The sequence below is a fragment of the Manis pentadactyla genome, chromosome 5 (assembly GCF_030020395.1).
Source record: "Manis pentadactyla isolate mManPen7 chromosome 5, mManPen7.hap1, whole genome shotgun sequence".
Taxonomy (NCBI): Eukaryota; Metazoa; Chordata; class Mammalia; order Pholidota; family Manidae; genus Manis; species Manis pentadactyla.
In genome coordinates this window covers 150,786,510-150,858,598 of record NC_080023.1, presented here as the reverse complement: position 1 = coordinate 150,858,598, position 72,089 = coordinate 150,786,510, and the positions used below count along the sequence as shown (strand labels likewise).

General features: G+C 44.1%; 1 protein-coding gene across 1 annotated transcript; it reads right to left on the bottom strand.

Annotated features, from left to right (window-relative positions):
- Positions 1–47,098: 47,098 nt before the first annotated feature.
- On the bottom strand, positions 47,099–48,319 carry LOC118922644 (phosphatidylinositol 3,4,5-trisphosphate 3-phosphatase TPTE2-like). The gene is given in 4 exon segments (XM_057503235.1): positions 47,099–47,367; positions 47,370–47,433; positions 47,436–48,121; positions 48,124–48,319. Coding segments are annotated over 4 exon segments (1,200 nt in total). The 5' UTR covers positions 48,305–48,319.
- Positions 48,320–72,089: the final 23,770 nt, after the last annotated feature.

The following is a 72,089-nucleotide window of genomic DNA, read 5'->3' as shown; positions in this document are numbered from 1 at the left end:
ACCAAAGTTTGGTGTTCTTGGAGAGTGACAATCTAGCAAGGACACTTGCACTGCCTGGGTTTGTTCTGGCAGAAGCAGACCCTGAAGGCTAGGATTTGAGTGCTACTGGGGTGTTTGGGAAGGACAGGAGTAATGGGTAGGGGACTGGGGAATTGGGGCAGAAAAGAGAGTGAAGCCATATGGGGAAGTGAGACAGCAAGTTATGGCTGTGGACACGTGGGGTGCAACTCCAAGGTGAATTCTGGGGGATGTTGCTTCACCTGAGCAGGAAGAAATGGGGGTATTAATGCACCACCTCCCATTCTCTGTAGCTGAGGGCTGCTTCTAGGGCCGGCAATCCCAGGGCTTCTGGCCTGGCCCCGTGCAAGCTGAGCGGCTCCTGCTGCCAGACAGGGTTTTCGAGTAGAGACTGGGTGATTGCAGTGGGAAGTCTGCAGGGAGGCCACCAGGAGACAGTGAGGGATATCAGCCTGCTGTATGTGCAATAAACAATAATCATGCAAATAAGTAAACCATGCCCGGAGCGAGGCAGGGTAGGCGGAATGGAGCGAGCAGGCTGGGTGTGCCTGCAGGGAGCCGCTGCAGGACCCACTTGACGGATCTGAGCCTCCCACACCTCCGGCCCGCCCCTGGCCTCAGGCTGTGGCTGTGTGCCCCTTCCCTCCTCACCCTCACCCTCCACCCCATGCCACAGTGGTCTTCTTTTAATTTGGACCATATATTACAAATTCATAGGTGCCCATGGCATGAGAGATGAGGACACAAATTGCCAGAGACTTTTCATTTGGCTTCTGACAATCCCTTGGGGCCCTGCTGATCTCTGGAGAGCCCCATCTCCTCTCCCTCTGGGCCTGGTGGCCTGGAGCTGAGGTTCCCTCACTCCCTGGGCAGCAGCTCCCATCTTCTGTGAGGAGCTGCCAATGAAGAGAAAGGGGAGGAGGCCCTGGCTGCATCTCCTGGTGGTGGTGCCCGTGTCCTGACCGGCTTCAGAGGGAAGGCCAGTAAGGCTGAGACATCAGGACCTCAGCGGGGTAGCAGTCAGCTTCGCAGAGAAGCTCGCCCCCTCCGCCCTGACTGGCGGCCCCTGCGAGGTCACGTTTGTCTTGATTTTGCCTTGATCTGCTGCTCTCAGCAGGAAAAGGACTTTGAAGTCCAGTGCGAGACCAGGGTTCTAATGTGCTTTCCGGAGGGGCCGGGTCCCGGATTCCCTTTTGAGCCCGCCAATTCCCTTGCCCCTCATAGTAATTCACAAAAGGGAATACTGAGCCCACATGTGGAGCACACATAACTCACATACCTGATTATTTCAAAATTTCTTTCATATCCACGATCTCGTTTGATCCCAAATGATATAATGGATTTGGCAGAAGTTGTAATATTCTTCTTTCAGAAAAATGACAGTGGACGTTGAAGCAGGTTAAGACAAGAAGATGAACTGTTCTAGAACCCAGATTTCCTGAGCCTTAATTCAGTATCTTCTCCATTCCACCAAGCTGTGTTCTCCCTTCATGAGCCCTCCAGCAGGGATAAGATTTTAGGGAAATATTTTTAAACTTTTAAAAGTTGAAATATGACATAGATGAACAGGCACAAATCATAAGCACACAGCTCAGTGAATTTCCCGAAATGAGCACACCTTTATATCCCACACCCAGGTCAAGAAAGGGAACGTGCCCCCAGGAGCTGTGAACTTTGGTGTCACCACCCAGCCACTACTCAAGGGAAACACTGTCACTCTCAGTTTTGGCTTTTAGTGGCATCTTTACCTTTGGGGCAAAATTTCTTTCCTTGAGGGAAAAAACAACAGTTTCCAGGTCAACCGAGTTTAATGATAAAAGCCCTGGGCTGGGGGCCTGGAGGTTTGGGTTCTAGTCTTGACATGGTTCCAAACTCTCTGTGTGGCTTTGGGCATGTCACTTCTCTTCCTTGGACTGCAGTTTCTCCATCTGAAAAACAGTGATGTCCTCAGGTCTCCCTGCTTGGAGCTGCCTGGTGGCTGAATTTGATCAACAGAATGCAAAGGAAGTGAGGATGCGAGAGTTCCAAGCCAAGGCCCCAGGAGACCTCGGCCTTTTTTTCTTGTCCTCTTGGAATGCTGGTGCCATGACAACAGGCCTAAGCTAGCCTCCTCCTTGTGGAGACAGAGCCACAGCCATCCCAGTGGAGGCCTTTGTCCTAAAAACAATCCTGGGCAATACCATGTGTGACAGATGAGCCATCCCTGCTGAGCCCAGCCTGAATTTCTGACCCACACAATCCTGAGCAAATAAATGATGATTGCTTTAAACTACTACATTTTGGGATGTTCTGTGAGTCAGCAAAAGCTAACTGATACAATTGTGCTGGCCTTTAGTACTTAGGTTTGTCATCTCCCTTGTGGTCACAGAATAACTGCTATAGCTCCATAAAAACCAAAGGCAAGGTAAGAAGGGCTGGATCCAAAAAGGGACTGTTTTCTCACAATGTTCTCTTCTTTTTTCTGGGACAAAAATCTTACTCAGTAGCCCTCTTACTTCCTAGGCACCCCATTAGAATTCCTCACCAGTCATTTGCAAAGGGACACAGCCCCATGACAAATATTACCACCCATGTGGTTGCAGGTCCTGTCCTCAGGGAATTCAGTCTCAGGAAAGCAAACTTACAAGGCAGCTAGCAAATATCAGATGAAAAGTCCAGATGGACAAGGCTGCAGGAGCTCAGAGGAAGAGGAGGGGCTCTATGAATAATCCAAGAAAGCTTCTTGGAGGAGGCAGCTCCAGAGTCTGGATCTGAAAGATTATGGATTGGTCAGTTTCAGAGAACAGAATTACTCTTGCTAATTTATACAGAAAGAACTCTGTACCAGGGTATTAAATGGCTTAAAGAATTGTTGGAAGGAGCAGCCTTTAGGTTCAACTTCCAGCAGTGACTTCCAAAGCCACATTACCACCAAGCAACTTAATGTCCTACCACAGTGAGGAAGCTGCCTGCCTAGGTGAGAAACAGCCGCTCTGCTTGCAGGCTCCAGGACCACACTGCCTCTGCTCTGCAAGCCAAATGCCTGTGCCCTGCCCCCTCCCCACATTACTCATTTGCACATTTAACAAGGGACACTAGGACCTAAAAGGATGCTCTGGAACCCACTGCATGCTCTCATCAAATGCAAGCCTCCAGCAGGGATGATGCAGGTGACTAGTGGGAGAAGACTTTGCCAGGGGTCCTCCCAGGAGCATAGCCCAGCATCCAGAGAAACTGCAGAAGCCCCAGCAAGAGCAGCCCCAGCTCCAGCCCCACACCAGCAGGGTGAGCCAACTGGGGCACACTGGGTACGGGGCAACCCGGTGACTGAGCCTGTGCCCACCTTTCCAGCATAGGCATGACCTCTGCGTCCCTTCCATGTTCCAGCACTCACACGCGTAACCCTGCCAACCCTGGCCAGAACCAGGAAGGAAGAGGGCTTGACAGAATATGAAGCCACCCCATTAATCCATACTGCCCCATTATAGATTTGTCTACTATTTAATGAAGAGGAAACTAAGACTCAGGATGCAACTGCCAAGGTCATATCATGAGAAGGGACTGAGTTGAGAACCTGGTCACCTGTCCCAAAATGTGGGTGACTAAACTGCTGTCATATAGAGAATTCTTGGAATTCAGGCAAGTCTGGACACAGGGGGGACCTTCTCATACCGACCTCATGGGATTGCTGGAAAATCTAGTGAGATGACGACATGGAAACCTGGGGTGAAGTCAAGTTTCATACATGTGCGCGTGTGTGTACATACATATATTTTATCACAAGTAAATATAGACATTAAAGTGCTTCTTTATGCACGTACATTGCATATAAGCAACAAGAAAATGAAAGCCCTCAAAATCTCACCTGTGTAGCCAGATACATAAAGAATATTATGACAAAGAGGAGGCATGGTAAGTCTTTGTGGTTGGCTGAACTTTGCCCCACATATCAACAAATAGAATATAGGGAGTGATGTGGACTATATGCTGAGCCATTCCTTTCTCAAGGTAGTCAGAGCAACATAGCTTGACCAGCATATTCTGGTCTAAACCCACCCCACTCCCATCAAATACTCAACATCAGGAATTAGCTAAGACATCTACCACTCCACAACTAAAGTTGGGCATGTGACAAAGTAAAATCGTATTGATATTTGGCATCCTAATTTCTGTGGTGGGGAGTAGGAGTGGGGATGGCTCCTTGATAAATCATGATGGGCAGTGAGGGCTCAGGTGTTGGCAGGGTTCAGGGCTGTACAGTGGCGGGCACACAACTCCCCCCTGTGACTCCCACATTTTATTAACATCTGCCATGTTCATAGATAGTTTGTCTAGCTCGGTTTTCTTTTCTTTGGTAGGGGACAGAACAGTATGGGATCTTTGAAGGGACCCAGAGCAGTTCAGAGATGACTCCTGGGGAAACAGGAGCCGAAACCTGGAACTGATCAGGCATAATCCTACCTCACCCTGGAAATTCACAGATACCTTAGAGAAATATTTAGCAAGGCCTGGAGCCAAGGGTTCTAGCCAACTTATTTAGATGTCAAGAGTCAGGGAGGCTCAGCTAACACTGGGATCAGGTAAAAACATAAAACGATTGCAACTCCAAGTACCATCTTCCAAACACAACAGCAGCAGCATCTGAAGAAGGTTGAGATAGATATATCCAGGAAGACTTCGTGCCCAGACCCATGGCCTGGATCACAACTGGTCTAAGCCAAACTCAACAGTCTTGTTGCCTACTTTTCCCAAGTGGTTTCATGACCCATTTTGGCTAATGAGACCTAAGCAAAAGTCTGACGAGTTGGGTGTAGGGTGGATTTGGGGGTTCTGAGAGTGTTTGTTTTCTCCTTCAGCTTTGCATATAGACATGATGGCTGGTGTGGTAGCAGCCACCTTGTTATCATGAGAGAAAGGTCAGGAGAATCACAGAAGCCTGTGTCCTCTTATGGTTGAGCTGCTGAATCAAAACCAGGAGCCACATACCTACCCCTGGTCTTGTTATATTAGTAAAATAAACCTCTCTTGGATTATAGCCACTAGAGCCCGGTTTTCTGTTTCTTGCACTAAAACACATTTCTAACTGGTACAGAGGTGGTGAAGGAAACTGCTCCCCAAATGACTTGATTTTACTCATATTTGAGAATTAAAGACAAATTCAGAGGACAATTTAATCAGATGCCTGGAACCAACAGGCTTAACTCCAGCCCCAGCAGAGAATAGAAAAGAACTGCCAAATCTCATTACCAAAGGCACAGAACTGCCCTCCAGTGAAGCATCAAAGTTAATAGTGTATCTCAATCTCATCCCTGGGCAAAGCCAAGGCAGCAGAATGAATCTAGTGACGGATGCTGCCACATCAGCTGTTAGCTTGTTATGGTTTTTGTCCCTTAATCATCAACAGCTTCAGGGTCCCACTGGAGAAATGGATTATCAGGCAGGAGAGCTGAGAAAGGGTCTGGCACTTCCGGCTTGCAGCAACAAGAGCAGGCATTCACGGGCAAGAGAAAGCAAACCAGAGTAGGCAGCCATTGTCCCTATTTTACATAAGAGAAAACAGACAGGATGAGAGTTTTAAGGGTTTTATTTGGATTTAAATTAATTGACTCATTCATCAAATACTTCCTAAATACCTGCTACATACCAGATCCCATGCTGGATGTCAGTAAAATGCCCTGAGTGTAGTAGGGACAATAAACCAAGGACAAAAATAACAACAATATAAACCAAAGGGATCTTGGGAATCTTGATAGAGGAACAAAATGTGCTGGAATCTTGGGGAATGAGATAACATTGTATTTCCAGCAGACGGCAAGAAGAGATTCAGCTCAGCTGCACAATTACTGTTGGGGCACATATGACATAAAACAAAAGTAAAATAAAAATGGAAGGGAAATAAAAGGAAAAGGAAAAGGAGGGCAAGGCATGGACTTACCCATGAGGCGAGGACTCTGTTCCTGATTGGTTCTCAGCAACTAGAATATGTTAAATGAGCACATGTATTAGTCACCTACAGTGTTTGAGAGACACTATACTGCACAACTTTGGTATATGGGTAGAGGAGTTATTGCCATCTTTCATAAAAGGACTGAAACTCAGAAAGGACAAGTACTGTCTGTAGCCTCACAGACAGTGAGAGCAAAGTCAGGATTTGAACCCAGGTTCAATACCTGGATCCAAATCCAGACAATACCACACTGACTCTTGGTTGGGACACCTTCAGTAAATAAAACTGAAACAGTCTTACACAGAAAAGGGGGTAGAGGGCCATGTAAACAAAAATTCTAGATGTTGGTTCAGGTAAGGGTTGATCCAAAGGAACCTCAAATCATGGACACTATTGACTCAGGGAAGAGAGAATGTATGCTCTGGTAGCCCTTATAGAAAGGAGAGAAAAACAGCTTCACTTTCCCAGATATCCTTTGGATTTCTACGTATGAAATTATCCAATGCACACATGGAGATATTTTTGCTTTTCCCTTTCTAATCCAAATGTCTCTAATTCTTTTCTCTTGCTCTAGTTACAAATTCTAGAATAGAAGTGGTGAATACAAATGTTAAGAATGGACGTCTTTTTCTTGTTCTTGATCTTAGGGAGAAAGCATTCAGTCTTTCATCATTATTGGATGTTAGATGTGGATTTTTCTTCAATGCCCTGTATTGGGTTGAGGAAATACCCTCCTAGTTTTGTTGATTTTTTTTTTAAATCACCAAATGGTGTTGGGCTTTGTCAAATGCCTGCCTTTTGAACTGATCATGTAGGTTTTGTTCTTTATTCTACTAATATTTTATATTAGGGTTTTCCAAGAAAGAGAACCAATGGAATATCTATCTATCTATCTGTTCTATTGACTGCAGCCCCAGGCCTCATCCTTGGCCCAACGGCAAGAATCCCAAAGTTGTGTCTATACCTACCCAATGCAGTTGCTCATCTCAGCCCGGTATATCATGAAGACATCATTCATCCATCCATTTAGCCATCCATTCATTCAATGAAGATTCAGGCCCTAGGTGGTTGGTATTGTTCCAGCAGCTGGGGCTTTAGTGATGGACAAAAACATCTTTGCTTTCATGAAACTCACATTCAGGTGGAGAGGGGTTGGATAAATCTCAGGTGGAAGGAAACTAAGGGGAAGTACAATGGGGTTACCCTCCAGCTCCTGAGGCTGAGGAAGTGGACAGCCGCACACTTTTGTTGCTGCCCTGGATCTGCCTGAGGTCCCCCTGGAAACCTGTGCTTGGGGACCATGGAGCCGGAAATAAGTCCATGTAGGTGCCACTTTAGCGCACTCTGCCAACACCCTTGGATGGGTCAAGTAGGTCCATGCAGCCACACTCAGGATGTCTCTCTGCGGAGGTGCCTCTGGCCCTGGAATCATTGTTTTCAAAACCAAAGCACTTTTAGAGTCTAGCCTTCCTCCTCTCCACACCCCTATGCCAACCTAGTGCTTATGTGCATGAACGAACTGCAGAAGTCAACCAGGAGATTGAGAAAAATCCCCAGAAACTTCAAGACCAAAGAGGCATGGAGGAGCCTGAAGTGGGGCTGTGAAACCTCACCCCCGCCCACCCCTTGAGGGGCTCTTGCTCTGGTTCTCCCACTGGGGGAGCACCAGCACCTGGAGCCCGTGTTGAAACGCAGGAGGTGGGTCCCACCACCAGACCTTCTGGTGGACAGCCTCCTCCCTCCCAGCCCACCCGTGGCCATGGCCTTGAGCACACACTCACACAAGTGTGCACACCCCATGACACTCTGCTCACCTGCCCAGGCCTTTGCAAGTGCAGCCAGATTGTTATCTGTCTGTAGCACCCTTTCCCACCTCCTCTATGGGGTCAACTTCTGCTCTTGGGAGTCCTGCATTGGGCATCTTCCCCGACCACACTTTCCCCTCCCCAGCCAATCCCGGGCAACACTGGTCTCCCTCCCAGGCTTCCTCAGCTTGTTTTGAGAAGCTGTTCAGTGTGATGTGAATGCACCAATTTTTAAATGCTCCTTATTTCTACCCAAGGCAGACCGGACAGCCCTGATCAGAATCCCCCTGGGTACTTGTTAGAAAGGAGGATTTCTCCACCCCCCAACCCAGACCTCTTGGATCATAATCTGAAAGGGCACTTGAGGCTCTGGATTTTGCAGTTTTCCCAATGTCTCTGAGTGATTCTGCTACACAGTAAGGCTTGAGAACAAGAGCCTGGGAGCTTGAGTTGGCTGACCTGGGTTTGAATCCCCCTGAGGCACTTAGTTACAGAGTAGCCTTGAGCAAGGCTGTTCTCTACAACTCCGGGGCGCATCGTGTATTAAAGTGGTACAAAGGGCCCCCAGCTGTCATGGCCAGTGCACAGCACCCTCTCTCTGATGCCCAGCATGCCAGGGCTGCTCCCCAACTGAGCTGTGAGAGCACCTGACTGCTTTGTCTCTTCCAGAAGATGGAACTCCCCACCCAGCCAGCACCAGACCAAGCATCTTGCCAGCACAATTGGAACCAGAAGTCCCCCAGATTCTAAGGTGCTTGCTCCTCTCTGGCTCCCATCTGTCAATGTGGCCCTGTTCGTTCTCTTCTTCCCACCCAGGGTTATCAGCATCCTGTGTGGGAGGCCCCATGTGAGGCGCTGGGATGGGGTAGCAGAGCTGGGTTAGTGCAGAAAACAGGACAACACAGAAATTTTACAATGTAACCTCCCAATAAGAAAAAAAGCATGTTTTCTTCATGTTTGATCACTAGTTACTCTTTTTAAGGTATTTACAGAGTGCAAACCATTAATGCCAAGGGCTGGGTAGAAAGAAATTGTATGGATGAATGAATGAAGCCAAGGTTGATGAGCTGATGAAGGAACAGATGGAAGACCTTCACCCAAGGGGAGAAGCAGTCCTACGGGGGGGGAGGGCAGCAGGGATGCTCTGCACAGCAGCCACACGTGGGCCATCAGAGGCCAACTCCTCTTCCAGTCTTCCCTGACCCCACTGCCTTCTTAACAGTCCACCAGGCTCAAAGGACTTCACAAGGTGAGACCTGAGATCTGCCTTTGGCCAACTCTCCCATTTCTATGGAGGGTGCATTTTTTTTTTTTTTTTTTAGCTTCCTAGTTGATGTTCTATTTGAAAACTTCCAACCTAGTCTTGCGCTACTCCAAGAAAAGGAACTTTCCCCACATTTTAGTGGTTTAGAAGTTACAAAACCTGCATCCACTAGCCCCACATGCACAAGTGTAAGACTGCACCCCAGTGCCCAGCTCACAGCTGGAGCTCCAGCTATGGGGCTGACTGGTTCAACTGGAGCTTGTAATGATAACTGTCATCCTGGTTTTATCATTGGAAACAGAGGCTCAGAGGGATGCAGTAGCTTGTGCGTGCTTGCCAAGCCAGATGGTGGCATGGCCTAGGTCAGAACTCAGGTGTAGAAGTCACACCTCTGATGGTCCACTCTGGGGAAGGGCACAGGGAGGGGCCTGTCATCGGGAACACCAAAAGTAGGAATTCACAAGAGAATGAGATAGTTTCAGTCAGAGGGACTTGCTTTCAGTCTAGGCTCTGGCTCCTGGCTGTCATGTGACCCCTAAGCTTCTCCTTTCCCATCTGTAAAATGGGAGAAGGAGTGTTACAGCTACTTAGCAGGGTCCTTGGGCTTAGATAGGACCACACGCATTAAGCACTTGGCCCACAGCAGGGACTAGTAAAAGTTAGTGTCTCCCTGGTCCCCTAAACCAAGGAGGGCCTATGCTCCTCACACTCTTGCCTTCCTGCCCTCCCCGACCTCCCGCAGGTTCTAGTGGCATGAAGAACACATCCTCCGCACTATAATGAAGACGGGTGTGAATCAAAGGGCACAAAACAGCTTCTTTGTTCCCTAGATTTTGCAAGAAAGACACTTCTTAAGCTCTCAGTGGCAGTCTCCCTGGCACACCCTGCCTGGTTTCCTGAAGAATGAATGACAAAACTGATTGCTATTTCACAGAGAGGAGGCGGAAAAGGAAAATAGGACACACATTTTGTTAAAGCTTTTCAAATGTCAGTGTCTTAGCATCAGGGAGCTGCAAGCTGGGGGCTTATTGAGATTCTGCTTCTGGGAGCTTCTGTGCCTTCATTTTGCTCGTTTAAATTCTGCATTTCTACCCACTCTGCCTCTATTGATCTGCTCTAGTCTGCCATTCCCAATGAGTAGCTCTGATTATGTCAGACGGACAGCTGCAAGGTAGATACTCTGCAGGGGGGGTCACACTGTAGAGACTGTTTATAGTGATGCTAGACTTTAACCAAGAATAGCATGGAAGGACCGTAGCTTTGGAAACAGACAGGCATGGGTCATTCTTAGCATGACCTTTGCAATACTGGGCCATTCTGTGCCTCAATTTCCCTGCCTATAAAATGGAGAGTATGTTTGTGACTTTCTCAAGTTGCTACAGGGATAAACAAGGTGAGATGTGGTGGCACAAGGAGGTAGAGATTTTTGACAGTAAGCCACTGCATTCTTGCAAAAAAAGATTTTATCACCCCAAAGAAAATGTATGAGCACTGAAATGCCAGGTAGCACCAATGGCTCTGTGAGCAACATGGTGCTGGTGACATATGTGGTCACATTTCAGAAATTCACTGCTTCCTCCAGATCATTACAAATCCAGCCCTTGTTCTTGAAGTCTGAGATCTAAATTGACAAAATAAAAAACAAACATAATGTCTGGAAAACGGTTTTATATTTAGGCACTTAGATTAGAAGGCAGGTTCAATTCTCTGGCTTTCAATGTTGGTGTTTCTATCCGTTATAACAAATAGACAAGCGGAGGCAAAACTGATCAACCTTTTCATTGTTTTTAAGAAACCATGAGATGAACGGCTTTCCTAAGTTAGTGCGTCACTGCGTTTAATTTGATGATGTTGTTTAGAAACTCCATGTACTGTTTTCCAGGCCAAAACACATCAACCACTTATGAGAAGAAAACCAAAAGACAAACAACCAATTCTCAGTAAAGAGGAAAATTATTGTGGTGGTTGATTATAAGCATAGACTCCACTCCCAAGGGAGGTGAGTGGGGGCTCTTGTATGATGCAAAAACAATAAGGAGAAAAGGCCTGTTGTGCTCAGAGCTGAGCAAGGAGCCAGAAGCCCTGGAAGTGGTGACCTGCTTCTGCTGTCCAGGCTACATGACCTCGGGCAGGTCACCTCCCCTGACTGGGCACATCTCATCCTCGGATAGTGGTAGTCATTCCCAGGCAGCCCATTCCCTGGGTTGTGGTGAGGGGCCACCAAGTAAGGACTGCCAGACCTGCACATTATACCTGGGATTTTATTCAACCTTGCCCAAACCCAGGAAGGCTTGTGACATGCTCAAGGTCACAGAGCTAAGAAGAGAAGCTGGGACTAGAACTCTCATCTGTATGTTGTCATTATGAACTGTTCAGAAGCCAAACAAGAGCTATTACAATTATCGTGACTGTCAGGACCACCATGAGGTTGCAGCAAAAATAGAATAATACTCGTTGATTCATTCACAAACATTTATTGTTTAGTATGAGCCAGGCACTGGTGTGGACATCAAGATTATGATGGTGGTATATGAGCCCAGTGGGAAGACATGCAATCAGCAAGGAAATAAAATAATTTTAGACAGTGGTAAATGCTATGAAGAAAGTAGAACATGAATTTTCTAGTAGAACATGAAAGAGGTAGGAAATTTACAATGAAGTCAAGGAAAACATGTCAGAGGAAGTGACTTCTGAGTCAAGACTACAGGAATGGGCCATGGAGGGCTATCTGGAGGTCAAGGTACAGGGATCAAGCAGGACAAAAGACCCAAGAAAGGACTACACTTGGCATGTTGAGGTTCAGGAGGAAGCCAGGGTGGCTGGAACTTGGTAAGAAAGTTCTGGAAGATGAGAGCAGGGAGCGGGGAGTGGGGTGCCATGGTGAGGCTTTGTAAGCAAGGGTGAAGAGACTAGGTTTTCTGTTAAGTGAGATGAGAGAGTTCATTATTTGACACATATAAACATTTTAGTTTAATTGCCTTGTTGAACAGGTAATATGGTCATCTGATTCAAAATTCAGAAGTACTAAGAGGTGAACTCTCTCTCCCAGCCTCTCCCCCAATTGCCAGGATCCTCTGCCTAGAAGCCATTTGGGTGCTAGTGCCTTGTATTTTCTCATAGAGATATTACACACACACACACACACACACACACACACACTGCCCTCTTTTTCTTCTACAAATGGTGGCATAACATTCACATTTGGCTTTTCTCACTTCATGTCTCATTTGTAGCAGTACTGTAGAGCATTCTCATCATTCTATTGGGGTGTCTGCATAGTATTCCATTTCGTGGGTGTACCATTATTCCTTAACCAACTCCCTGTAGGTAGTCATCTAGGTTACTTGAGGGTTTTAAGGGGAAGTGACATTCCCCCCTGCGTGGAGGCTGGCTGGTGGAAGAAAGCCCATGGGATGCAGTAGCTATGCCCTGCCACATAGAAAGGGCTGCTGGTGTCCAGGAAAGAGGAGGTAAGGCTTGGGACAGGGTGATGGCAGACAAGGTGTGAGAAATAGGTGAGTGGGATGGTTAGAGGAGAGAACCAACAGCACTGGTTGATGGCTTGCCATGTGGGGGTGGCAGGTAGATAAATGGAGTCAGGGACAACTTTTGAGTTTTAGCAACTGGGGGGACAGTGAGAATCCCTTCTTCTCTCAACATGCCTGACTTCTGCCAACAGACCAGATGGTAAAGGCAGGAGAACTGGCAGTAAAAGATAAATCTTCTGCATGAAACTCATCTTCATGTGGCGAAAACAACAAACAACAAATGTATTATATGCACTAAATGTAACATAACACTTACTTGGAATCGTGCCTGGATGGAATCTGTCTCAAGGAACTACCTCTGATCTCACCAGCTGCTCTTTCTCAGTCTCCTTTGCAGGGCTTCCCTGCCTGATGTCTGAACACCAGCGTTCCTCAGCGATCAGCCCTGAGACCTCTTCATCCCTGCCCACATCATCTCCCTGGAGGACCCCATTCTGACCTGCAGTTTGTAGCGCAGCTATATGCTGAGTCCCAGATGGCTGTCCTCAGCTCCAGCCTCTTGCCTGAGTTCTCTCTGGACACTTGGACAGCCAACTGTTTACTTGACATGGCTCCTGACTACCTCCCAAGCCCACTGACTCCTCCCTCCCGGGCTCTCTGTGTTCCAGCCACAATGGCCTCGTTCTCTTTCCTGAACACCTGGGACCAGGGTGCTTGCACTCACTGACCCTCTGCCTGGAACACTCCTCTTGGTCCCCTACATGGCTGGCTCCTTCTTCACCCTCAGGTAGTCGTAGCTTGGAAGCCCTTCTCAATTTGATCTAAAGCCCTGTATCCCAGCCTGTGTACCCCATCAGTGGGAATGGGGCCACCTAACAGTTTACCAACTCTAAATCCTGTATGAAAGTCTCAGTAACTGGCACCGGATTTCCCATTTGTCCCCTTGACATTTCAGTGCTGCTTATGGATCAGTACTTCAGGCAGCTGTGCAGATAACCCACCCTTGGATGTGGCTCAGCCTGTCACACAAGCACAATAAATGTCATGATAAATGTCAGCCAATGGTATTGTGTTTCCTTCACTAACCCGAGCACAGAGGGTTTCAATGAAGTTTGTTCTATTGATTCATTAACTTTTTCTACGCAATGCCATTTCTGACTGTGTACTTTTCACTTTAAAGTTCTCTGAATTTCATTTTGATAAATAAGATGATTTCTCAAAAATATCCATAATCACTTTGGCAATGTACAACCTTCATTTCTCTACGTGGTAACAGCACTTAGCATTTAGCTTACACTTTTCAGAACCTCCACCTCCAACAGAAGTAGTTAAAAGTCTGAAAACCAATATTTTGATGTATTGTGGAAGGCTAGTTATTAAACTCTTTTATTAAATTTTCTTTAAATTAAGTTTTATAAAACAGACCCACTTCAATGTGAAAGAACTACATAGAATCATATTAAATAACTTTAAATATCTTTATTTCAAAGACTGCCACATATTACACTGTGGAATGGTCATGCCAGACTCAATTTCCTTCAAGGACACCACTTTATGCCCATATGGCCACTTCAGCTGCTTTAATCAATGGGCTTCAAGAGGTCCAGGAGTTTCAGAAAGTCAGTGGGAAGACTCCTTAGAGATCATCAAAGCCCATCTTCCTCTCTTCTCAAGTAAGAAAATAAATATCTGATACTGCCAGCGCCTCCTTTCTCAAATCAGCCATGTTCTCTGAATTATACACAGTGGGTGTTTTATACACAAAATTATATTCTAATTGCATAAATGTACTGTTCTAATGAATCACCATCCACTCCATGTGTAGAGTGGTTTATCTGTATAGTTTTTGGTACTTTCTCAAGTAGGGTATGTGGGTTGTACAAGATGATCCATTGGGGTAGGAGAAGAGAATATTAGGATTGGTATTTATGCCCATGCTTATTTTAAAATAAGCCAGACTTTAAGCTTGACTAGTGTTTATATATGGTTGACTCCAAAGGTTACCCTCGGTTGTGCATTGTGGACAGTAGGCCTGGGAGAACCAGCATGGGGACTGTGGCTCTCTTCGTCCATTATCAGCCTTCAGCACATTACCATGTATTGCTGTCTCTCTGCTACAGGAAATCATCAGCAGGGTTCATTTGACAGAACTTAGATTTTTAAATGGTAGAACTTTTACAGTACTTTGAAAGTTGGCTGCATAAGCTTCCAGATTTTTTCCCTATGCATCTATTAACAAACAGTTCTATTAAAAAACACAAATAGGTTCATAATCTACATACTTTTTTTCCCCACTTAACTGTATGGTTGGACATCTTTTCATATCAGTATTTATAGCTCTTCCTCATTTTTTCCTGCTTTATTTGATTGATGCCTGGGATTGTCACCACTATAAAGCTGCAAACTGAGCTACAGCCTGCACCAATTAGGCCTCTGCGATGATGATATCCTGATGGCTGCTCCTGAAGCTCAATTTTTGTCCTTGTAAATGCAACGAAGTTCCTCCAGCCAAAGAGAAGGTATTAAATGAAACTCGTGAAGTCAAAATCTTGACCTTGCAAGGGTGTATCTTGAGGGTAGGACTCTTTTTTATAATAAGGATGCACCATAATTTATTTCCCAAATGCCCTCTTATTTGGACATTTGGGTTTGTGTTAGTTCTTCTAGGGCTGCTGTAACAAAATGTCGCAGACTGGGTGGTTTAACTACAGAAATGTATTTTCTCACAACTCGGGAGGGAGGAAGTCCGAGGCTGGGGTGTAGTTTCATTTCTCCTGAGGCCTCTCTCTGGCCTGCTGCTGGCTGCATCTCACTGTGTCTTCACTTGCTTCTTTCTATGCCACCCTGCTCTCTCTTCCTCCACGCAGACACCAGTCCCATTGGATTAGGTCCCAGCTGCCTGCCTCCTTTAACTGGAAACATCTCTTGAAGACTCAATCTCCAAATACAGTCACAGTAGAAGGCACAGGGGATTAAGAATTCAACATATGGATTCGAGGAGTACCCAGTTCAATTCATAATAGGCTTGTTTCCATATTTTTCACTAGACATTTCCTCAGCTCACATATTCCTCCATCCATGCCAATCTCGTTCCACCCTCTATGCTCACTGACCACTTCCCCCTCTGAACAGCACCTGCTCCAATTACAACCCTGGGACAACAGTAGCAGTTTTCTTCTAATTGGTTTCCTGGCATTTGTGATTCCCCTCAATCCATTCTCCACCATGACATTGTAAAAAAAAAAATGTATTTCTAATCTCATCATACCACTTCTTCTCTTGATATGTTCCCTGGCTTGTTGGTTTTAAATTAAAATGCAAACCCTTAGCATGGTAGACAAGGCTTTGCAGAAGCAGACAGCTGTCTCCTGACTTCATCCCCCAACTCCCTTCCCCAGTCCACTTTATTCCAGCCATACTGGCCTGTTTTCATGCCCTCAAAAGAGCCAAGCCTTTTCCCACATCAGCACATGGGCTGTTCCCTCTGCCAGGAAGAGCCTTCCAACTCATCCTTCATATCTGAAATTAAAAATCACTATCTTAAAGAATCTTAATTCACAATCACAAGATAAATTGCTCATGAGGACGGTAGTACAGCATGGAGAATATAATCAATGATTCTGTAACATCTTTCTATGTTGATAGATTATAATTGCACCAGAGAGGGTAAGGATTTGATAACATAGGTGATCATTGAACCACTGTGTTGTACGTTTGGAGCCAATGTGGGATTGTGTATCAATGATACTTCAATTTAAAAAAAAGAAGAAGCCTTCCTTGAACCCCACTGGTCAGATTGCCACAGAACCCTGGGGTTTTCTCATCATGTGTTAGAATCATTGGTGTGATTATTTAATATGCCTCTCTCCCTCAGGACTGAGAGCTCTGGGAGGGCAGGGTCCCCATGGAACTTATTCATCTCTGCATCCCCAGTGCCCAGCCCAGTTCCTGGCATAGCATAGGCATTCAACAAACATTCACTGAATGGATAGACACCTTGTATCTGGCTGTTCCCTCCATCTGGAAGGCCTTTTTCATTCTCATCCAACTGGCAAATTGAGGCCAGCCAGTTCTTTATATCGCTCTGATTAGACCACGAATTCCTTTGCGGCAGGGCCTGTGTTCCCAGTGCCCAGGAAAGGCATGGCAGCACACGGTAAGGCTGCCAACTGATGCAGAACATTTTTACTTTGCAAGATATCCAGGTCCATACATCATTGCCCTACTGATGGTTCTTGAGTCAACTAGATAAAAATGATCAATCTTCTGTCCAGTTCATAATGACTATCACTGATAAAAACAAACAATATAAAACTGACAATGGTTAAGAAGCATCTGCCAAAGATGTTTTTTTAAAAAAGCTCAGAAGACTCATATCTTGAGTATAACATTGAATATTGCAAAGGCTGGGAAAAATCAGATCAGGTTGAAATAATCAATCAAATGAAAATAGACTGTCCATGTAAAATTTGTTCTTTGTTGAACATTTATGGAGGATTGCCATTGACAAATTTCAGATTTGCAAAATTTTACCAAAGAAAATTGAACTGGCTAGTGGCAGTGCCCTCTAGCCAAAGACCACCAAGAACAGACCTGTAGTTGAACAAGTTGGATGTATTACTTGTCACAATGAGGGAGAACACACACCACAGAGGAACTATGGGGTATCTCAGTTAAAGAAACTATTATAGGGTTTGAGCTTTGGTTGGGTGATTTGGGGAGGGTCTGTGAAAGCAGGCTTTGCTCTAGATTGGATGCTTTCAGAGATCAGGAGCAGCTCTATGATTAGGTATCTAAATAAATCTCATCTCTAGGGAGGGCAGCCTGCACTGAGAAGAAAACTATTAAGTAGTGAGAGTGGTAGTCATTCATTTTAGCCAAGAGAGGAGGATGTTTTGTGTTTTGTGGGTGGGACAGTGACCTTGTTTTTGTCTGTATAGATAATATTATTAAACAGCCTTGTTTTGTCTCATTTTATCATGCTATCAGAGTAACCTAACCCTAAGGTTGGTATTCTGTGATATTGTTTACATCCGGTAGGAGAATTACATGGCTAAGCTATGTCAGATCTGCTTTTGAATGTCAGAGGTTTTTTTCTTTTTCTTTCTCAGTAATATGATGTTGACACAAGAAACTTCCAATGACAGAAACGAAAATCAAACTAGATACATAAATTATTTAAATTAAATAAGTCAAATGTTTATTATAAAACTTACATGTAAAGTTATCACTCAGAGAAGATAATTTCCCTAGAATACAAATGTGATTAGATACCGCTTGATTATATTGTATAAAAAAACTCATCAAAGAATTAAATTGGCTCAATGGCACTGGCTCCGGAAAAATTCTTTCACAACAGTTCATCACTGTTGATAGAATCCTAATTAAAATTATTGGATTCCAGTTTTTTGGTGAGGATGTAAATTTGCTTGTGTCTTTGGAGAACAACTTGGCCTCATCCACGAAAATTAAAATTACATTTGGCTTTTGACACAGCAATTTTACTTTCGGAAATTTATTTTACAGAGAAAACTGCACATGTACACAGAAGTATATATAAGGATATTAGTACAGTATTGTTTATAGTAACAGAAGATTGGGGGAAAAAATTAATGTTGTCTAGTAAGAGATTGGTTAAGTACATTATGGCACATCCATGCTACTGGAAACTAGGCAGCCTCGAAAAGGTCAGACGGTCCTGCTGCGACAGGGATCCAGCCCACCCTTGTGCAACCTCACCCAAGCGATGAGAGGCCAAGAGAGTGAAGTCACGAGAAGCCCTAAGGAAGCAGGGTGTGGGGAAAGCGGGCAGCAGATCGGACTGCCCACGCGGCCCGCATCACCATGGTAACTGCGGGCAACAGGTTGCTGATGGCGGGAAAATGAGGACCGGAGCTGACGCTCATCATCCTTGGAATTCGGAGAGTCCAAGGGAGTCTCTGTGTCCCTCAGTCCTCGCTCTTTTTGCTGGTCGGTGGCTGCAACCGGCGGCGTGGGCTGCAAGGAGCTCTCCCCGACTTCTAGGAGACCGTAAGGGTCTTGGCTGGGATTGAGGAAGAACCGCCCCGCAAGGCCTTTTACGCGCACTTCCTTGCAGCCTGGACGCGCGCCAGCTGCCACCCTACGAAACCCGCATCACCATGGCAACCGGGGGGGCGCCTGACATGCTCTCGGGAACCTGGGCACGCGCCTGCAGCCCGGGACCCCGCCCCTTCCGGCACGTCTCCTGAGCCCCGCATCACCATGGCAACCCGCGGGTCCGGTACAGCAGCCAGGCGCGTAGTCGGCCGGAGGCCGGTGGGGCTTGGCCCGGCGCCCAAGGGGAAGAGACGAAGGGGAATGGCAGGCCGAGCTGTGGGAAGGGAAGTGAGGGCGGAGAGGAGAGTGCTTAAAGTTCAGGGCCTCGGTTTTCTCGGACGTGGCGGGCAGGCGATTTGTGGCAGCCCGCGCTACGAGGGGGCCGAGCGGCCGCGCGCGCTCTGCCGCAGGCACGGCTCTTCCCGGGGACGGCAGAGTTGGACGCGGGCCTGGGCTCCGTCCGGGGCGGGCCGGCAGCAGGGGGCAGTAGCGGCTCGCCGTGCGCGGAGGATCCCGCCTCGGGATCTCAGGACCGGGGCGCTGAGATTGGAGATGCGGAGGTTCTTCCTCACACCTCAGATCTGATCCCCGCGCGGCCCTGGCTGGGATTCCTCCGTGACGCTCCGGGCCCTGGAGGCCTCTGCCCGGGGCCGCGTCCGCTCTTGCCCGGGCTGTATCAGCTCGCCCTGCACGTAGCGACATAGCTTAGTGGTTAAGAGCATGCGCTCTGAGCTCAGGCTGCTTGGACAAAGTCCTCCCCAAGCCCCACGGGTTTCATCTGAAAGTGATGATAATGATAGTATTTATTTTAGGATTGCTTTGAGTGTTAAACGAGATAATGGGACTTATGCAGTCTCTGGACTGTTTCTGGCGCATGGCAAGTGCTCAATAAATGTCAGTTGCTATTAGGTGACCTTGGGCTTGTTACTTAACCGCTACTTATCCTTACCTCACTGAAAAATGGAGATAGGGATAGTCCTCATCTAATAAACCAGGTCGATTATAAGAGTTACTATTTGTAAAATCCCTAGAATGGCGCCAGGCACATAGTAAGTACTGTATAAATGTTCTGGATTATTTCCGTGATTATATTTGTTATCACTGTTACCATCTGTTTGCCCATTGGTGATTGTGAATTGCAGAGGCCTGATTTTGTCCTGCACCACAGGACTATTAGCCTCTGGCTAGATTCCAGAAGTATTTGCCCACATTTCTCCTTTTCCCTCTCAGTTTTTTCAGCCTTTGACATGGTTAGAAGAGGCAGTAATGGTGTCATTAAAAGATCCCTGGGCTGCGAGGTGTTTGTTACATGACAGATTTTGTGACCTCGGGCAGATCATTTACAGTGGCCTTATGTATCTCTAGGGCTCTTTCAGCAAAAGGTATCTGGCACTTTATGTATCTATGTTTAGCCTTTCTTAAATAATATATTCAGTAAAAATTAGCACCTTCTATGTCAGAGTAAGATAGAAACTGGTTAGTGTCGTGAGAAAGTTACAGGTGGGATGTGTGGGGATTATGAGAGGGGAATAACGTCTCAGTTTACACCTTGTATTTCTAATAGGCAGAAATGCCAAGAAGTTCAAGGGTAAAATGAGAATGGTTTCATCCCTCCACCCAGTAGAAAGTCTGGGAAGATAGTCCCTCCTCCCCTCAGTTCTCAGTTGGCAGCTGTGTAGCTAAATGCCACTGCTACAGATTCCAGACTTGAGCTCCTGGGTTGACCTCTTGCATCCGCTGGAGCAGGAACGTCTGGTAATAGTCATATTCTTCTTTTGTTTTCAGAAACCCTCCCTTAACTCACCAGAAGATGAGGCCTCTATCCTCCTTCAGGGTTAATCCATTAGGTTAAATGGTAAATGGCTGTTTCAGGGAATTGGCTTTGAAAGGGGATTTGAGCCCTCTGTGACCTTGACTAAATCTCTGAGCCTAAATTTCCTCCTCTTTGAAACAAGGATAGTAACATCCAGGGCTCAAGCAATGATTATATCAGATTTCACTTAAAGATCCAGCAGTACCTGGTGCAGAGCAAGTGTTCAAAAAAGGTTAGCTGCCCTTTTCATCACCATCGTTGTTAATACATTTTCAGCTTACAAAAGGCAGGCGAATCTTTTGTAGCCTTTCCTCTCTTTATGGCTTAGTACATAGTAGGAGCCCAGCAAATGTTTCTTGAAGGAATGAACAAATCCACCCAGGAAAGTCTAGTACCAATCAATTTTATATTGTCTGGACTAATAGCATCTAACATTTATTGAACACTTGTTCTAGAGACTGTATTATGGCCCATTACCTCGTTTGATACTCAAGTTCAGTGACCTCATCCAGCCTTCTGATGGGACTCCTAAAGCTCTGGTGTCATTGATTCACAGTCCAGAAACTGACAGTGATGTCTGCTGCAGTTGTCTGTTAGTGATACAATGCGACCAACAGCAGCAGCATTTTTGTAAGGTAGCCTCCGCTAGGATAGGAGTCTGGGGTCATGCTGACTCCTGGGTGCTCATCTCTGAAAGGAAGGAGGGACACACAGCAGCAATTCATTGGAGAATTCCGCTTTATTAGGGAAAGGTGCTGGGTTATATAGGAAGGGGCATGGGGTGATTGTGGTGTTACTTCTACGGGGCTGGTGGCTATTGGCTAGGTGCTGGGAGTGGGAGGGGGGCGAGGGGTGATTGGGGTTCAGGTGGCGCCGGCGGGAACCAAGGACTCGGAAGAGAAGCAGGAGGTTTGCCATCTTATGGGTGGGGGCCCTTCATTTCCCCCTTTCTCCTCTATGGGGTTGTGGACGTTGCTTTCTCTCTGACTGCTTCCTGCTGAACGGGGGCGGAGAAGGGAGTGAGGGCTTGAGGACCGGGAGGAAAGGGTTGATAGCACTCCCCACAGTAAGGACGAGTAGACATGGACTTCTTCAGGTTGGAAATCAATGAAGGTTCCCTGTAACCATAGGTCGAGGACTTGTTGATTCTAATGGTGCCAAGAGGATACGGGTGCCAGAAGCCAGGCGTCTGTGGCCATTGTTTCCAGGAATAGTTTCCAGCGGAGAGAGGGGTCCATCTCAGCGTGTGGTGAGGAGGTTATGTGAGGGTGAGGGATCTTCTGTGGCTAAAAGCTGGTAGTTCCTGAGTAAAAGCTGGTTGAAAGTTTGATTAGAGATTTTACCAACTTGGGATTTGATAAACTTTATTATACAGGGTAAGAAGAGACAGGCGAGAAGAATGATTATTATAGGGCCTGCAATGGGCCAGAGCCAGGTGAGGAAGGGGTTTGTTAGTATTGAAGAGAATGGGTTAGAATTGGAAGCAGAGTGGAGGCTGGAGGCAAGGTCGGTGAGTTTGGTAATGTCAGTTTCTACAATGCCGGATTCGTTGATGTAATAGCAGCACTCTTCCCGAAGGAAGACGCAGGTGCCGCCCTTTTCAGCTGTAAGCAGATCTAAGGCCCGCCGGTTTTGAAGGGTGACCTTAGCTAGCGAAGTGACCTGTCTTTGGAGAGAGGCCACGGAATCGGCGGTGGATGTCAGGGCTCCCTCAAGTTTGGCGTTGAGATCTCTAATTGCCCATAGAGAGTGACCCAAGGCTCCTCCCGAAAACCCTGCCCCAATGGCTGAGGTGGTCAAAGAGATACCGACCATGATGGGAAGGAAAGCAGCCCTTTTTGTGCGCAAGGGCAAGGGAGGTTGGAGCTCAAGAAATTCTGCCATGCTGTAAAGTGTAAGCTGTGGGATTAGGGTGACGAGAATGCAGGATATATTGGAGTTGGGAGGTAGTGAGTTGAAAAGACTGCCATTACACCAAAAGAAGTGTCCTGGTTGCGTAAAAGTCTTAGAGCCGGAGGTGGGGGTGTAGATAGAGAGACAGTGAAGTGCACTGGAGGGGGGAGGAGTTGGGCCTACACGGTGGTGGATGGTGAGATTGTGTATTCTGGTTCCCATAGGGGTATGTCTGCCAGGGGGCAGAGGGGTTGTCCTTCTGCTTGGAAGGAGTAGTTGGAAATATTAAGGTGCACGGCAGCCAGCAGTGGGCGCTGTAGTGATGTGCACAAGAAACAATTGGCGGTGTTGAGGGTGTGGTTGAGAAAGATGGTGGTGTCTTGAATGAGCTGCAACCAAGAGTAGGATAAATTAGAAGAGGGGCGAGGATAGGAAGATGAAGAGGCGCCGTCAAATGTTTGAATAATGACTTTTTCGGAACGTCCAATATCTGATGCAACTTGAGAGATCTGGGAACGAGAGGGAACATACTCTCAAGAGATATGAAGGGTACCGTGGGGGGTCGAGGACCCCCTGTAGTAAACTGAGGCTGTGACTCCGGCGACCCATCGAGAGTCCCAGGGATCTGGGATTGATAAAGAGAATGAGCCGTTGGGATATTTCATGAAACGGTTGGAGGAGTAATACTGTGGGTACCAGGAGTTACCCATGTAGTGAATGGCGCAAGACCGGTAGGGACATCCCCCGTAGGTGTCTGGCCATCGCCTGCAACAGGCTTGTTTTTGGTCATAGAGGAAGCAGAGGCAGAGAGAATAAAGGTAGTTGCTAGTGAACACTTTGGTGGAGGGAGGAAAGTGGAGGTATAAAGGCTCAGAGCAGCCTTTCAGAGGGCAGTCTGATGTGGCAATGAGGGCAGTAATTTTTGTTTGATGCTGTGTGTAAGTCTGTCTGACTTTGAATCGCCATACAAAGGAGGCTGGGGTGGCAGGGAAGACAATAGGAATGAGGGAAAAAAAGCAAGAGAGCAGTAAAGGAGGAAAAAGTCATGATTCGGGTATGGATGGCAAAGGGGGTGAACGGGAGATGCGGAGTTTCAAGGGATCAGAGGGATGAGGCATGGTAGAGTAGACAGCGTCTTGGGCTGTATCCAAAGGACTCTGGGTTGTGACTGATGGGTCTTGGGTGTCCAGAGAAGGTGGGTCCTGGGTGTTTGGTTTCAACCTGGAGATACGAAACCAAGGGGTGACAGAGTTATCAGGCAGTGAGAGCTTGGCGGCCGAGGGGGTGCAGAGAATAACTGGGTGTGGACCTTCCCATTTTGGGGTAAGAGATGACCGATCCTCTGGCAGCTTATAAAACACTAGTTGGCTGGGCTGTAAGACAGGAGGGTTTTGGGAGGCACATGGATCAGGAAGGAGCCAATCCTGATATTTCCACAATTCAGTGTGGAGGAGAGAGAGTAGCGGAAGGGCCATATTGGGAAGGGAGCCCTGGGGGTAGAATTGGGCGGCCGTACATGATCTCAAAGGGTGACAAGAAGGAAGGTTTCTTTGGGAGGGCCCGAATGCGGAGTAGAGCTAAGGGAAGTAAGCGAACCCAGTCAAGGTGTAGTTCTAGAGATAGTTTGGTCAGGATGTCTTTTAGAGTCCTATTGGCTCTTTCTACTTTTCCCGAAGCCTGTGGCCAATAAGGACAGTGTAGATGCCAGGGGAGTGAGAGCAACTTGGAGAGGTTCTGAGTGATCAGGGCCGTTATCTGATTGGAGGGAAGTGGGCATCCCGAACCTAGGAAAGATCTGGGTGAGGAGGATAGAGGCAACCGCGGACGCTCGTTTGTTAGTGGTGGGGAAAGCCTCGACCCATCCTGAAAATGTATCTACCAACACGAGTAGGTATCTGGTACGCCGTACAGGGGGCATGTTAGTGAAGTCTATTTGCCAATCTGCAGCGGGGACATTGCCCTTGCTTGATGAGCCGGGAAGGGTCGGGCCTTGAGGGGGGTATTAGGGTTAGTGCGTTGGCAGATGGTGCACCTGCGGGTGATTTGGTTAAGTAGGGTTTTGTCTTCAGGAGAGAGAGAAAAAAAGGATTGTAAAAAATGGATCAAGGATTGGGGGCTAGGATGGAACAGATCGTGTAAGAGGTGGAAGAGAGACTCTTTGTCCTGGGAACAGAGGGTGTCTTGTGATAAGGCTAAAACTGCAAGGGCAGACGGATCGTTGTCTGGTGCGTCTTCTGATAGGGCAATCAACCGGGCTACTCTGTCAGCTTTGTTGTTACCTCTTGTAATGGGGGAGTCATCCTTTTGACGTGATTTGCAGTGGACTATGCCCAGTCAGTGTGGGAGTTGTGAAGCCTCTAGAAGTTTAGTAATTAAGGCTGAATTAGTGATGGAATTTCCTTTTGTGGTGAGGAAGCCTCGTTCTTTCCATACTGCCGCGTGAGACAAGAGAATGTGGAATACGTATTTGGAGTCAGTGTACAGTGTGAGAGACGTGTCCCGGGCCAGAGTGCAAGCTCTGGTGGCCGCAATGAGTTCGGCCTGTTGATTGGTTGTACCGGGGAGTAGGGCTCATGCCTTGATGACGTCTTCAAGGGAGACTACTGCGTATCCTGCGTAGTGGGTGCCCTCATGTTTAAAGGAGGACCCATCAGTAAACCAGATGAGGTCGGAGTGTGAGAGGGCTCCTTCGGAGATCGTGGAGTGGCATGGAAGGAAGTTGTGAAGGGCTTCCAGGCAATCATGCGAGGGAGTATGCGGAGAGTAGGGTAGAGGAAGAAGAGTGGCCGGATTCAGGGGCGGGCAGGGGAGGAAAGAAGTGTCTGGATTTTGGAGGAAAGAGGACAGTAAGGTCAGGAGTCTGGAGGGAGGGAGAGTCTGTAAACTTTTGTAGGTTAAGAGATCCTTTAGGTGATGTGGGGACAGAATGGTAAGGGGCGCCCCGAATGTCAGTTTATGAGCTTCTTTCTGCAAGAGCTGTCCAGCGGCTAATGCCTGTAGGCAGGGGGCCCATCCCTGAACTGTGGGGTCTAATTGCTTGGAAAGATAAGCTACTGGGGCAAAGAATGGGCCATAATATTGGCCTAGGGCTCCTAGAGCTTGACTGGATCTCTCATGAATGTATAATGAGAAGGGCTTCGACAAATCAGGAAGATGGAGAGCTGGGGCTTCCACAAGGGCTCCACGGAGCTTAATGAAGGAGTGTCGGGGTGAGGAGGATAATGGTTCTTCAGGGGGACCCTTGCTGAGGTCGTATAGGGGTCTTGCCAACAGGGAAAAGTTAGGGATTCACGCTCTAAAATACCCAGCCAGGCCTAGAAAGGAAAGGATTTCTGTCTTGGTTTTGGGAACGGGCAGGTCCGAGAGGAGCTGTTTTCTGTCTAAGGTAATGGACTTTCTTTTTTGAGATAGAAGGAATCCGAGGTAAGTGACAGGGGAAGAGATTTGAGCTTTGATGGGGATGGGGAATATCCGGTAACCTCTGGAAGCTAGAAGATTAAGTAGGGAGGCCATGTCAAGTTGAGACTGTTCCCATGAGGGACTGCAGAGTAGAAGATCGTCCACGTATTGTAATAAGGTGGACTCGGAGTGATCATGATGAAACTGTTTGAGGTCCTGAGCTAGGACCTGTCCAAAAATATGGGGACTATCTCAGAAGCCTTGTGGCTGTCCAAGTGAGTTGTTCAGAATGTCTTGTGTATGGGTCCGTCCAGGTGAAGGCGAAAAAATCTTGGGAGGAGGGGTCCAGAGGGATAGAAAAAAATGCGTCCTTGAGATCTAGGACTGAGAAGTGGGAAACCAAGGCAGGGATCTGCAATAAAAGAGTGTATGGATTTGGAACTAAAGGATGGATAGGGACGACGGCCATGTTGATGAGGCAAAGGTCTTGAACAAGGCGGAAAGATCCGTTGGTTTTTTTAACAGCTAATATGGGGATATTAAATGGGAGGTGAGTGGGTCTGAGGTAATTTTTGTTTAAAAGATCTTGAATGATGGGTTGGAGGCCCATGAGGGCTGAAGTGGTTAGGGGGTATTGGGCCTGACAGATATACTGAGAGGGGTCACGTAATTTGATAGAGGCAGGAGGACATAGAGCCACGGAGGGGCTTGTAATGTCCCAAGCTTTGGGATTTACAGGGTGTATGAGGGCGGAACTGGAGCTTTCATTGGGTAGAGGGGGGTCGTCGGCTATGAGGGCCATCAGAAAGGGGGTACTGGGGGCTGTGGGAGTGGATATAGTTATGGAAACATGGAGGAGAGAAAGGATGTCCCGTCCCAGTAAAGGGATGGGACACTGGGGCATAACCAGGAAGAAGTGGGAGAAAGGTATGGGATAACCAGGAAGAAGTGGGAGAAAGATAGCCACATTTAAAACAGGTGTAAAAAATCCCAGCTGCAATAAATGTTCAAAACAGGTTTTGTTTAATGCAATATATCTAAAAATCATTTCAGTGTATAATCAATATAAAAATTATTAATGTGACATTTTGGACTTTTTTTGTTGTATTAACAAAGTATTAAGTATTACTACTTAATAACAACTAATTAATTAACTAATTAATACTTAAAAGCAAACTAAAAACCATTAGCACAGACATAGACAGCATGCTGAACCAACATCTTGCCATAACTATGTTGTTCCTACTAGTATTTGCTATCATTGTTTTCCATTTTATTCTCCCAGTTGAACTTGGAAAACACTACCTTGTCTCAGCTGTTGAAGAGAAAATAAAAGAGGATTTTTGGTTTGTGTTAAGACTAAAGTAATACAAGGGGAGGATGGTGTAATTCGAGTTTTGAGAACCATAGGGGACAGCATCACTGATAGACGGGAGGAGAGAGACAGCAAGAGGCAGGCTGACTGCTGCAGTGATAAAGAGCGAAATTCTTATCGAAGTCAAAATATAACTCCATTTTCTTTTCTGATTACAGAAGTGAAAGTTTTGTAGACTATGAGGAAAACAAAAGTGCCCAAAATAAAAGCTACCATAATGCTAAAAGTAGTCCCTATGTATTTTTTATTTTTTTGTGTGTATTTATGGACACATATGCACATATACATATATATTTTTTAATGAGTTGAAATATTTATGTAACATTTTATAACCTGTTTTTTCACTTTAAAATATATTATGGACCTTTTTCTATGTCATTAAATATTCTTTCAAAAAAACGATTTTAATAATCTTGATTGTATAGTATTCCACCATATGAGCACACTATGCTTCACCCACTCCCCTCATGGACATTTAGGTTGTTATCAAGGTTTGCCTGCTTTACACAATGTTGCTATAAACATCTGTACATGAATCTCAGTACACATTTCTTATTTGCTGGCCAAGGGGTTATGAATATTTTAAAGCGATTCATGCATTTTGTCGTCATCTTGAGACTTTACAGTAATTGGGACCACTGATAACATGGAAGGAGAGTGTGCATTTTATGAGGAAGAGCTTATACAGAGTTGCCAAAGAAAGAATGGGGGGCAATGAGCAATTGGGCATGAGGACTGCTGAAACATAGGCTACTGTGTGGTCTCAACTCTTTTTTCCGAATACTGAGCATCAGTTATGACAGCTCTGAAAGGACTGAGTCCCTTTCTCTTGCCCATTAGTTGGACATCACAGAGTTAGATTGTTTGCTGGAGGAAATACTGTAGGAAGAAAAACTGCACTGGTGCCAGGACTGGGGAAAATGACCTTTAAGATTTCTTCCAACCTTCATCATCTATGTATGGTGCTTATATTTTTCCAACCAGTTGTCCATATGAAGTTTCTGTGCTGATTCTTAAACGTGGTCCATGTACTGCTTATTTGTGTTCTCAGGAGTCAGGGATGTGGTGATTTCCTTAAGGGCTTTTCCCAGAGTATGAATCCTTTAGAGATAGAAGAGATTCTCCCAGAGAACAGAAAGTGTATCCTAAAATCAGCATTGTGATGTTCAGCTCTTATAATTCCTTGCTGACCTTCTGTCTAGTAGTTCTATTAATTGCTGTGAGGGGGTTACTGAAGTCCCCAACTATAAATGTGGATTTTCCTATTTCTCTTTTCAGCTCTCTCAATTTTTGTTTCTTGTATTTGGATACCCTGGTGTTTGGTGCATTTCAGACTGTTGAGTCTTGGTGGGTTGATTTTCTTATCAGTATGTGATGTTTCTCTTTGTCTCTAGGAATTTTCTTTGCTTGGAAGTCTACTTTATCAGATATCAATATAGCTACTTCTACTTTTTTGTTTTTAATATTTGCATTAAAACTATGGTTTTATGTTTTTTTCTGGTCAAACTATGGTTCAAACTACCTATGTTTTTGAATTTGCAGTGAGATTCTTGTAAGCAGCATATATTTTGATCATTTTTAAAAAATCCATTCTGCCAATCTCTGCCATTCAGTTGATGGGTTTAGACCATTACATGTAATGTAATTATTGATATGTTAGAGCTTAGGTCTGCCATTTTATTACTAATTTTCTATTTGTTTCCTCTGGTCCTTATTTCTATGTTTCTCCTTTCTTGCCTTCCTGTGGGTTTCTTGGACATGTTTTAGGATTTCAACCTGATTTATTTGTAATGATTTTGAGCCTATCTCCTTGTATAGTTTTCTCAGTGGTTGCTATTGGTATTACATTATATGTATGTGACTTTACCATTACAAGTAAAGTGTGGAAACCTTACTTTCATTTAGGTCCCTTTACCTTCCTTGCTTTTAAATATTATTTACATGAATATCAGATAGTGTTTTATTTTTGTTCCAATCATCAAATATGCCTTATGAAACCCATGAGAACAGTCAGTTGTATATACCCCTATTGCTGGTTTTTCCATTGTTCTTCCTTCCTTCCCAGTGCTCCAAAATTGTTTCTTTTACCCTGTCCTTTCTCTCCATGACCTTGAAGAACTTCCTTTAGCCAGTTGTTAAGGTCTGCTAGTGTCAAATTCTTTTAGCTTTCCTTTGTCTGGGAATGGCTTTATTTCCTCTTCATTCATGAAGGATAGTTTTGCTGGACATAGAAGTTACAGTTAGCAGCTTTTCTTCTAGCACTTGAGAAATGTGGCGCAACTTCCAGCTTGCCTCCATGGATTCGACCTGTCATTCAAATTGGTGTTCGCCTATAGGTAATGCATCCATCCAATAGTTTTCTGTTATTTAGGATACTTGGGACCCTATTTACATTTTTTTATTTTAGCAAGCATTCACTTTGCTTAGGTTTAGCATACAGGCCCTGGCCAACTTTGTTGGTTTCAATGACAGTGTAATTTTCAAAGCCTTTGCAAATGGTCTTTGTGGTTTATCTGATGATTCTAGGCTACCCTAGACCCCTGCTGGTGCTGCCTCTGGGAGTTTCCCCTGACTCCCTGAGTTTCCACTGGGAATCTTTTAATTGGGAAAGGGAGTCGCAGGCCCATGGAGACAGAGACTTCTTAGGCACTTACTGTGGCAGAAGCCCTCTTATTGAGGTTACCTGACTACCCCTGTCTCTGGGTGAGGGTATGAAATTTCATGAGGGAATGTACCCCCATGGGGACAACCTGGGCCAGGTTGCTTATGGGTCAGAGTCCCTCCTGCCAGTACCACCTACCATCCCAGTGTCTCTCAGGGCTTAGAAGCCTGAAGCCCAGTGGAGAAGCAGAGCACTTCCCCTGGTTGCACTTTGTTTTTCCAGCAGGGCTCCAAATCTGTTCTGCTTGCCAGTACTGCCAGGCTCACCTGGCGGTATTGGAGGAATTCTTGTTCAGTATGGGAGGCATGAGCCTACCTGAGCTGCCTCCTGGTCGCTAGGTTGGAAGTCAGAAACTCTGGGCCAAAGTCACCTTCCTGTGGGTGGGCGAATGTAAAGCAAGAACTCTCCAGTTACTTTTTTGTAAGAGCACCCTGGCCTCCCACCCACACACCTCACCCCTTCTTCCCTTTGTGCAGTAATTGCTTCTGAGTGATCCTCAACATTGACTCAGTGTTGTGCCTGGCACTTTACTTGTCTCCAAAGTACTCTGAATTGTACCCTTGTATAATGATGTGGGGAGCCAAGCCCCACTAGTGTTTTCAGAACACATGGCAGGTGGCTGTGTCATGTTCAGTCAAAAGCCTGTATTTGATACCTAGGGAGTTCCTACTTGTTAAGTATCAAGAAAGCAGGAAAAGAACAAAAGGATTTGAAAGCTCTTCTTCGTTGTTCCATAGTTTCACAAAGGTTCTGGGATGCTCCCTGAGGAGAATTTCTTTTTTTCCCTTGTGTGTTCATAAGCACCAGAAGGTTTAAGGTACTCTGAGTTCTTGTGGAAACAAATATGGGTATATCACACAGCATCCTGACAGTTTCCAAGATTGGTATATTTTCATCTCACATAAAAGGTCTAGTCCATTATCAACACAGAGCTTCCTTCCTTTAAAATATTTCCTCATAGGGGTAAATTTTTGGTTTTGATTTCGTTAAAGAAAGGGCTATAAGAAAAGAGGTGTTGTCTACCCAGCATGCCCTTCCGTCTGTGTGAATCCTACCTTCCTTCAGGCTTAGCTCGCGGTACACTGGTCCTGCGAAGCCTTCTCTCTGCTTCTGCCCAGGGTTCTAACCCTCCCCTGAAGTCTTTACTGTAATATCTGAACCATGCAATCACATACTATTACACTACCTCTCTTACAAGGTCATTTAACTCTTGCTTAGTATTTTGTTTCATCCTGCTTGGAGCAAAGTCCAAAATCTTTTCTATGCTCTACAAGGGCCTCCTTGATTCTGCTACCCTGCAGTCTTCTCCCTCCTCACCACTCCCCCTCCCCCCCTCCCTCTCTGCCTCAACCACACTGTCCCTCCTGATCCTGGAGATGTCAAACACGAACACTGTTAGGTCCCAACGCCTTAAACTATGCCTGGTACAAGAAGCACTCAACGACTATCTTTTGAATTAATTAATAAATGGATTTAAATAACGTTTACTATCTTGCCATAGAAAATGTAGTGTGTGTTTATTTTAGAACTTTAGGAAATATTAAAAAGTAGGAAAACCCTTACGTAATTCTACATTTGAGAGGAAAAAGATAATTTATACTTTAAAAAAATATTTCTTCCCAGTTATTTTATTATTTATGGTATTTTTTATTAAAGTATCATTGATATACAATCTTATGAAGGTTTTACATGAACGACATTGTGGTTTCAACATTCACACATATTATCAAGTCCTCAACCCCCTTTTATAGTCACTGTCAGTGTAGTAAGATGCAGAGTCATTACTTGTCTTCTCCATGCTGTACTGCCTTCCCCGTGACCTACCTACATTGTGATTGTGAATTATAGTGCCCCTTAATCCCCTTCTCCCTCCCCACCCAGCCTCCCCTACCCCTTCCCTTTGGTAACCACTAGTTCCTTCTTGGAGCCTGTGAGTCTGCTGCTGTTTTGTTCCTTCAGTTTTGCTTTGTTGTTACACTCCACAAATGGGTGAAAACATTTGGTACGTGTCTTTCTCCTCCTGGCTTATTTCACTGAGATAATACCCTCTCGCTCCATCCATGTTGTTGCAAATGGCAGGATTTGTTTTCTTGTTATGGCTGAATAATATTTCATTGTATATATGTACCACCTATTCTTTATCCATTTATTGATGGACACTTAGGTTGCTTCCATATCTTGGCTATTGTAAATAGTGCTGCAATAAACATAAGGGTGCATATGTCTTTTTGAATCAGGGATCTTGTTTTCTTCAGGTAAATTCCCAGGAATGGAATTAAATTTCTATTTAAGTTTTTTGAGGAACCTCCATATTGCTTTCTACAGTTGTTGAACTAATTTACATTCCCACCAACAGTGTAGGAGGGTTCCCCTTTCTCCACATCCTCGCCAGCATTTGTTGTGGCTTATCTTTTGGGTGTTGACCATCCTAACTGGTGTGAGGTGATATCTCATCATGATTTTATTTGCATTTCTCTGATGATTAGTGATGTGGAGCATCTTTTCATGTGCCTATTAGCCATCTGAATTTCTTCTTTGGAGAAGTGTCTGTTCAGATCCTCTGCCCATTTTTTAATCAGGTTGTTTGTTTTTTGGGTATTGAGGCACGTGAGTTCTTTATATATTTTGGATGTTATCCCCTTATCAGGTAAGTCATTTATGAACATATTCTCCCTTATTGTAGGATGTCTTTTTGTTCTGCTGATGGTGTCCTTTGCTGTACAGGAGCTTTTTAGTTTGATGTAGTCCCACTTGTTCATTTTTTATTTTGTTTCCCTTGCGCAAGGAGATGTGTTCAGGAAAAGGTTGCTCATGTTTATATTCAAGAGATTTTTTCTTTTATAAGTTTTATGGTTTTATGACTTACATTCAGGTCTTTGATCCATTTCAACTTTACTTTTGTGTATGAAGTTATACAATAATTCAGTTTCATTCTCTTACATGTAGCTGTCCATTTGTGCCAGCACCATTTTTTGAAGAGGCTGTTCTTCCCCATTGTATATCCATGGCTCCTTTATTGTATATTAATTGGCCTATTTATGATATTTTGGTTGGTTTGTCTTATATGTTATATTCACAGTATATTTTGTGTAGCATTTGATTTTTTATATATGTTTGCCTTGTTTTTTTCTAACTGTTAATTAATTTTATTCATACTTATTATTATTCCAAAAAGGATTTGAGGCTCTATGAGATACAGAAGTACAGTATTTCTTTCTATTGCCCTCAGTGTGCAAGCCTGTGCCTTGTATCCCTAAGAGCTTATGGAGTGAGTGATGGAGTCTGGGGAAGCTTGCTTTCCAGTGCAGAGTGGGTGCTTGATTCTATTTGATTCCAGGAAGCAGCCAGTACCTCCCAGCTACACCCATGGCATAGTGCCTTTAAAACTGATTTTCTGGTTGTTTGTACCCATCTGCATTCATCTCCATTTTCCAGAGAGGAACGTATCTAAAGGCCTAGTCACAAGGAGTGGCCGGCCCCCTTTTAGGCCAGATTAAACTCATTTCCATCCTGCAGATGAATGTTACCAAAGGTGCTGTTTGCATGGGAAGTCTGCTAAGCCCCAACCCAGCAACTGAAACATATCTACACCTCTATCCCTTCCAACTCCAGAGGCACATACTCCTGACATGCCCCAAACTGTCACAACCTTCCATCCTACTAAGTTCCAGGATTCTCTGGCTGGGAGGCTGCAGAAAGGATGACGTACATAGGTTTCTCATAAGCCAGGGTCTTAAAATGGTGCTTACAGTTACTGATGAAAGTGGTTACATAGCACTACCTCCTGCTACAGGGTCATTGTACAAGTTCTCCACACACACACACACACCTACATTCTCCAACCTCCTCCCGTCAGATCTCAGCTCCAATGTTGCTACCTCAGAGAAACCTTCCCTGTCCCTGTGTTTCATTGTGTCACCTACTAGATGGTCTCATAGCAAAGCATCGTACATTCTGCCTTTCTTGCACTCATCATAGTTTATAGTTATGCATGTTTTTGCTTTTGCCCCCCATCAGACTATAAGTTTGTGAGGGTTGGGACCATGTCTACCTTTGTGCACTCTGTCCAGTGCTCAGCACAGCACCTAGAACTGACAGTGCTCAGTATTTTTTAATGAATGAATGAAGAATGGACATTTGGGTTGAAGCAGTAGAGTACTGACTAAGAGAGTGAGCTTTGGAGTCAAACCCAGCTATATGACCTTGGATAGTAATATAACCTCTCTGTACCATTTCCCTGTCTGTAAAATGGAACTGATAATACCACCTATCTAATAGGATTCTTGAAAAAAATCAAATGAGTTACTCTTCATGAAGACTTCAAACAAAGCCAGACTCGTGGTGAGTCCTCAACATATATTATCTATTATCATGACTACTATTTCCTACTCTTTTGACCAGTGGAAGTATTGCTGTAATGAGTATTCTTTCACATATATCTTGACACGCCTTTTAGTATTGGCAATAGGTGAGATTTCTGGAAGTTGAATTGTTGCATAAGAAGGTTAATTTATTTGGAATTAATTTTTGTGTATGGAGTAAGAGAAATCTGATTTTGTGCTTTTCCAAATGAAGAGTTGTTGGGAGGCCAATGCCCCTGCGGGTTTCTGGGTCAGCAGAAATTAGACTTTCAGACATGGAGTCAGGGAGGGCAAGCACATCCTTCACTTGGGTATAAGTTACCTTGACAGGAAGTTTTCACAGTTCCCTGTGGTCTTCCTTATCCCTGTGAGGCTCCCCCAGGGCTGCAGAGACTAGGATTATGGGAATTTTCTATATCTCCTCTGCTGGAGCTTTTATTCCAATACTGTGGGAAGTCATGTCATTAGCACAATAGCTCCCAACCCTGCCCTACATGACACTGTAAACAACTCCCAGGCAGGGATTGGTGGTTCAGAGGGCGTGGAGTACACAGTTAGCCAATAACATCTTTACTTGGTTTGCTTGCCATGTTGCACTGAATACAGGTTAAGCTTTTACCTCCTTAGTATTATTCCAGAGCAATCCAGACTGGTTTACAGAATAATATAAAGTAACTAAGGGAGGGTGATATTGATTAATCTTTTTAGATGACCCACTTTATCTGTTTTTTGAAGGTCTGGTTTTTCTAAGAGTGCTTTCCTTACATCACATAGTACCAGTTTTGTACTAGTGGTAAATTTCTCTTAGGGGTTTGCAGTTACTCACTAGCTTTTAGCCTTCAGTCTTTGATGTTTATTGTCAAGCAAAGTTTCTGTACTGCTCTTCTTTATTTGTTTATTTACTTATAATATAACCATCTTATTGAGATGTAATGGATATACTATATAATTCACCCAGCTAAATTGTACAATTCAATGGTTTTTTAGTATGTTTGCAGTTGAACAACCATCACCACAATCAATCTTAGAACATCTCCATCGTGCTGAAAAGAAATCCCATACCTATTAGCAATCACTGCAATTTCCCTCCAACCCTCCTTGTCATAGACAACCACTGACCTACTTTCCGTTCATATAGATGTGCCTATTCTACACATTTCATATAAAAGGGATTATACAATATGTGGTCTTTTATGACTGGCTTCTTTCACTTAGCGTTATGTTTTCAAGTATTGTTTCATAATGTCTCAGTACTCCACTCCTTTTTATTGCCACATAACATTCCATTATATGGATATACCACCTTTAATTTATCCATTCATAAGTTTGTGGACTTGGTTTATATCTATGTCTTGGCTATTATGAATAATGCTACTATGAATATTTATGTATAAGTTTTTGTGTGGACATGTGTTTTTATTTATCTTGAGTACATACCTAGAAGTGGAATTCCTGATAACTCTACATTTAACCTTTGAGGACCTGCCAAACTGTTTTGCGAAGCACCTGCACGATTTCACATTCCCACCAGCAGTGTATGAGGATTCCAATTCCTCCACTCTGACTGTCTGTCTTGTTTATTATAATCATCCTCTAATGGTGGGTGTGAAGTTGGCATCTCATTGTGGTTTTGATTTCTATTTCCCTGATGTCTAACCCTATACTGCATCTTGAACCCTTAAATACTCTCTTTTGTCTCTCCTTGGAGCTACTCTGGCTAGAGTTGTGATAAGTTTCATACTTATTTTTTCCCTGAAGATCCAGAAACCCACAAAATGAGACAATGTGCCACATGAAGGTTATTATTCTGGCAGAAGTGGTGGGACTTAAACAGAACCTCAGGAGGAAAGAAGCATCTAGAATGCATGTGACTCATGACCAAAAAAAAACCAGTTACTTAGATATCTCGACCAACCATATAATCCTCATTACAGGTATTACAAAACTCAGAACTAAATCAGTAAATGGACCTTTTTCTAGAAACCCCCATTGATTATTAACTCCTAGTGTCTTGTCTAAAGAGAAAGTTAACGGGTCCTTTCTGGCACAAAAATGCTGCCTGGAGTCTAGAAGTTCTGTATGAACAAACATGTGCAGACTTAAATGAAAAATGGTAAGAGTAGGTAGGTGAGGAGGAAATCCCAAGACTGTATTTAGAACAAATATTGCCAAACTTAGGGCCAGAGGACCTCTAGGACTCAGGTGTCTCAGAGAATGACCTGTAAGGGGGAAAAAAAGAGAAAACAAATAGTGAGTTAATAAAAGATGAAAGGGAAATGGGAGAAAAAGTCAATACTTTTTTATCCGTGTGTGGGGGCCAACCTGAGTTTAAGGAGAACTGGAGAAAGCCTTGACTGTGGCAAGTAATACAATAACCACAGCCACCTTTTATTCCAGCACATTGCATGAAAAGCACAGGCTGTGCGTCGTGGGGGCTATTACATTCACTCCTCAGAGCCTCCCTCCCCCATTTTACAAGTGAGCAAAATGAGGCCCAGGAGTTTTGTAACCTTTCCACAGTCCATGGGTGGCCTCTGAAACCAAGCCTTTCTGGATCTTAGCCACTCAGAACTCTGCTTGCTTCTGTGAGGCAATGGACCACAGAGGGAATATTCTAGTTCGAGTAGAAGTTAGGTGGAACTGAGAAATAACTGAGAAGGTTTACTCAGAAAGCCAAGAGAACGACCCAGTTAGGCGAGGCCAGACTCAGAGAACTACATGAAAGAATTCAGACTGAGGATTCTCTCAAAAAGAAAGAGAAAAAAAAAAAAGGACTAAGTCTTACAAAGACTTAGGTGGTCTTCCTAACTGTAGAGGAAAATCAGTTGCCTACCTCCCACCCAGGTATGAATCACATGTGAGCAGCCATCTTGCCATGCCCTTAGCAACCCAAGAAGCTTCCCATCTGAAGTTGAGTAGGATTGTTACTCTCAAGACTGGTGATGCTACGTTTTCCTTAGAGGACTAAGGAGAATTTCTAGAAACAATGAAAAGAAAAAGACTGTGCACAGATCACGGGAAGATGGCGGTGTGAGTAGTTCAGAGGAAATCTCCTCCCCAAAACATATATATTTATGAAAATACAATAAATACAACTATTCCTAAAAGAGACACCAGTGGATGCAGTACAACAGCCAGGACACATCTACATCTGTGAGAACTCAACATACATGAAGGGGGTAAGATACAAGCCGCAGCCAGGCGGGACCCAAATGCTTCCCCACCCCAAAACCCGGCGGGAAGAAAGGAGTTGGAACGGGGAGGGAGTGAAAGCCCAGGACTGCTAAACAACCAGCTCTAGAAATCCGCACCCGGAGCACAGACACAAGGTGCATGGGGTGCTGGATATTAGAGAAATGAAAAAGCAAAACCTGCAAGCAGGTCCCTGCAACCGGCGCCCCTGAGACAAAAGAAAAGCGAGTGCTTTCTTCAAGTCTTAAAGAGACAGGGACCCTATAGCTGGAAAAAGTTGTCCCGGCACACTTAGCCAGCAGCTGGGAATCCCGGGGAACCTTAGGTGCCCTAAACCCCAGGGAGGCAGCGCAGCTCTGAAGCCCCTCACGACACTAAGCAGCCTGCCAGTCGTTCCTCCAACTGGCGCGGACCCCAACACACCGGCCCAGTAGCGGGAGAGTGGCAGTGCATGCTGGGGGCAGCAGCGCCAGAAGGGACGGGGAGCGGATCATGTGCACCAATGGTGCCAGAGGGGACCAGGAGAGGCTTGTGCCAGCCTGCAGCAGCGGCGACCGAACAGCCCGGGTGCGGCTCACACACACTGGCGGCAGTGGAGCCAGAGGAGTAAGGGAGAGGTCCGTGCAGGAGAGCCCTGTGCACACCTGCAGTGGAGCCAGAGGGAGCAGGCATGCTCCCAGCAGCCGACTGGAATCCCAGCCCAATGCACAGCCACCCTGGCCCGACCCAAAGGCTGCTACTGGTACACAGCTGCCTGGCAGGGGTGCTGCTATCACAGAGGAGCGCACCTGGCATGCCTGCCACTCCCCACAGGGCTCCGCACTGCTCTGACGGAGACCCCACCCACAGCAGCTTAGGGGATTAACCTGGTGGCTGCTCCAGGAGTGCGGGTAACTGACACAGACAGCGGAGAAGGGCAAGGCATCCAGCAAGCAGGAAAGGACTTTCTTCTCCCAGATGACACACCCACAACCTGTCTACAGCCACCACTATCACCATGAAAAGGCAAAAAAATTTAGTCCAGTCCAAGACAGTTCAGACAACACCTGAGAGAGAATCTGCAGAGACAGACCTAACCAGTGTCCCTGAAAAAGAATTCAAAATAAAAATCATAAACATGCTGACAGAGATGCAGAGAAACATGCAAGAGCTAAGGGATGAAGTCCAGAGGGAGATTACAGATGTCCGGAGGGAGATTACAGAAGTGAAACAAACTCTGGAAGGATTTGTAAGCAGAATGGATAAGATGCAAGAGGCCACTGATGGAATAGAAACACAGGAATGCATAGAAGCTGATGCAGAGAGAGATTAAAGGATCTCCAGGAATGAAACAATATTAAGAGAACTGTGTGACCAATCCAAAAGGAACAATATCTGCATTATAGGGGTACCAGAAGAAGAAGAGAAAGAAAAAGGGATAGAACGTCTCTTTGAAGAAATAATTGCTGAGAACTTCCCCAAACTGGGGGAGGAAATAGTTGCTCAGGCTACCGAAGCACACAGAACTCCCGAGAGACAGGACCCAAAGAGGACAACACCAAGACACATAATAATTAAAATAGCAAAGATCAAGGACAAGGACAGTATTAAAGGCAGCCAGAGAGAGAAAAAAGGTCACCTACAAAGGAAAACCCATCAGGCTATGATCAGACTTCTCAACAGAAACCTTACAGTCCAGAAGAGAATGGCATGATATATTTAATGCAATGAAACAGAAGGGCCTTGAACCAAGGATACTGTACCCAGCACGATTATCACTTAAATATAATGGAGGGATTAAACAATTCCCAGACAAGCAAAAGTTGAGGGAATTTGCCTCCCACAAACCACCTCTACAGGGTATCTTAGAGGGACTGCTCTAGATGGGAGCACTCCTAAAAAGAGCACAGAACAAAATACCCAACATATGAAGAATGGAGGAGGAGGAAAAAGAAGGGAGAGAAATAATCATCAGACTGTGTTTATAACAGCTCATTAAGCAAGTGAGGTCAGACAGTAAGGTAGTAAACAAGCTAACCTTGAGCCTTTGGTAACCACGAATCTAAAGCCTGCAAGGGCAATAAGTACATATCTTTCAATAATCATCCTAAAAGTAAATGGACTGAATGCACCAATCAAAAGACACAGAGTAATAGAATGGATAAAAAAGCAAGACCCATCTATATGCTGCTTACAAGAGACTCACCTCAAACCCAAAGACATGCACAGATTAAAAGTCAAGGGATGGAAAAAGATATTTCATGCAAACAACAGAGAGAAAAAAGCAGGTGTTGCAATACTAGTATCAAACAAAATAGACTTCAAAATAAAGAAAGTAACAAGAGATAAAGAAGGACATTACATAATGATAAAGGGCTCAGTCCAACAAGAGGATATAACCATTATAAACATATATGCCTCTCAATACAGGAGCACCAGCATATGTGAAACAAATACTAACAGAATTAAAGGAGGAAATAGAATGCAATGCATTCTATCAGACAGAAAATAAGTAAGGACACAGAGGCACTGAACAACACACTAGAACAGATGGACCTAATAGACATCTATAGAACTCTACATGCAAAAGCAACAGGATACACATTCTTCTCAAGTGCACATGGAACCTTCTCCAGAATAGACCACATACTAGGCCACAAAAAGAACCTCAGTAAATTCCAAATGTTTGAAATTCTACCAACCAACTTTTCAGACCACAATGGTATAAAACTAGAAATAAATTGTACAAAGAAAGCAAAAAGGCTCACAAACACATGGAGGCTTAACAACATGCTCCTAAATAATCAATGGATCAATGACCAAATTAAAATGGAGATCCAGCAATATGTGGAAACAAATGACAACAACAACACAAAGCCCCAACTTCTGCGGGACGCAGCAAAAGCAGTCTTAAGAGGAAAGTATATAGCAATCCAGGCATATTTAAAGAAGGAAGAACAATCCCAAATGAATGATCTAATGTCAAAATTATCAATATTGGAAAAAGAAGAACAAACGAGGCCTAAGGTCAGCAGAAGGAGGGACATAATAAAGATCAGAGAAGAAATAAATAAAATTGAGAAGAATAAAACAATAGATAAAAATCAATGAAACCAAGAGCTGGTTCTTTGAGAAAATAAACAAAATAGATAAGCCTCTAGCCAAACTTATTAAGAGAAAAAGAGAGTCAACACACATCAACAGAATCAGAAATGAGAAAGAAAAAATCACGACAGACTCCACAGAAATAGAAAGAATTATTAGAGAATACTATGAAAACCTATATGCTAACAAGCTGGAAAACCTGGGAGAAATGGACAACTTCCTAGAAAAATACAACCTTCCAAGACTGACCCAGAAAGAAACAGAAAATCTAAACAAACCAATTACCAGCAATGAAATTGACTCAGTAATCAAAAAACTACCCAAGAACAAAACCCCTGGGCCAGATGGATTTATCTTGGAATTTTATCAGACATACAGAGAAGACATAATACCCATTCTCCTTAAAGTTTTCCAAAAAATAGAGGAGGAGGGGATACTCCCAAACTCATTCTATGAAGCCAACATCACCCTAATACCAAAACCAGACAAAGACCCCACCAAAAAAGAAAACTACAGACCAATATCCCTGATGAACGTAGATGCAAAAATACTCAACGAAATATTAGCAAACCGAATTCAAAAATACATCAAGAGGATCATACACCATGACCAAGTGGGACTCATCCCAGGGATGCAAGGATGGTACAACATTCGAAAATCCATCAACATCATCCACCACATCAATAAAAAGAAAGACAAAAACCACATGATCACCTCCATAGATGTGAAAAAGCATTCAACAAAATTCAACATCCATTCATGATAAAGACTCTCAACAAAATGGGCATAGAGGGCAAGTACCTCAACATAATAAAGGCCATATATGATAAACCCACAGCTAACATCATACTGAACAGCGAGAGGCTGAAACCTTTTCCTCTGAGATCGGGAACAAGACAGGGATTCCCACTCTCCCTGCTGTTATTCAACATAGTGCTGGAGGTCCTAGCCATGGCAATCAGACAAAACAAAGAAATACAAGGAATCCAGATTGGTAAAGAAGAAGTCAAACTGTCACTATTTGCAGATGACATGATATTGTACATAAAATACCCTAAAGACTCCACTGCAAAACTACTAGAACTGATATCGGAATTCAGCAAAGTTACAGGATACAAAATTAACACACAGAAATCTGTAGCTTTCCTATACACTAACAATGAACTAATAGAAAGAGAAATCAGAAAAACAATTCCATTCACAATAGCATCAAAAAGAATAAAATACCTAAAAATAAACCTAACCAAGGAAGTGAAAGACCTATACCCTGAAAACTACAAGACACTCTTAAGAGAAATTAAAGAGGACACTAACAAATGGAAACTCATTCCATGCTCCTGGTTAGGAAGAATTAATATCATCAAAATGGCCATCCTGCCCAAAGCAATATACAGATTCGATGCAATCCCTATCAAATTACCAACAGCATTCTTCAATGAACTGGAACAAATAGTTCAAAAATTCATATGGCACTGCCAAAGACCCCGAATAGCCAAAGCAATCCTGAGAAGGAAGAATAAAGTGGGGGGGATCTCGCTCCCCAACTTCAAGCTCTACTACACAGCCACAGTAATCAAGACAATTTGGTACTGGCACAAGAACAGACCCACAGACCAGTGGAACGGAATAGAGACTCCAGACATTAACCAAAACATATATGGCCAATTAATATATGATAAAGGAGCCATGGACATACAATGGGGAAATGACAGTCTCTTCAACAGATGGTGCTGGCAAAACTGGACAACTACATGTAAGAGAATGAAACTGGATCACTGTCTAACCCCATACACAAAAGTAAATTCAAAATGGATCAAAGACTTGAATGTAAGTCATGAAACCATAAAACTCTTAGAAAAAAACATAAGCAAAAATCTCATGGACATAAACATGAGTGACTTCTTCATGAACATATCTCCCCGGGCAAGGGAAACAAAGGCAAAAATGAACAAGTGGGACTATATCAAGCTAAAAAGCTTCTGTACAGCAAAGGACACCATCAATAGAACAAAAAGGTATCCTACAGTATGGGAGAATATATTCATAAATGACAGATCCGATAAAGGGTTGACATCCAAGATATATAAAGAGCTCACATGCCTCAACAAACAAAAAGCAAATAATCCAATTAAAAAATGGGCAGAGGAGCTGAATAGACAGTTCTCTAAAGAAGAAATCCAGATGGCCAATAGGCACATGAAAAGATGCTCCACATCGCTAATCATCAGAGAAATGCAAATTAAAACCACAATGAGATATCACCTCACACCAGTAAGGATCGCCATCATCGAAAAGACAAACAACAACAAATGTTGGTGAGGGTGTGGAGAAAGGGGAACCCTCCTACACTGCTGGTGGGAATGTAAATTAGTTCAACTATTGTGGAAAGCAGTATGGAGGTTCCTCAGAATGCTCAAAATAGAAATACCATTTGACCCAGGAATTCCACTTCTAGAAATTAACCCTAAGAATGCAGCATTCCAGTTTGAAAAAGATAGATGCACCCCTATGTTTATCACTGCACTGTTTACAATAGCTAAGATATGGAAGCAACCTAAATGTCCATCAGTAGATGAATGGATAAAGAAGATGTGGTACATATACACAATGGAATATTATTCAGCCATAAGAAGAAAACAAATCCTACCATGTGCAACAACATGGATGCAACTAGAGGGTATTATGCTCAGTGAAAGACAAGTACCAAATGATTTCACTCATATGTGGAGTATAAGAACAAAGGAAAACTGAAGGAACAAAACAGCAGCAGAATCACAGAACCCAAGAATGGACTAACAGTTACAAAAGGGAAAGGGACTGGGGAGGATGGGTGGGAAGGGAGGCATAGGGTGGGGAAAAAGAAAGGGGGCATTAGGATAGCAGGTATAGTGCATGGGGGGCATGGGGGGGGGAGGGATGTGCACAGAGAAGACAAGAAGTGATTTTACAGCATCTTACTACGCAGATGGACAGTGACTGTGAAGGGGTATGTGGGGGGGACTTGGTGAAGGTGGGAGCCTAGTAAACATAATGTTCTTCATGTAATTGTGGATTAATGATACCAAAATAAAAAATAATAAAAATAAAAATAAAAAGACTATGCAGCCAATGTTAGAACTCTAAAGGAAGTCCCTCAGATGATGGGGAATTGACAGTGAAGGGCTTGGCAGGCCTCGTTTTTTCTCCCCAGCTCATAATTTTATAAGGTGTGGCACGACAAAAACTATGACATATCGCATAAAAAAGCCACCAACCCCACCCCCGCCCCATTTCTCGGAGAACATGGCTCAGAACTCTGGGACCTTGGCAGGTTTTGAAGCAGAGCCGGTGCAAGGAAGCATTACGTGGCCTAACAGCTCCTCCCTAAGACTCACGTCTATACGACCGAGAGCCCCAGGAGCCGGGGACTGGCCCGGAGAATGGCAGATTCCTGAACGGCACAGCTTGGGGATCATAAGGATCAAAAGTCTGAGGTGCCTCGGTTGCCGGGCTGTGGAGGTCGGTGGCGGGACGGTGTAGCGGGGCCCCCGGGCCGGCGGCGAACCGCGGGCGGGGGAAAGGCGGCCGGGAGGGCCGACGCCGCTGACGGGCTCGTGTGCAGCGGCAGCGCGCTAAGGAGGCGTCGCCGCCGCCGGGCCCCGGCGCCGCCGCGGGAGGTCGCGCCCGCCTGGCGGCCCGGGCGGTGCTCGGTAAGTTCGCGGCGCCCGCCGAGAGGGCGGCGCTGCAGAAGCGGAGCCGCGGCCGCATTGAGGGCCTGTTTGGCGTGAGCCTGGCTGTTTTGGCGCGGTTGGGGCCGAGGAGCCGCTGCCCGCGCGCATCTGACTGCAGCTCCGCGGCGCGCAGGAGGCGGTGCACAGCGCCTAGCTACACATGCATGGACTACTCTTCAGCACAGCAAAGAAAACTGAATGTAAGAGAGCTGAACTAACAGAAAAACTGCTATCCAGGTCTCGGACTGGCCACTGGGTGGCGCAATGCAGGACAGAACAAATAGCACTGCAGAGGCTTTAAAAACTGACAGCTCACAGAAGGCAGGCTGCAGCTTGCAGCCTCTAGCCTAGTAGATTACCTGCTAGAACAAGGGTAGGATTTAAACAAGACCCAGAGTCTCATAATAATGCAAATGGATACAATACAAAATTACCTGGCATATGAAGAACCAGGAAAATAACTATTCTCATGAGAAAGGCAGACACCAATGCAAGATAACACAAATGTTGGAATTATCTAGCAAAGATTTTAAAACATCTATTATAAAAATGGTTCTGCAGGCAATCACAAATACTTTTAAAAATAATATAAAAATAGAAGGTTTCAACAAAGAAACAGTAGATATTAAAGAATGACACGGAAAGGTTAGAACTGAGAAATTCTATAACCTAAATAAAAACTCACTGGGTAGGCTTAATTTTAAAATGAGCTGGCAGAAGAAAGAGTCAGTGAACTTGAAGACAGAACTGTAGAGTTACCTAATCTGAACAGGAGGAGTAGGGCAGAGTACGGTGCTAAAAAAATATTTGGAGAAATAACAGCTGAAGACTTCTGAAATATGGCAGAAGATGTAAATATTATGATTCAGAAAGCTCAGTGAACACAAACAAAATTAATTCAAAAAACTCCACACCCAAAACAACATAACCGCACTGCTGGAAACTGAAGACAAATAAAAAACCATGAAAGCATCTAGTGAAAAACACATAGGAGAACAACAACTAGAATGAGTACAGATTTCCATCAGAACTCATGGAGGCCAGAGAAATAGCAGAATATTTTTTACATGGTGAAAGAAAAGAACTTCTAACCAAGAAGTCTTCAGTGAAGTTATCCTTTGAGAATGAAAGTGAAATAAAACATTCTTGAAACAAAACTAAAGAGAAATAATTGCCAGTAGCCAGCTCCAAAAGAATTGCTAAAAGTTTATAACATTGTCTGATGGGATTTCAAATGTGTGTACTCATAATTTATGAGATAGCTACAAACAAGAGAGGACCGGACAGATAGAGACCACGGGTAAAGGAACCTGTATGAAAGGAACCTGTGTTCTAAAATTGGTGTGGATTTTAAGTTACGGAGGTGACTGAGTAATGGCATGGAGAAGTCAGTATCATTGAAAGAAGATTTTGATTACTTATATTTCCCAAGAGAAGGGGGCATGCCGTGCCACACAAAGCCAAAGGTGAAGCATTAGGCTTTGATCAGGAGGCAGAAGCAGGAGCCAAAGGGAAAGGCAAAGCAGAGCAGAATAAACAGTTTAAGATTGGTAGTTCCAATAATTCTGTTGGACTTTGGGGTAAAGGAACTACCCTCAGTTGTCTGCTACCTGGCCCTGGCTTGATTCAGAGCAGGGGAAATAGTGGCTTGGAGAAGTGTGTTAGAGAAGGGATAGGTGGGAGTACAGCACTGGGTGAGGAAGTCTCCATACGTATATAAGGAAGGAGAGAGGAAGGATTGTCTTCTTCAGCCACGTCTACTGGAACTCAAAATGTGGGACAGCAATGAAGCACCAGTCCTAAGCTCCTGGACTTTCCCTATCCCCTCAGCCCCGGCTCCAAGCATCATGGAGCTCTCCTCAGCACTAAGCAGCCTGACCCTCCCAGGCTTGGAGGGAGAGCCTCAGGTGAAGGAAAGCATGTTTAATGATACAAGAAATCAAGCTGGCTCCCAAGGTGGAGAGGTGGGATTCAAGCACCTTTGAAAGAGACCCAGTCCATCATGTGACCAGACGCTTCATGAACATGATAATCTGGTATAAATTAGCCCAGCTAGGAAACACCCACTACTTTCCTACAGAATAAACAACCCAGGAGCCCATTGGCCTAGACCCCCTGCAAAATTTCTACCCAGGCTGTGGGCCCAGGGTCCTAGGCTTCCCGCAGTAAGAAGGACCTGCTGCCCCAGGAATGCGTTTGTTAATATCAGATTACAGGACAACAGCTGGATCCAATTAAGCTGCAGAACACTGACAGCAAGGCCTGGTGCCCACCAACACCCCTCAGGAGGGTCTGAGCCTGCCATTCCCTTTTCCACGGAGACTGAGTTGCTGCAACTCACTGGGCCCACCCAGCCCCCTTGTGCCTTCAAAGCAGCCTAGGGAAGGAGAAGTGACCAGACCAACTGTCAGTCCAACCTTTGTTCCTACTGACTTGTGTTCCAAACCATCTCTCAGGTTTTCCAAAACACTGAAGTGATTTCCCCAGGAACATGGTGACAGGAAGCTGCAAGGCTGTCTGCCTACATGGGTTTTTGGGCTCCAGGGGTAACATCTCCATCTCTGCAGAGGGACACATATATAGTCATGCTCCCTCCCCACCCCCACCACACAGGTGTGTGTACACACACATGCCACTCTCTAGCATCAGACTTCCACCATGCCCTGCGCTTGGAAATCCCAGACTCTCAGAGCACGTAGAGTCCACCCCTCACCATCCAGAGAGGGGCAGGGACTTGGCAAAGTTCAGCCAGCAAAGTAGGCCTCTGGTCCCAGTGCATTCCAATGTGAATAAATATTTATTAATGATAATAATAACAATGTTTACTGGATGCCATATTTATTTATTTATTTATTATTTGTGTCTTGTATGCATTTAATAGATTTCCAAAAACATACGTACATGTGTGTAAACAAGGATGCTAGAGGGGAAGTAGGTTCAGAAGATGCAAGGAAGTAGCAGGGATTGTAAGGAACAGGACTCTGTTCTAGAAGGGGGATGGCACTTAATTAGGTACCAACTACGACTTCATCAAAAAATAACCTCAAACGCAAACTCTGGACAGTAGATTTTCCATGTTTGGGGTATATGGAGATTATCCAATTCATTTCTTGAAAGATAAAGCCTGTTACTTTGTATAAAAGATGTATGGAACCAGAAAAAAAATGGGCAATTGTCATAGTATTTAGGAAGATACGAAGAGAGAAACTGCACTTTCACATCATCATACAGAGGTGGACAGCTGGCCAGGTTAATTATTACTCTGTCTACTTCAACATCGTGAGTTATCATATAGTTTTCAGAAGCAGAACAGAAAAAGAAGTTCTTTTTATTGTTGTTATTTGTACTTTTAGATCATTTCTGTTGCCTTTCTAACACCATGAATCGAATAAATAATCAGCTTTTTTATTGTGAGTACTTTTACTGGAGGGAGAGTATAGTTGTAGATATTTTTCACATCCGCAAAATATCCAGCATATCTGCTCTGAGAAGGAGTTTCTATCCCCTGAAATTTAGTGCTGATGCTTCTATCTGTTCGTCATTCTCCAAAGTGATAAAAGCTGTCCTCTGCAGTTTTAAATATTTCACTGGCAATAAAGCAGGCACACACCATAGTTCCAGTTCTGCCTTTGTCTCCCTTACAGCGAATCACAACGATGTTTTCATTATCTTGAGCCATCCACTCATCTACTTCCTTGGTGAATGCCAGCATCTTACTCAGAGAGGGGACATTGTGATCATCAATCATTATTTGTTGGGCCCTATAATGGAAATACTTAGGATCATAATCTCCTTCACTGCATAGATTGTAGACTTGGTAGTAGTTGCGATGCTTGGTATCCAGGAAACGTACAACTTCCTTGATGGGATTCCTATAAAAAGACGCCTTCCCAGAAGATGGAAATGACACGGCAATAATACGTCCAGTAATGTAAATGAGATCTAAGTCAAATCCATCCTTCTTGTATCGCCATTTATTTTCTGAAACCATCCTTCTGGACAGCGTTTCAAGATGTCTTTTTTGATGAGCCAGATGAAAAACTCTTATTAAATGATAAGTTGTAGAAGTTGAAATAAAATTGCCAATCTGGTACTATCTTTAAGAACATTAAAGTCATAAAAAATATAAACAATATCAACCAGTAAAGTTACCACAATAATGACGGCATCTAAAGAGTTAAGTATATCAGAAAAATAAGATTGTATCCCCTCTTCAAATACTTGAAGAATGTCCATTAAAAAAAAAAAAGCAATAGCTAAAGAAATTGAATGAAATGCCAAAGGAGTATACATTGTGTTATCAGTGACACTTGGGTCTGTAATGATTAGGGACAAATTCACAAAGGTCAGCAAAACTCCAAATATTCTGAGTGTGAGAGATGCTACAATTAAGTGCACAGTCCTCTGAATCACACTATCACATGAATCAGGAAAATCGCTGTCTTCACCACCATCGTCAAGCTTGGAAGGTTGTTCTATTTTACTGTCATTCATGGCTCTAACACAGATTACTTTTTCCATCTCACCTGAATCAGAGTTTGCCCTGGAGATTCCCTCAGAGGATACTGCTGTCAATTAACCCAGTGCAGTGTTTGCACCTCGAGAGTCCCTCAGATGCTGCTGTCAAATCACTCAGTGCAGAGTTTTCACTGATGATGTCCTTACTGGTCGCTGATGATTCCAGTCAGAGCTACTGAAGACATTCTGGCTAGAAGACACAGCAAAGGCTGTTAGAGCCTTCTTATCTTCATATGCACTAGGAAATCGATGTCTTTGTCACCATCATCAGGCTTGGAAAGTTGTTCTATTTTACTTCGTTGGCAGCTCCATCAGAGATTACTGATGTCAATTCATCTACATCATTCCCCTTGTTCTCACTGTTGTCAGAGGACCCTAAAGAGTCACCCATAACTTTATTTTTTTCCGAACGCATGAACCAGAGATATAAAGGGCCCTTCTTTAATCTGTGTGTTGTCATCTTGTGGCTGAATTTAATCTAGAATTAATCTGTAAATAGTCTTTACAGGTGGACAGGAACACCAGCTCACACTCAGTGGGAGTAGGAATTCCAAGCTCCGAGGCTTCTGCCTTTTTTTGTTCCAGAGAGGCGGTGCCAAGAACCCGGACAGGCCAAGGTAGAGACAGATTTCTGGGATCCCCTACACTCTACAAGGCCAGGATCCCCTTACCTGGTGCTCCTACTGGCCAGTACTGGAATAGAACTCTGTGTCCATGGCAACCCCAAACAACAGATTCCAGGTGGCCCTGAGATCATACACTTGGTTGGTCTTGAGATCATACACTTGGTTGAGTTTTTTTTTGTTCGTTTTTATTGAGGTATACTTGACATATAACGCTGCATTAATTTCAAGTGTATAACATGTAATTTGATATTTGTATATATTGGGAAATGATCATGACAATAAGCCTAGTTAACATCCATCACCATTAAAAAAATAATAATCTGTGGTGTCTCACTCTGCACTCATCACAAGTTAACTGGGGTAACTTTGGATTCTGACCAGGGGTGGGAGAGTCACACTGCTCCTTCTTTTACAAGCTTCGTGACCATCTGTCCTTGTTTCCTCTGTTGCATTTGTCTCGGGAGAATCCCAAACCATTCCAGTATAGAGCAATCACAGAGTCACGCACTGTCAGAATGAATGGGCACTTAGAGAGCACACAGTCATCACCAAGCACGCTGTTAAAGTGCCTGCCGATGAGCAGATGGGCTTTACGCACGCCGCACAGTCACTGATGTGGCTGGAAGAGTGTGCACCTTTCTGCACCACACCTTTTTTCTGAGAAGCTCTAGGCTTTTCCTAAACAAACATTTAATGTTATATCTTCATTTGAAATGGTGACAGATGGAGATTGGAGGATGGCAGAGTACAGAGAGGCAATGCAGGTTTAGATTTTGAGTGTATCCCCCATCTGACCTCCACCTGAGGGGAGATGTGTCAAGGCCCCACAACCACCTTCATGTTCGGTACTTTGCTAGGACTCACAGGACCTAAGATTTATTACAGGGAAAGGATTCAAAGCAGAATCAACAGAAGGAAAGGTACACAGGGCGAAGTCCAGAGGGACCTGGGAGCAAACTTCCAAGGGTCCTCCCAGGAGTAACACTAGTCACACAGGCTATACTTAATTCCTCCAGCAACGAACTGTGACAGCACGTGTCAAATGCTGCCTACCAGGGAAACTCACTAGAGACTTAGTGCTCAGCATTTTTATTGGGGGCTGGCCACACAGACACCCTCTGCTTAGCACATACCAAAATTCCAGACTTCCAAAAGGAAAACAGATATTCAGCATAAACCACATTGTTCACACAGTTGAGGCACCATGAGCCACCTTTACCATCTAGGGAAAATTTCCTATCTGTACAGGGAACTATCTGCCAGCCAAGTTCCCCAAGTCAGCCAAGGGCCAGCCATGCATAGTAGGTCCTTCAAAGAAAAAGCAATTTCAGCCCCGCTGTGTTAACTCTTTTCTGCACAGAAAGAAAATCCCATTTCACTCTTTATTCTGTTAGAATTTAGCATTGCCTCAATAAGGTAGATGTGATTTCTCATAAGTCCTAGACCCACATTTCTAATAGGTCATCTCTACTAGAATGTCCTAAGATACCTCAAACCCAGTATGTCTAAAACTGAACTCCTGATACCCCACATTCTGCCTCTTTTTCTTGTGTACATTTTCTTATTGACCAGCTCCTCTATCTCTGTTACCAAGCCCAGACTCATGCCACTCATGCACAACATGCCAATAAGTCAAGAGACAAGGTGTTGGGGCAAGGAAAGCAACTTTATTTGGAAAGCCAGCAGACCGAGAAGATGGCGGCCTCATGTCCTAAAGAACCATCTTAACTTAGGGTTGATTTCAAGCTTCTTTTATGTTAGGGAAGGAGGAGCAGGAGGAGGTTGAGGTCAGGAGGTGACAATCAACTCAGACACCCAGACATCAGCAAGGGTCTGAGGAAGGTAGTGACACTCCTTGTCCTTGGTCAGCTGGCTCCAGGCATTCTGTTGACTTGGGTCTGGCCATGGTGTCCCTGGAAGTCCTTGACAATCCAACTGTTACTTTTGCACATACTTCTTTATATCCTCGGGAGTGGCGAGTTTCGGGTAAGGGGCTGTTTGTATCAACCTTAAGCCAAGAGCAAAGTTCCTTTTGATGATTAACAAGCCTACGTGCAGGGTTGCAGGGCTGAGCAGAAGCTTTTTGACCCAAAGAATGAGCAGCAAAGGAGAGAGGGACGATATGAAGGCGAAGAGCCACCTTCTTCACTTGGTTACACTACCACCAAAGTTATTCTTAACTTCTACCTGTTCTACCCTCCATGACTAACTAGTTGCCAAGTCCTATAGTTTCAATTGCCTAAATTTCTTCCAAATTTCTTCCTCCTCCCTCCTGCTGCTTCCTTTGTCCAGCTTTTATCGCCTTGTTCTAGGCAGTCACTTTTTACTGGATCTTCCTCTATAAACACTTTTTTCCCCCCATCCACCATCCAGAATGTCCTGCTGCCAGAGTTCTCTTCAGTTTTTCTTTTTCTTAAAAACTCTCTTTTTTACCCCACATGATTTGGAAGCAGTTTAAGATTCACTAAACTATTTCTTTTATTTGAAAAAGTCACATAGGCACATGGCAAAAAAAAACAAAAAAGCAAAAATCAAATCGGACCGGGACTATGCAGTGGAAAATAAGTTCTCTCATGGTATGCGTATTCCCCGTGTCCTTCCCTAGAGGCTGATGATTCGTTGAGTGCCTTTCCAGAATGTTTCTCTGCCTGCACAAACCTGTGTGTAGGAATATCCTTAAAACACGCATGCTTTCCACCCCTCCCACACCAATGGGACACACCATGCACATGGGTCCACTCTTTGCTCTTTTCACTTTATGTCCTCTGAAAGCTTTCCTTATCTGTACATGCTGATCTCTCTCTTTTTTTTTAAGCTCTGGAGTGTTCTATTGTATGCATGTAATTTGTTTAACCAATTCTCTCTTGATGGATGTTTGAGTCATTTCTAGGATCTTGCTGTTCTAAAGAACCATTTTTGAGGACACAGACCTGATCTCAGGACGTTCCCCAGCTCAGGAATCTTAAGTGACTTCTGCTGTTTACAGCCCTGCCTCTAGCTGGGAATCGGGAATGCAGACAGATCTGCCTAGGGTTCCATGCTGAAAAATGATAATTGAATTGGTAAGTGATTCAAAATTTTTATATTGAAACAATGCAATTTTATTATGGTGTAAAATGTAGAATTCTCATGAATGTTTCAGATGGTGGTAGAAGACTTCAAAAGGAATTCATGGGGGGCGGAGCCAACATGGCGGCGTGAGTAGGACAGTGGGAATCTCCTCCCAAAAACATATATACTTTTGAAAATACAACAAACACAACTAGCCCTAAAAGAGAGACCAGAAGACGCAGGACAGTGGCCAGACTGCAGCTACACCAGCGAGAACCCAGCGACTGGTGAAAGGGGTGAGATACAAGCCCCGGCCCGGCGGGACCCGAGCGCCCCTCCCCCCAGCTCCCGGCGGGAGAACATTAGGCAGAGCGGGAGGGAGACGGAGCCCAGGACTGCCGAACACCCAGTCCCAGCCATCCGGGCCAGAGCGCAGACACAGTATATGCCCAGGGGGCACTGGATACTGGGAGAACAGGGGGTAAGACCTCAGAGCGGGTGCTGAAGCTGATGCCCCTGTGACAAAGAAAAGCGGGGGCTTTTTGAAAGTCTTAAAGGGACAGGGACTTAACAGCTTGACGGAAACAACCCAGGTCACAGTACAGCAGCTGGAAATTACAGGGAAAACCGGGTGCACTAACCCCCTGGGCAACAGCTCTGAGACCCCTCACGGAGGCAAACAGTCAAGCAGCCCCCCCATCCATCACCCCACTGGGCGCTGCGAAAGCAGAGAAGCAGCCTGAGACAAATTCCGCCCACAGAAAGGGAAATTTCTCCCTCCCGGCCAGGCAAGACACAAAGACCCACTCTACACGCAATTACCCAACACAAGCCACTAGGGGTCGCAGTTGCCCCAGTAAAGAAAGGCCAGTAGTAAGTGAAAATTTTGGCCCTCCCAGCTGACAGTCAATAGCACCTGTCAACATGAAAAGGCAAAAAAATATGATTCAGACAAGACTAACCCAGACAGCTTCGGCATCTGCTACATCTTCCCCTGAGAAGGAATCTGGGGAGATAGATTTAGCCAGTCTTCCTGAAAAAGAATTCAAAACAAAAGTCATAACCATGCTGATGGACTTGCAGAGAAATATGCAAGAACTAAGGAAGGAGAATTCAGAAATAAAACAAGCTCTGGAAGGACTTCAAAACAGAATGGACGAGATGCAAGAGACCATTAATGGACTAGAAAACAGAGAACAGGAACACAGAGAAGCTGATGCAGAGAGAGACAAAAGGATCTCCAGGAATGAAAGAATTTTAAGAGAGCTGAGTGATCAATATAAAAGAAATAATATAAGAATCATAGGCATTCCAGAAGAAGTAGAGAGAGAAAAGGGGATAGAAAATGTCTTTGAAGAAATAATTGCTGAAAATTTCCCCAAACTAGGGGAAGAAATGGCCTCTCAGACCACAGAAGTACACAGAACTCCCATGACAAGGGATCCAAGGAGGGCAACACCAAGACACATAATAATTAAAATGGCAAAGATCAAAGACAAGGACAAAGTATTACAAGCAGCCAGAGAGAAAAAAAAGGTTACCTACAAAGGAAAACCCATCAGGCTATCATCAGACTTCTCAACAGAAACCCTACAGGCCAGAAGAGAATGGCATGATATACTTAATGCAATGAAACAGAAGGGCCTCGAACCAAGACTACTGTATCCAGCACGAATATCATTTAAATATGAAGGAGGGATTAAACAATTCCCAGACAAGCAAAAGTTGAGGGAATTTGCCTCCCACAAACCACCTCTACAGGGCATCCTACAGGGACTGCTCTAGATGGGAGCACTCCTAAAAAGAGCACACAACAAAACACCCAACATATGAAGAAGGGAGGAGTAGGAATAAGAAGGGAGAGAAATAAAGAATCATCAGATTGTGTTTATAATAGCTCAACAAGCGAGTTAAGTTAGACAGTAAGACAGTAAAGAAGCTAACCCTAAACCTTTGGTAACCACAAACTTAAAGCCTGCAATGGCAATAAATTCATACCTTTCAATAATCACCCTAAATGTAAATGGACTGAATGCACCAATCAAAAGACGCAGAGTAATAGAATGGATAAAAAAGCAAGATCCATCCATATGCTGCTTACAAGAGACTCACCTCAAACCCAAAGACGCGCACAGACTTAAAGTCAAGAGATGGAAAAAGATATTTCAAGCAAACAACAGAGAGAAGAAAGCAGGTGTTGCAATTCTGGTATCAGACAAAACAGACTTCAAAATAAAGAAAGTAACAAAAGACAAAGAAGGACATTACATAATGATAAAGGGCTCAGTCCATCAAGAGGATATAACCGTTATAAATATATATGCACCCAATACAGGAGCACCAACATACCTGAAACAAATATTAACAGAACTAAAGGAGGAAATAGAATGCAACGCATTCATTCTAGGAGACTTCAACACACCACTCACTCCAAAGGACAGATCCACCAGACAGAAAATAAGTAAGGACACAGAGGCACTGAACAACACACTAGAACAGATGGACCTAATAGACATCTACAGAACTCTACACCCAAAAGCAACAGGATACACATTCTTCTCAAGTGCACATGGAACATTCTCCAGAACAGACCACATACTAGGCCACAAAAAGAGCCTCAGTAAATTCCAAAAGATTGAAACCCTACCAACCAACTTTTCAGACCACAAAGGCATTAAACTAGAAATAAACTGTTCAAAGAAAGCAAAAAGGCTCACAAACACATGGAGGCTAAACAACACGCTCCTAAATAATCAATGGATCAATGACCAAATCAAAATGGAGATCCAGCAATATATGGAAACAAATGACAACAACAACACTAAGCCCCAACTTCTGTGGGACGCAGCAAAAGCAGTCTTAAGAGGAAAGTATATAGCACTCCAAGCATATTTAAAAAAGGAAGAGCAATCCCAAATGAACGGTCTAATGTCACAACTATCAAAATTGGAAAAAGAAGAACAAATGAGGCCTAAGGTCAGCAGAAGGAGGGACATAATAAAGATCAGAGAAGAAATAAATAAAATTGAGAAGAATAAAACAATAGCAAAAATCAATGAAACCAAGAGCTGGTTCTTCGAGAAAATAAACAAAATAGATAAGCCTCTAGCCAGACTTATTAAGAGGAAAAGAGAGTCAACACAAATCAACAGTATCAGAAATGAGAAAGGAAAAATCACAACAGATCCCGCAGAAATACAAAGAATTATTAGAGACTACTATGAAAACCTATATGCTAACAAGCTGGGAAACCTAGGAGAAATGGACAACTTCCTAGAAAAATACAACCTTCCAAGACTGACCCAAAAAGAAACAGAAAATCTAAACAGACCAATTACCAGCAACGAAATTGAAGAGGTAATCAAAAAACTACCAAAGAACAAAACCCCCGGGCAAGATGGATTTACCTCGGAATTTTATCAGACATACAGGGAAGACATAATACCCATTCTCCTTAAAGTTTTCCAAGAAATAGAAGAGGAGGGGATACTCCCAAACTCATTCTATGAAGCTAACATCACCCTAATACCAAAACCAGGCAAAGACACCACCAAAAAAGAAAACTATAGACCAATATCCCTGATGAACGTAGACGCAAAAATACTCAACAAAATTTTAGCAAACCGAATTCAAAAATACATCAAAACCATCGTACACCATGACCAAGTGGGATTCATCCCAGGGATGCAAGGATGGCACAACATTCGAAAGTCCATCAATATCATCCACCACATCAACAAAAAGAAAGACAAAAACCACATGATCATCTCCATAGATGCTGAAAAAGCATTTGACAAAGTTCAACATCCATTCATGATAAAAACTCTCAGCAAAATGGGAATAGAGGGCAAGTACCTCAACATAATAAAGGCCATCTATGAAAAACCCACAGCCAACATTATATTGAATAGCGAGAAGCTGAAAGCATTTCCGCTGAGATCGGGAACTAGACAGGGATGCCCACTCTCCCCACTGTTATTTAACATTGTACTAGAGGTCCTAGCCACGGCAATCAGACAAAACAAAAAAATACAAGGAATCCAGATTGGCAAAGAAGAAGTCAAACTGTCACTATTTGCAGATGACATGATACTGTACATAAAAAACCCTAAAGACTCCACCCCAGAACTACTAGAACTGATATCGGAATACAGCAAAGTTGCAGGATACAAAATCAACACACAGAAATCTGTGTCTTTCCTATATACCAACAATGAACCAACAGAAAGAGAAATCAGGAAAACAACTCCATTCACAATTGCATCAAAAAAAATAAAATACCTAGGAATAAACCTAACCAAAGAAGTGAAAGACGTATATTCTGAAAACTACAAGTCACTCTTAAAAGAAATTAAAGGGGACACTAACAGATGGAAACGCATCCCATGCTCATGGCTAGGAAGAATTAATATCGTCAAAATGGCCATCCTGCCCAAAGCAATATACAGATTTGATGCAATCCCTATGAAACTACCAGCAACATTCTTCAATGAACTGGATCAAATAATTCAAAAATTCATATGGAACCACCAAAGACCCCGAATAGCCAAAGCAATCCTGAGAAAGAAGAATAAAGTAGGGGGGATCTCACTCCCCAACTTCAAGCTCTATTATAAAGCCATAGTAATCAAGACAATTTGGTACTGGCACAAGAACAGAGCCACAGACCAATGGAACAGACTAGAGAATCCAGACATTAACTCAGACATATATGGTCAATTAATATTTGATAAAGGAGCCATGGACATACAATGGCGAAATGACAGTCTCTTCAACAGATGGTGCTGGCAAAACTGGACAGCTACATGTAGGAGAATGAAACTGGACCATCGTCTAACCCCATATACAAAAGTAAACTCAAAATGGATCAAAGACCTGAATGTAAGTCATGAAACCATTAAACTCTTGGAAGAAAACATAGGCACAAACCTCTTAGACATAAACATGAGTGACCTCTTCTTGAACATATCTCCCCGGGCAAGGAAAACAACAGCAAAAATGAACAAGTGGGACTATATTAAGCTGAAAAGCTTCTGTACAGCAAAAGACACCATCAATAGAACAAAAAGAAACCCTACAGTATGGGAGAATATCTTTGAAAATGACACATCCGACAAAGGCTTGACGTCCAGAATATATAAAGAGCTCACACGCCTCAACAAACAAAAAACAAATAACCCAATTAAAAAATGGGCAAAGGAACTGAACAGACGGTTCTCCAAAAAAGAAATACAGATGGCCAACAGACACATGAAAAGATGCTCCACATCGCTAATTATCAGAGAAATGCAAATTAAAACTACAATGAGGTATCACCTCACACCAGTAAGGATGGCTGCCATCCAAAAGACAAACAACAACAAATGTTGGCGAGGCTGTGGAGAAAGGGGAACCCTCCTACACTGCTGGTGGGAATGTAAACTTGTTCAACCATTGTGGAAAGCAGTATGGAGGTACATCAAAATGCTCAAAACAGACTTACCATTTGACCCAGGAATTGCACTCCTAGGAATTTACCCTAAGAATGCAGCAATCAAGTATGAGAAAGATCAGTGCACCCCTATGTTTATCGCAGCACTATTTACAATAGCCAAGAATTGGAAGCAACCTAAATGTCCATCGATAGATGAATGGATAAAGAAGATGTGGTACATATACACAATGGAATACTACTCAGCCATAAGAAAAGGGCAAATCCAACCATTTGCAGCAACATGGATGGAGCTGGAGGGTATTTTGCTCAGTGAAACAAGCCAAGCAGAGAAAGAGAAATACCAAATGATTTCACTCATCTGTGGAATATAAGAACAAAGGAAAAACTGAAGGAACAAAACAGCAGCAGAATCACAGAACTCAAGAATGGACTAACAGGTACCAAAGGGAAAGGGACTGGGGAGGATGGGTGGGTAGGGAGGGATAAGGGGGGGAGAAGTAGGGGAGTATTAAGATTAGCATCCATAGCGGGGTGGGAGAAAGGGGAGGGCTTTACAACACAGAGAAGACAAGTAGTGATTCTACAACAGGTTGCTACGCTGATGGACAGTGACTGTAAAGGAGTATATAGGGGGGACCTGGTATAGGGGAGAGCCTAGTAAACAAAGTATTCGTCATGTAAGTGTAGATTAATGATTAAAAAAAAAAAAATGCAGTTCCTATGTGGTGACCTCTAATGAGTTCTACACAATGATATAAAGGACATATAAAAGTGTAGGCAAAGGGTCTGTTTGTGTTTATACAGAGGATCAAAGCCTAATTTGGCTACCCCGAAAATGAACTAAGAAACGATATGAAAGAGAACTTCCAACATCAGCACTCTCGGGAAGACTCATGCCAGAAGATGATCATCAAAAAACCCCAACAAAGATCCACGCACTGCTACAGCTGTAGATGCACTCATCCCACCAGCTCCTGGACTTGCCATGGGAAAGAAGGAGATATCTAAGCTGGCCTGTGCATACAGTAAAACAACAAATTTGACTGGATCTATACTGTTGGAACTCAACCAAGAATTAGGAGAAGTGCAAATTGTAGCGCTCCAAAATCTTACAACTACAGACTATTTACTGTTAAAAGAACATATGGGATGTGAACAGTGCCCAGGAATGGGTTGTTTTAATTTGTCTGATTTTTCTCAAACTATTCAAATTCAGTTAGATAATAACCATCATATCATTGATAAGTTTTCACAAATGCCTAGGGTGCCTAACTGGTTTTCTTGGTTTCACTGGAGATGGCTGGTAATTACAGGTATGCTTTGGTTATGTAACTATACTCCTATTATATTAATGTGTGTGCGCAATTTAAGTAGTAGCTTAAAATATATACATGCTGAAGTTACTCTACAAGAAGATATGTCAAAGAAATAATCAATCTTCCCATGTTTTCTCCCGCCTGCTACTTCTATAGCTTTTCTTCTTCCTTCCTAATTACAACGAATTCTTAAATAGAATTCGTGCCTCATATCAAATTTACCGAGTATCATAACTCCTCCAAGTGGTAAAGATACCTCAAGACAAATGCTGGGCATAGAAGCCACAGGGCATAAATATGCAAAGAAATAAAAAGCTAACCATTTCAAACAATAAGGCTTCTCTCTCACTTACCAACTTAACATTTCCCTGTATGGCCCCGGAAGATGACTGGTTAGCCAGAGACGGGTAAGATTCCTCAAGGGAGGAACAACCTAAGACAGGCACAGTTGCAGGGGGGTCATCAGGTGAGAAATTGGGGATCAACAGAGGTGAGGCTTAGAACCTCACCCCCCCTGTTCTGAGAGAAATCTTCTGCATATGTGGATGTTTTATTGCCCTTGTCTAGCTTGGATTAACACATAGTCTACAGGCACACACCTGATCATCTACATTTGCTCTCTTACAACACTAAACTATGTTTTCTACCTTTATGTTGTATCTACCTACCACTTCAGCATCTTATTAAAAATAATAAAGAGAGAAATGTGGTATCCACATATAAATCAAGTATAAAAATCAAATGTGTATTCATATTTGAACTGACTGTTTATAGTTCATAATGCATGAGCAAAACCAAAAGTTTCTGTGATGACTGCCCTTGTACTGTTCACCATGTAACTTATTCACTATGTAAGAATTTGTTCTCCATGTAAGAACTTGTTCCTTATGCTTCAGAAGATTGGAGACTGACGAAAATTAGGCTTGGGGTGGATTAATGATTGTGCATTGAGCATTGACTCCCCTATACAGAATTTTATTGTTGTTAACAACCATTTGATCAATAAATATGAGAGATGCCCTAACAACAACAACCAAGAAAAAGTACACACTTCCAATTGTAAAATAAATAAGCAACCGGGATGTAATGTATAGCATAAGGAATATAGTCAAAATATTGTAACAACTTGGTATGGTGATAGCTGGTACTTAGAATTATCATGTATATAAATGTTGAATCACTGTGTTGTACACCTGAAACTAATGTAATGTAATACTGTGTGTCAACTACCCTTCAATAAAAAATAATTATCTAAAAAAAAAAAAAAAAAAAAAAAAAAGGAATTCATGGAGGCTCTTTCATGCTATAGTCCCAGACTCCCCTAAAAGCTTGTGTTTTCCCTTCTTGCCTAAAAGGACATTAGTGGAACAGTTTGAGGACCCAAGGCCACAGTGTACAGACAGAACTTCCTGGCATAGGCTTATGAGTTATCATAATTTTTAGCTCTGGTCAAAATCTAGCTGTCCACCCTGCTGCACCCCCTTCTCCCAATTTACTCTCTGTTTCCTACACATAGAATACTTACTATTCCCTATTCCCTTTTGCAGGTTTCTGTCCTTCTCTGTCTGGTATACTGCTCATTTCCAGAGAAGCAAACAGTACAGTTTAGTACTGAAAAGCATGGGCTCTGGAGCCACACTACCTGGCTGTGCCACATTTCTAGCTGTGTGGTCTTGGGCAAGTTACTTAAGCTCTCTGAACCTCACTGACCTCATTTATAAAATGCCAATACTGAGGTATGAGGCTTAAGTGAGTTATATATATGTAAATATATATAAGTACTGCTTAAACAGTCCTTGATACATGGTAAGTACTACATAAAGGTATTGTTACTGATGTTTTATTATTTTTAGTATTCAAGGTCCAGTTCCCGTGATTCTTCCAGGTCTCTTGTTTCTAGGTACTTGCACATTATTCTGCGCTTTCTCTTCCCTTTATGCAATGCTCTCCTGGAGAGAGGGGACCCCTGCCTTATTCATCTTTATATCACTTGTGTTTTGCACATAGTCGATAACCTGTTGATGTTCACAGAATGAGACAATAATTTTGTTAGTCTGAATTCTTTTATCTGTCCTCATTTCCTTGTCCTGTCCATTTGGTTATGCAGCAACCGATGGTGTTTTGTGCTTGAGGGGCTTTTCCTCAACAAGGTTTGTAAGTGAATACTTCACTGTAGAAACCGTTTACAGTCGCCAGTGTTTCTCCAACTATGTCCATACTCATAGGTATCCTCCAAAAACAGGTTCCATGGATAAATAAGCTTGAGAAATACAAGGTTACACAAAATTAACCAGATATCTTTACTCTAGGACTTTGCAGAGTCTTTGCTGGGCTGATTAATTGGGGGAGAGATTGGGGGATAAACTGTGAGAGGTAAAATTAGCAAATTTCTTAACTTTTTCTTAACGTTATCAACATCTAGTGGGACTAATTCTATGGAATACAGTCGATGAAAAACTGCACTAATTTGGCCTCCTTCTCTCCTGGAGAAGACTAACCTGGGGCTTGGGAGTGTGATTATGGTGCCATTGAATTGCCCACTGTGGTCCCAGGCCTCTTCTTTCCTAAAACCTTTATCAATAACTGTGGCAGCTCATTTAGCTATTCACTAAAGATGCTGAGTTTCTGCTGTGGGCTCTGACCCCTGAGAAAACAGGACTCTTGCTGTCAAGGAGCCATCTGGGGACTCAGAACTCAGTCCTGGCAGTTAGATGTGGACAGCATGGGGCCCCCTGCTGGCTGGGCTGGGAACTTGGAGGATGAACTTTGGTTTCTCTGGTCAGATCTCTCAGGTCTGAATAAGCTGGGAAGACTGAAGTCTAGAGAGTGGGTTTTGTTTTTTGTTTTTGTTTTTTTGAGTTCCAACAGCTAGCTGGAGGCAGACCGGAAGCAGTATTTTTCCATTGCATCACACCCGCTGTGAAGCTCAAGTGTCAGAATCAGAGAAACACAAACACACAGACAAGTGCAGCCTGGGAAGACAATTTCACATAACTGCCTGGAGGTTCTTGAACTTATTCAAGGCCATCATAGGTTGGGTATGATTCCACTTCCATTTTCCTATCAATGAGCCCAGACTCTGTGTATTTTTATACGTATCTGTCTCCTTAGTGGTTCCACCTTTGCCCTTCTTGGTGAAGATGTCTGTGGCCTGAAATGTACTGCAGTCAAAGCAGGGCGTGCTTTCGAAGCCAGAGGGCTAGAGTTGTGGTTTTCCAGCCTGACAATGGCTCCTGGGAGGAGAGTCTCACAGTGAGAGTAGTGCCTTTAGAATGTGAGCGAGTTTGCGGTACTGTGGTTCCTGATGGTCCATGTAAATACTAAGCAAACAGGAATGTAACATGTGTGCTGCCGATTAGGATGATTAGGCCACCCACTCTCGCTCCAGGCTCCTCACCAGCCACCCAGCCTGCTCAACCGGGGCCCAAGGCACGCTCAGAGGCACCTGAGTTTAGTGCCAAGAAATAACGTCAGCTCCCCCAAACCAGCCCTGCTCACACCTCCCCACCGCCTGAGTGAAGGCCCCAGGATTCCGCCAGCCCCCTGTTGTCTGTCCCCTGCCCCAGCCTGCCTTCCTCAGTCCCTTCGGATCTCCCTCTACTCTCGCTCCTGCTTTGCCAAGAACATGCCCCAGCCTGGAGTATTCCCTGATGCCTTTCTCTCCCTCTCCCTCTACTTGTCAAAGTTCTATGACTTGCCAAGTCAGGTTGGGGTCCAGCTACCCATAATAGAAGTTTTGCTACACGGGTAGAACTACATAGGGATTCATTTATCTCATGCACCAAGTTCAGGGGCTGGCAGCCTAGGGCTGCTATGGCACTTTATCCTGGGTTCCTTCCAGGAAGGAGGCTCTTTCCACCCTTCCTGCTCTGCCTGCCTTGGTGACAGCTGCTGTAGCCTAAACAGTACCCTGTTCCAGACAGAAGATAGGGGTACAAGTGGTAGCAGCTGCCCTAGAAGAAGCCTGTTTTTAGCTTCCTAGCCTCGAAGGGCCAGCTAGGAGGGAGTTCAAATGGATGTCGAATGACTTAACCTGTTTTATATAACCTCCTTCCTGAAGCCTTTTGCAAGCATCTTACACTTCCTGTACTTTTATCTCACATGCATACCTTTTTTAGAGCCATCTTATTTGGCCTTACCTTCTGGATTATAGACTTCTCAAGGATGACAAATGCATCCTTCACACCTTGGCAGCTTGTTTTGGGTGGATTCGTGATTTCTGCTCCTTTCCTGTGTGTCCTTCCTCCTTCTCTCCCTTTCCTAAAATGCATGAATGGGACATTCCTTAAGCCTGTGTTGATTTAAACTGAGTCAAATAAAAAGGCAGAAGAGTGGTGTGGTTATTAGAAAGGTATTGGATGTGGATGTTGGATTAGAAAGCCTGTTGAATCCTGGTTTTACTATGTGACTTTGTAGGAGTCACCTGCCCTTCTTGTGCCTCAGTTTCCTCATCTGCAAAATTAAGGAATTAAATTAGATAGTCTCAAAGTTTCCTTCCAGCTTTAAGAACTCAAGGACTCTTATAACTGGAATCCATTAGCTGTCCTACATCACTGCCAGGAGTTAGAGCCATTCAGGTCCAGGGAGAGGCAACAGAAAGGGAGCAGAGGAAACCAGCACCTCTCTCTCACTCCACGCACAGTGGATGAGTCCAGGCCAGGCCCAAAGGCGCAGGGAGATGGAGGCAGAAAGTAAAAAGAGGCTGGGCCAGAGCAGCACAGATTAAGAAGCTGGAGGTAAGAGGTTAGTCTCATGTGGGGAAGTCATGTTTCAGGAAGCAGGAAACCTCCAATCCCCAAATCTTCCAGCCCTTCTGACCCTCATCTCCCGATGACAAAAGGAGGGCTCTCATGAAGACCTCCTTCAGGCCTGGGAAGGTAGAGCCCCCGCACCCCCAAATGACTCTGTACATCAACTACAATGAGCCACCAGCACGTCTGTCCAAAATTCCTCCATGGGAGAGGGAAGCAGACCTACAGGATGAAGACCCAGTCAGTCCATGCAATTTTCTGAACCAGTAAATTGTCCTCTTTGGGCCTTAGATTCCCATCTATAAAAAATAGGCCCTGGTGTATAGCACTAATTTTTAAATCTTTAGAACTGGAACAAAGACAGATTAAAAGCTTGAAGAGGCTCCTCAAGCAGCAAGCCATCCTTCTGGCAAGATAGGCCTCACGATCTGCGGACTCCCAGAAGCCACTCTGAGGACCCCCGCAGTCACAGCGAAGCTCACAGGTGAGGTCGGCCTCAAGCTCCCTCCCTGCTCACTGACCCTGGGTCTTTCTGGGGAGGGTCACCGTCTCTTCTCTCCCTCATGTTTCTACCTAGTGAGTTTGACCCCACATACTAGCTTTTTTTTTTTAAGGTAATTGAGCTGAGAAGGTACTGACTGCTTCCCCTCTGTGCACTGCCTGTTCCTGACCCTTCCTGGTTCTCCCCACTGACATCCTCATGGGCCCCTCCCCGCCCCAGTGGTCTGCTTCGTCCTCACCACAGACACTTGCTTGAGTGATGTGATGACAGAGTCAGCTGATCCTGTCCCTTGTCTCCAGGTTTAGCGAGTCACCAGGAGGCAGTGAGGCTGATGTTAAAAGGAAACCTCACGCCTGAATGACACAGCTGATTCAACTCCATGGCTCATCCCGAGGGGCAAGTTGCTGACTTTAATGTTTTATTTTTGTGGTCTCTTCGGGGAAAGACCCTTTGAAGCTGGTTTCACAAGTGACCTGCTGGACCAGTTTCTCTAGGGCTCCCCAAAGCCAAAGTCTGTGGTTCTTCTTCCTCCTGTTTCAACTTATTAACAGCAGCAATCATAATGAGATGATATTCACCTATTATTTCCAGTGTCTTCTAGGTGCCAGGCCTGGACAAGATGCTCCACATCCATTATCATTAGTCCTCATAACTTTAGAAAGTAGCCCATTTTGCAGATGACTAAGTCTCACAGAAATCAAGTCCTTTGCTCCAAGTTACCAGGCTAGTAAGAAGCAGAGCCCAGATTCAAACCCAAGTCTGTCTGATTCCAATACTCACATTCTTTCCACCTCCCCATAAACAGACAGCATGCCTTTGGGGGGGGGGTTAAGGTTTGTGACAATTTTGATAAGTAAAAGGGGAAAAGGAAAAGAACAGAAAAGGCTATGGAAAATGTTAAACTCTTACACTGCTCCTTGGAAATTAAGTGAGAGCAAATTGTAAAGTCAAATCATATTTCTGAGGAGACAATACAGATCGACATAGGTACAAATACACCCATGTGACCTTGTATAAGTCTAGAACTCTCTGACCCTCAGGTTCCTTATCTGTAAGTGGGAGGATCAAGGCTCTTGTAAGCAGGGGACCATCAGCTCTCTTGGAAAAGGCAGTCATCTTCTCAAAGATTATTTTTAATGAATATAAAGTTGAGGACTCATAATTGTTATTAGATCTTGTTATAATTTAGATCTACAATGTGCTTTGCAGTTTACAAAGTTCATTTATATCCATTATCTCATTTAATCCTCCAACAGCCCCAAGAGGCAGGGGGTGAGGCCAGCCAGCAGTGCCGATCTCAGTCATGTCCTTTAGGGGTTCTGGGCCCAACCAGTTAAAACTAAGAGCAGTACCATAAGGGTCTATCCTGGAAAGCCAGGTGGCCTCCCTTCATGTTTCGGTGTGAACCTCTTTCACCCGCTGGAGGCATCAGCTCAGGCACAGCTCTGGAGAGTAAGCGGAAACTGACCTGAAGGCTTTCCAGGGCCAAGGTGGTGATGGGGGGCACACACACAACCCAGAGGGCGTGTGCAGCGACCCGGACACAAGGAGCTGGCACTTACTGGGGCATGTCAGGCAGGACACACACCAAACGGGTTAACAGGGCCCTCAGGGTGGTTCCCCAGGGTGGGAACTCCCCCACAGACTTCCAGTCCCACCCAATAAATTCATTTCCGTCCTTGGATTCAGAGGGCCTGCCTGAGGCTGTTGGTTACAAACGGTTCACTTGTCTGACTCCAGTGCCTCTGCCTGTGGAGTGTGGTGGCGTCTGGGGGTGTCCTGCATTGGAGGTGCAGAAGCTGGGCCACCCTCTGTTGTCCCCAAGTCAGCGCTATCAGCTGTGATCAGAGGCTGGGCAGTCAGTGTGAGCTGAGAACTTCCCAGCAGCTCAGAAAGGCTGCTCAGGAAGAAAGAAGACTTCCAGGGATAGTTTTGAAAAGCAGACATTATGGCTCCCCTGCACCTCCCTGGGGGCTGTTCTTCCTCTGTTGTTTCAAACTCAGTGTGCCTCATTAGTAATCATAACTTTGCATTTTAAAATCATCCCTGACTGCCACCTAACCTTTCACCAGATGTTCCTGGAATAGGCTGCGTTTAATAATCAAACTGCCTCACAAGGTGTGAGCGCCAGGCCAGAGAGAGAGAAGTTAGGGCCTCTGTTGCCAGCTGCAGCTAACCGGCTGGGGGTGGGGGGTGGCGAGCGACCAGAGTGGGGCATCTCCAAGAGGCGGTCTGGAGTCCCATCTGTCAGGAGGGGCAAAGGGGTCACAGGCCCTGTGAGGTGTCTTTTCCCGGCCTGCAGCTTCCCATAGTGATCTCAAGTTTGGATGCAATCGGTCTCTATCTCAGAAGCTAGTGCCTCTCAATAGCTGGATTTCCCATGGTGCCATCAGAGCCTAAGCCCTTTCCTGTGTACATCTGTATGCAACCCAGACGGTCCCGCCAGAATCCATGACATCCTCACAGCGTAGGGCCGCCCAGGGGTACCCTCCAGCTACAGTCCTGCCCTTTGGACCTGTGATGGCTTTTCAGGTCAGCACAGCTGGAGCTGAGGCTAAACCAGCAGCACATAAGGTGGAGTCAGCTTTCAGCTCACAGTCAGACCCAGACAATTAGTTAGAATGAGTGAATTCAGGACCCCAGAGAAGGCCAAAGGCTTTTATTTATTTAAATTTATTTTTTTATTGAGGTATAGTTGATATACAATATTATGTGGGTTTCAAGTATACAACATAATGATTTGATGGTTTTCTACATTATTAAATGCTCACCCCAACCCATGCAGTTACTATCTGTCAGCATAGAAAGGTATTATTACAGAGCTATTGACTATATTCTCTGTGCCCTAGTTTCCCCGTGACTCATTTATATAATGGTTGAAATTTTGTCCCTCTTCATCCCCTCTGCCTGTTTCACCCACCCACCCCCAGCCCTCCTGGCTGGTAACCACAGTCACTCTCTTCGGCTGCAGACAAGGCAGACTGGAGGGCCAAGGGGCTGGGCTCCAAGCCCAGGGGGCAAACAGTGATGACGGGTCCCTCATCACTTTCTGTCTTGTAGTCTCAGGGTCTAAGCTGACCCATTCAAAAATATGCACAGCAGACAAGAAAACCATCCGACTGCAAGAGTCAGTGTTTACAAAATCTGATTATGATTTACAGGAGGTCATGAGCTACGAAAACCTGCGTTTTAAAACACCAAGTGTGTTTTCAGCTAGTGAGAGCCCCTTTTCACGTCGATGGCCTCGTCCCAGAGGCTCCAATAGGCAAAATCATAGTAAAACTCATCAGTATGGACCTTAATCTGTTTTAATATTCAAAGAGTTTAAATTCTAGTTTGCTCATTGGTGGCAAAAAAGCAAGGAAGTTGTCACACTAATAAAAAAATTTTTTTCAGCAGCTTCCCTGATTCAGATATTCCCTCTATCATTTATGAAATTCAAGCCTAACATTTTTTCTCAATGTTTGCTATACATCCAGATGCCATAGCCACAAAATAGAAAGCCATCTTAAAAATCGCCCCCCTTCTATTATGATTTGCATGCATAATGGGGGGGGTGGGAGAAAGGGGAGGGCTGTACAACACAGAGAAGACAAGTAGTGATTATACAACATTTTGCTATCATTTTGCTATGCTGATGGACAGTGACTGTGAGGGGGTTTGTGGGGGGGACCTGGTATAGGGGAGAGCCTAGTAAACATAATGACATAATGTTCTTCATGTAATTGTAGATTAATGATTAAAAAAAAAAAAAGTAAAGGGGGATTACTCCCTGATAGGATAAAACTAACTGCAAATCACCAATTAATGCATGCTTTAAATTTCCCTAATTTTGATCATTTAAAGGGTGTCAGATGATCAGCTAAAGTACATTTTTCTGATAACATTCCTTTCTCTTAAAAAAAAAGAAAAAAAGGCAGTTCCTGTGTGGTGATCTCCAATAGGTTCTTCACAATGGTATAAAGGGCATATCAAAGTGTGGGCAGGGGGTTTGTCTGTGTTTATGCAGAGGTTCGAAGCCTAATTTGGCTACCCAGAAAACAAATTAAGATACGGTATGAAGAAGAACTTCCAACATCAACATTCCCTGGAAGAGTCATTCCAGAAGATGATCATCAAAAAACTTCAACAAAGATACTGGTGCTGTTGCAGTTGTAGCTGCATTCATCCCACCATTTCCTGGACTTGCCATTGGAATGAAGAAGGAGATATCTAAGCTGGCCTGTGCATACAGTAAAACAACAAATTTGACTGGATCTATACTGTCAGAACTCAACCAAGAATTAGGAGAAGTGCAAGTTGCAGCGCTTCAAAATCTTGCAACTATAGACTATCTACTGTTAAAAGAACATATGGGATGTGAACAGTTCCCAGGAATGTGTTGTTTTAATTTGTCTGATTTTTCTCAAAATATTCAAATTCAGTTAGATAATATCCATCATATCATTGATAGGTTTTCACAAATGCCTAGGGTGCCTAACTGGTTTTCTTGGTTTCACTGGATATGGCTGGTAATTGTAGGTCTGCTTTGGTTATATAGCTGTATTCCTATTATGTTAATGTGTACAAGCAAATTAATTAGTAATTTAAAACCTATATACGCTTATGTTACACTACAAGAAGATACGTCAAAGAAATAATCAATCTTCCCATGTTTTCTTCCATCTGCTACTTCTATAGCTTCTCTTCTTCCTTCATAATTACAACCCCTAAGTAGAATTCGTGCCTCACATCGAAATTACCGAGTATCATAATTCTTCCAAGTGGTAAAGATACTTCAAGACAAATGATGGGCATAGAAGCCACAGGGCATAAATCTGCAAAAAAGTAAAAAGCTAACCTTTTCAAACAATATTGCTTCTCTCTCACTTGCGAACTTTACATTTCCCTGTATGGCCCCCGGTTAGCCAGAGACGAGTAAGATTCCTCAAGGGAGGAACAACCTAAGACAGGCACAGTCGCAGGGGGGCCATCAGGTGAGAAATTGGGGATCAACAGAGGTGAGGCTTAGAACCTCACCCCCCTGTTTTGAGAGAAATCTTCTGCATCCGTGGATGTTTTGTTGCCCTTGTCTAGCTTGGATTAATACTTGGTCTATAGGCACACACCTGATCATCTACATTTGCCCTCTTACAGCACTAAACTATGTTTTCTACCTTTATCTTGCATCTACCTACCACTTCAGCATTTTATTAAAAATAATAATAATAAGGGAGAAATGTGGGATTCACATATAAATCAAGTATAAAAATCAAATGAATAATCATAATTGACCTGATTGTTTATAGTTCATGATGCATGATCAAAACCGAAAGTTTCTGTGATGACTGCCCTTGCACTGTACACCATGTAAGAACTTATTCACTATGTAAGAACTTGTTCACCATGTAAAAACTTGTTCATTATGCTTCAGAAGATTGGAGACTGTTGAGAATTAGGCTTGGGGTTGATTGATGATTGTTCATTGAGTCCCCTATACAGAATTTTATTGTTGTTAACAACCATTTGATCAATAAATATGAGAGATGCAAAAAAAAAAAAATCGCCCCCCTTCTCCCTTTTTTTCTCATTGCAAATTGACTCAAATCCCAAGCAGTACATTCAGCATTTACAGGGTCAATGGGACAGCTGCAAGGAGATCTTGGCTGGAATGCAAGGGCGATGTGGACCTGAAGACCTGGCTGTGTGGCCCCTTCCCTTTTTTTTTAACCCTCTGCTTTGAAGATTTGCTCCTGGGCAGTAACTTTTCCCTTCCTACTTAGAGCAGGGTAAATGAAATGTTTAATCTCTTCCCCCTACCCAAAGCTCACCTTTTAGACTAGTCGGGCCCTTTCTCCTCCCACTGGGAGGAAAGGACCAAACCAAAGACAGCACCCAGCCTGAACCTTGCGCCTCACTTTAGCCAAACCTGTGGGGAGCCGGCCAGCCTGTTCTGGAAGCACCCTGTCATTTTCAAATTCTGTGAATGACTTTCCTTCTCACAACAGCTCAGCTACTGTATTATACCAGTCTTACCTCCACAGCTATCCTGATGCCAAATACTCATCTCCTGCCCTTCATCCTTGCTTGTCTCAAATAGAAGCCCACATGTGATGCTCTGTGTTGGGCCCTCCAAGACCACCCCATGTTCAATGATTGACTAGGAGGACTCATAAGATGCAGCAAAGAGTTGTATTCACAGCTCTGATTTATTACAGGGAAAGGACACAAAGCAGAATCAGTGAAGGGAAAAGGTGCAGAGGGCAAAGTCCAGAGGGAACCCATGCAAGCCTGAGTCTTCTGCCAGTGGAACCATGCAGGACGTGCTCAGTCCCCCCAATGGTGAATTGTGGCAACATGTATGAGATGCTGTATCTACCATGAGTCCACGGTTTTTATCAGGGGTCAGCCACATAAGCACCCCTCTGCCTAGCATGTACCAAATTCCAGACACCCAGAAAGAAAGCTTCACCCACGTGGTTTGTACAAACAGCTTAGCACAATGAGTCCTTCTTATCACTTAGGGGATGCTGGGAACCCTCCCCAAAGCTAGGGTTTTCCTAAGGATGGTAGTCTCAAGCCTGCTATGTTAACTCTCTCCTACATACATACTAAAAAGGAAGGGAAAATAAAGTCCATAGGAGAAAAATAATGGGACAAAAGTGTAAGGCTAAAACAGGAAAAGAAGACAAGTTTGAGTCTGAAGATAGAAAAATGGCAGAGAAAACAAATTGTTATATAATAATGTCATAATGAATAAAAATAATGTCCTGAACTTGTACTTGGGGGAGATCATTCAAGACCCAGACGCTGGAGGCAGGGCAACCCCATCGACTTATTTGGTGAGCCTTTTATTTTAACTTTTAAAGTAGCACAACTCTTTATTCAAAAGAATCCCAATCAAGACACAAAACTAGAGACACTGCAGTCACCCCCGTGCCTCTGACTCCCGAGGTCCCGTGAAGTACAAGTAGAAACCACTGATTCAGGATGACCTCATTTATTCTTCAGGTGATGAAAGCACAGCCCAGCTAAGGTCTTATAATCTTAGAAATAGAACCCATTTATCTGGAGTTCTAGCTTATTTTGTTATTGTTATTATTACTTTCAGTAAACTCTACTAAGTGCTTCTTGAGGAAAATGGACTAAAGGCAACATTTCCTGTAATGTCTCTGAATAAGCGCACTCGCTCCCAAGACAGATGGAAAGTAAATAAATGAATTCTGGCTTTTGGAAAATTCTCCAAAGTATGCCGGGCTGTTGCATCTCCTCGCGGACCATCAGCCTGTTCTTTAGGGTCTGATCTAAGCAGCCCATTCTCCTTCAAGCCTTAACTTTTCTGCTCTCGTGGGAGTTTGTACTTGGCGCCATGATAGCATCCGGGGCAGGCCCGGACTGAGGTTGTCTAGATGCTTGTTTTATTTTGAAGGCAGGGACCATAGCTCATTCATCCTATCCTGTGCGGTGCTCAGTGGAGCACCCTGGAGGCCTAGCTGACGTGCACTGGATTGTATTGAACTGGAGACAAGAGGTTAGAGTCTTAGAGAACACTTAGAAGTACCTTGAAAAACATCTTTTCTACTTCCTCCATAATTTCACTGCCTGGAAGCTATTCACAAAATTGAATAAGAAAAAATTGCCAGCTCGTTATCTTCCTATTATAAGCATTTCATGTGTTTTTGTTGCCCTCCAATAAGCTTACCTAGTCTTGAGGTACAGCCCCTCCTAGTAGTTGGAGATTCTAGTCCTGCTGCAAAATGCATGCTTTGATGTCAAAACTACTACTTGATGTCAAAAATATTTGCAATATGCTTAGAGCCGCATCAGCTATAATGAGCTATTAG